This window comes from Primulina tabacum, chromosome 4, assembly GCF_025594145.1.
Source record: "Primulina tabacum isolate GXHZ01 chromosome 4, ASM2559414v2, whole genome shotgun sequence".
Taxonomy (NCBI): Eukaryota; Viridiplantae; Streptophyta; class Magnoliopsida; order Lamiales; family Gesneriaceae; genus Primulina; species Primulina tabacum.
This window is the reverse complement of record NC_134553.1, coordinates 39520412-39592500: the sequence shown is the minus strand read 5'-3', so window position 1 is coordinate 39592500 and position 72089 is coordinate 39520412. Positions and strand designations below refer to the sequence as shown.

At 36.7% G+C, this 72089-nt stretch overlaps 5 protein-coding genes and 2 non-coding genes across 7 annotated transcripts; 2 read left to right on the top strand and 5 right to left on the bottom strand.

Moving 5' to 3' along the window:
* Window positions 1-1898: 1898 nt before the first annotated feature.
* Window positions 1899-6757, bottom strand: LOC142541980 (uncharacterized). Its single transcript, XM_075648427.1, has 8 exons — window positions 5915-6757; window positions 5122-5343; window positions 4896-5030; window positions 4533-4685; window positions 4185-4368; window positions 3352-3650; window positions 2353-2850; window positions 1899-2018 (listed from the first exon to the last, which is right to left on the bottom strand). The coding sequence occupies exons 1-8, from the start codon at window positions 6755-6757 to the stop codon at window positions 1899-1901; spliced, it is 2454 nt and encodes an 817-aa protein (XP_075504542.1).
* A 1129-nt stretch (window positions 6758-7886) lies between these two features.
* LOC142543992 (small nucleolar RNA R71) lies at window positions 7887-7992 on the top strand. Its single transcript, XR_012819962.1, has one exon. It is a non-coding gene; the product is annotated as a small nucleolar RNA R71 (small nucleolar RNA).
* Window positions 7993-14456: 6464 nt separating this feature from the next.
* On the bottom strand, window positions 14457-17085 carry LOC142543247 (protein TIC 20-I, chloroplastic-like). The gene is given in 5 exon segments (XM_075650387.1): window positions 14457-15227; window positions 15229-15269; window positions 15902-16110; window positions 16210-16244; window positions 16950-17085. Coding segments are annotated over 5 exon segments (1011 nt in total). The 5' UTR covers window positions 17079-17085; the 3' UTR covers window positions 14457-14630.
* A 1336-nt stretch (window positions 17086-18421) lies between these two features.
* On the bottom strand, window positions 18422-20305 carry LOC142543246 (transcription factor ILR3-like). Its single transcript, XM_075650386.1, has 5 exons — window positions 20025-20305; window positions 19880-19942; window positions 19176-19253; window positions 18930-19092; window positions 18422-18817 (listed from the first exon to the last, which is right to left on the bottom strand). The coding sequence occupies exons 1-5, from the start codon at window positions 20162-20164 to the stop codon at window positions 18548-18550; spliced, it is 714 nt and encodes a 237-aa protein (XP_075506501.1). The 5' UTR covers window positions 20165-20305; the 3' UTR covers window positions 18422-18547.
* A 26478-nt stretch (window positions 20306-46783) lies between these two features.
* On the bottom strand, window positions 46784-49270 carry LOC142541979 (uncharacterized). Its single transcript, XM_075648426.1, has one exon. The coding sequence runs from the start codon at window positions 49268-49270 to the stop codon at window positions 46784-46786; it is 2487 nt and encodes an 828-aa protein (XP_075504541.1).
* Window positions 48656-48763, top strand: LOC142544042 (small nucleolar RNA R71). The gene has a single exon (XR_012820010.1). It is a non-coding gene; the product is annotated as a small nucleolar RNA R71 (small nucleolar RNA).
* Window positions 49271-51773: 2503 nt separating the features above from the next.
* LOC142541632 (thioredoxin-like protein CXXS1) lies at window positions 51774-52830 on the bottom strand. The gene is made up of 3 exons (XM_075648120.1): window positions 52649-52830; window positions 52342-52464; window positions 51774-52049 (listed from the first exon to the last, which is right to left on the bottom strand). The coding sequence occupies exons 1-3, from the start codon at window positions 52742-52744 to the stop codon at window positions 51912-51914; spliced, it is 357 nt and encodes a 118-aa protein (XP_075504235.1). The 5' UTR covers window positions 52745-52830; the 3' UTR covers window positions 51774-51911.
* Between the last annotated feature and the right edge of the window lie 19259 nt (window positions 52831-72089).

Below are 72089 nucleotides of genomic sequence, written 5' to 3'. Positions count from 1 at the left end.
TAATCTTTCTTGAGTAATGCGGCATTCGCGCTCGGGCGGTAACGAGCGGTCACATGTTCTGGAAATCTCGCGCTCGGGCGGTTGAATGTTACCGCCCGAGTGCCATATCTTCTGTAATTTGGCTTGTGAGTTACTTCTCGCGCCCGGGCGGTAAATTTCTACCGCTCGGGCGCCAGTCTTTCTGCCCATTTTTGCACCTTTTTCTCCGATTTTGGTTTTCCGGTCATTTTTTCCTGCAAATTTGTCACACACAAGTGAAACATGATCAAATGCATATATTTACTCTAAAACGAACAAAATGTAAATGAAATGTACGCATGCATAATGCGAACACACACAAATTAATGTAATAAAACATATAAAAACCACGTCTATCAACCCCCTCATACTAACCTTTTGCTTGCCCTCAAGCAAAATAGGTTACAGACTACAACTAAAACATGAAACAAACACAAAGTGAACGTATTAAAATAACTAGAATGATGGTGAAGTAGCAAACTGACGTCTCCTGCCTCAGCGGGTTTGTGAACCACATCCACTTAGTCAAAACACACATCCATTAATATCCCCTTCAAAACATCGCACAACATTTGTATCTTTCCAAAAGGCGTGGCCGTGTGTGCTGTGGATTTTTCTAGCTTGTGTTTCAGACAGTTTTATTCGCAAATCATGTGGGTCGTCGAATCAACAAGTCAACGCAAATTTCTCTCTCCTGAGTTCTGTTTCTATTCGGGACCAACCAGTAAACACATAAAGCGGTAGAGTTTCATGGTAGAACAACAAAATTTAGGGAGTCAATAGCCATAAGTGTTAAGTGGTTCAGAAAGATGAGGAGTACGTAGATCATTTTCACTATGCATTTGTCAGAAATTTTCTCTGACATTCCTCAACGCCTTACATCTCCATCTTTTTAGCCTTGGGATAGGATTTCATCCTTTTTTGGCTCCCCCTCACCTTACATCCCCTTTTTTTTATATATCCAAGTTTGCACATAGTTTTCTCATGCGTACTCCCTAGGCTTTAGATATAGGGTATGTTTATTTATCTGGCATAGGGATGAATTTTTAGGTCCTATGCACAATGGGATGAAGGATGTTTGAGGGATATTTTTGATTTTCTACCTGAGTTCATGCTACTGGTTAGTCATTCATTTCAACAGGTAATCATTCAAGTTCTACTCGCATCTTATGTTTCTCCAGTTTCCCTCACAGATTATTTTGAACTTAACTGTCATCGACACCACTATTAAAATCCACTATGTGTGCATAAAACGATTTCAATTCACCCGGGGATTCATAACGAGTGATAAGACTAAGTAACATGCAGTTCATTTATCCCATAATCATCATTGGCTACCAATTTACTAGTTTCACCATCATCTGACACTCATGCACAACAAATACGAAAAAACGACCCCCTCATACTAAAGGAGTGCAATGTCCCCATTGCACACAACCGAAACACAACGATGCAAACACTAATGCAGACACAGAGAAAATTAATGCAAAATAAATGCCAGGTACGAAATAAAACATAAAGCAATAAAAGAAACTTAAATAAAAATGCGAAGAAAGGGGAAACCGTGAACTCCCCTAATCAAGGTCCCTCCTCATCGTTCTCCGGTGGTGGCACTCCGGCGGCATCCCCTTGTGGAAGATAGTCATACTGAAACTGGTAGGGGGGATGAACGGCGGACATGGTGGTATGGTCCCTGGATCTACGCCCCCGTGGATGAGCATAGTGCGCATCATGGAGTCGAGATGGGCAAGATGTGTCGCGACGTTGGCGTTGACCTGCTCCTGGTGAGCCATGAAGGCAAGACTCTCGTCCATTTTATCGTTCTGAGTGCGCCTGCGGGGTTGTGGGCGACGAGGGATGACAGTGCTTGATCCGCCTGCCTACTCCTCTTGAGTGGGGAAGTCTACTTGTCGCTTTGTCCTCTTCCGCTGTAAGTCATCTACACAAATAGCCTTCATCGGCTGCAACCACTCCTCATCATCACGGAATACAACTCCCGCCTGGGCACACAACTCGGATATGATGGTAGGAAATAAGAGGCCGAATGTGGCTGTTATTTATGCTCATCATGATCCGAGAATGTATGATTTTGCCCACATTTATGTTGTATCCAGTAGTCAAAGCAAACAAGAGCACCGCCCGCTCTTTTTGCACCTCGCTCTTATGCTGAGACCGGTATCATCCTCCGGACCACAAACAGATACCACAGAGCAATTCCCGTTTTCAAATACTTCTCGTCAAAGTAGCTTGGCGGTCCGCCCACGGTTTCCACATCGCGCCCGGATGGCACAAAGTCTCGATGATCATCGTGTAATTAGGGTCCGCAACTAATGCCTCGAATTCGGAGTCATCAACGTCGGCCGTTTTTAATAGGGAGTTAATCGTGAATGAATCAAACGGAACGAGCCGACCTCTAACAAACGCTTTACCATCAGTTCGTTCACCGGCATTAGCATAGAATTCCCTAACTACAGACACCACTGCCGCCTTAGGTTGCTCGCCAAATTTTACCCATCCTCGTCTCTCTAATGCCCCAAGAGTCTCTACGTGTCTATCCTCAAATAGACGACGAAATCCCCTTTCAGCAATGGGGTTTCTATGCACCTTAGCATGCTCAAATCGGGCCCTAGCTGCCTCACTCACAAATCGATCTCTATCAAAGGACGAAGAGGAAGAGGAGGAACCGAGATTACCTCGTTGTTTCTTGGGAACCATGAGGGTGTTGATGGAGATGGTGCCTTCAATGGAGAAGATGACCTGAAGTGATGAAGATTCTTGTTTCCTATGAAGATTGTTCCACCTTGTCGGGAATTTGAGTAGGGATCGACTTGCCTGCACAAGGAAATCGAAAAGGGGGTGAGAGGGTGTTTAGGGATTTAGAAGTTGCAGAATGCGAAAAGGGGAAAGAGGATTTCGCATTTTTAATTCCAGGCACGCTCGAGCGGTAAAAATTTACCGCTCGAGCGCCAGGTTCTCTGGACTCGTACCTCGTCTTAAGTGTTCGCGCTCGAGCTGTAAAAAACTACCGCCCGAGCGTCGAGCTCTCTGGAAAAGTATTCCCCTCTTTTTTTTGTGTTATAATTAAAACAAAACAATACAAATAAATAAGACATACCTAACATAAATAAAATATCGAAATTAAATGCAAGATAAGGGAAAGAGAGGTAGTTCTCAATTTATAGTCGAGAGCTTGATTGTCGGTCAGTCTCAGTTCGGTTTGTCTTGGAACCGGGTGATTCCAAGTGGTGGCTCCATCATGCCACTCATCTAGTGCTTTAGGCGAAACTGAGCATTATCCGTAAATGTCCCATCCTTTCCGTCTTGCGATTCTACAGCCCCCGATGGGTAAACTTTGGAAATCACGAATGGACCAGTCCATCGCGATTTCAACTTTCCGGGGAATAGTCGCAACCGGGAGTTGTAGAGCAGGACGTTTTCACCTTCCTTGAATTCCCTTTCAATGATTTGCCTGTCATGCGCCCTCTTTGTCTTTTCTATATACGATAGTGCGAGATCATATGCCAGATTCCGAAATTCCTCCAATTGGTCCAATTGAAGTAGACGTCGTTCACCTGCATCAGTAAATTTAAAGTTCAGTGGATTTGTTGCCCAGTATGCTCGATGCTCTAACTCTACAGGTAAATGAAATGCTTTATCAAACAGTAGTCTATATGGTGTAGTGCCTATAGGTGTTTTGAATGCAGTCCTATATGCCCAAAGAGCATCATCTAACCTTACAGACCAATATTTTCGACTGACACCTACCACTTTTTCTAAACTCCACTTGATTTCTCGGTTAGACACTTCCACTTGACCACACGCTTGGGGGTGATAGGGGGTAGATATCTTATGTGTGACACCATATTTGCTTAAAAGTTTTTCAAAGAGTTTGTTGCAAAAATGGGTGCCACCATCACTAATGATTGCTCGTGGTGTCCCAAACCTGTTAAAAATATTTTTCTTTAAAAATTTCAAGACCACTTGAGCATCATTAGTGGCATATGCTTCTGCCTCTACCCACTTAGACACATAGTCGACCGCCACCAAAATATATTTTTTTGTGAAAGAGCTGGGAAATGGTCCCATGAAGTCTATTCCCCACACATCAAAAACCTCACACTCAATAATATTATTCAAAGGCATTTCATGACGGTTAGAGATGTCACCTGTCCGTTGGCATTTATCACATGCTAGCACATAAGAACGAGCATCTTTAAAAAGGGTTGGCCAGTAAAAGCCATATTCAAGTACCTTAGATGCCGTCCTTGTAGGTCCGAAGCGACCACCTACCTCACGGTCATGGAAATGGTGGAGAATTTGACCAAATTCCTCCTCTGCAACACACATCTTCTGATCATAGAATCTGCACAGATCTTAAACAAAAATGGTTCCTCCCAAAAATAATGTTTCACGTCAGAAAAAAATTTCTTACGTTGATGAAATGATAGATTGGATGGTGGTGTTCATGTGACAAGAAAATTAGCGAAATTGACATACCAAGGACAATGTTTTACCTCAAACAGTTGCTCATCAGGGAACCAATCATCAATAGCCTGATCTACACAGTCATTACTAATAAGCTCTAGTCTAGACAAATGGTCCGCCACCACATTTTCTACACCTTTTTTATCTTTTATTTCGAGGTCAAACTCTTGGAGAAGTAATATCTACCGAAGTAAGCGTGGCTTTGCATCTTTTTTAGCAAGTAAATATTTCAATGCCGAGTGATCTGTGTAAACAATTACTTTGGACAACACAAGGTATGAATGAAATTTGTCAAGCGCAAATACTACTGCAAGTAATTCCTTTTCAGTTGTTGCATAATTCAATTGAGCCTCGTCAAGGGTCTTACTTGCGTACTAAATTGTATGGAATACCTTGTTTTGATGCTGGCCAAGCACAGCCCCCACCGCAGTATCATTGGCATCGCACATGATCTCGAAGGACAGATCCCAATCTGGTGCCACCAAGACAGGAGCCGTCACCAGGCGCTCCTTCAAATCCTCGTACGCCTGTAAACAATCAGAATTGAAATCAAAAGGCACATCTTTCATAAGTAAGGAAGATAAAGGTTTGGCATTTTTTGAAAAATCTTTGATAAACCGGCCTATAAAAACCGGCGTGGCCTAGAAAACTTCTAACTCCCTTTACTGAGGCTGGTGGTGGTAAGTTCTTTATGACTTCTATTTTAGCTTTGTCCACCTCAATCCCTTTTTCTGAAACCTTGTGCCCTAAGACAATTCCCTCTTGTACCATGAAGTGGCACTTCTCCCAATTAAGCACCAAGTTCGTTTCCTCGCACCTCTTCAACACGGTTATCAGATTCTGCAGACACTCATCAAACGTTGCACCAAAGATAGAAAAATCATCCATAAATATTTCAAGAAATATTTCAATCATATCATAGAATATAGCAGTCATACAACGTTGAAACGTAGCAGGGGCATTACAAAGACCAAAAGGCATACGGCGGAAAGCAAAAGTTCCATAAGGACAAGTGAAAGTGGTTTTCTCTTGATCCTCAGGTGCAATAGTGATTTGATTATACCCCGAATACCCATCTAGAAAACAGTAAAACTCATGCCCCGCTAGTCTCAAACATCTCATCAATAAAGGGCAGGGGAAATGTGGTCCTTACGGGTGGCGTCATTCAACTTCCTATAGTCAATACACACTCGCCATCCCGTAACTATCCTGGTGGGTATTAATTCATTTTTTTCATTTGTGATCACTAGTAATCCCACCTTTTTTCGGCACACACTGAACAGGACTTACCCATGCACTATCAGATATAGGATAGATAATACCTGCATCAAGGAGTTTGATAGTTTCTGCTTTTACTACCTCTTGCATCTTTGGATTTAATCGTCTCTGAGGTTGCACAAGAGGTGAGTACTTGTCTTCCATCAAGATCTTGTGCATGCCGACTGATAGGTTTGATCCCTTTTATGTCTGCCACCTTCCACGCAAAAGCACTCTTGTGCGCTTTCAAAACTCCCAACAGTTTGTCCTCCATCCCATATGTCAAAGCAGCATAAATAATGACAGGTAAAGTGTTATTCTCACCTAAGTATAAGTACTTTAGGTGTGGAGGTAATGGTTTAAGCTCAAGCGTCGGTGGCTCCTCCAGGCTTGACTTCTGAGGGATCAAATCTCTTCGATCTCCTAAGTCCTCTAGTTTCATCCTTATTGGCCTCTTCCATGGCTGGTTGGCATTGAAGTATGCCAATATTTCGGCTTTTTCCTCGTCCAATTCATCTTCTCTCAGTTCGGTAGTGAGAGTAGCTTCCAAAGGATCTCCAATAGCACCCTGCACATAGTTAGACACAAGAGCATCAAAAGCATCAATTCTGTAACAACTATCAGAGTGCAATGTGTGCTTGAGTGCATTAAAAACATCAAATGTAATCTCTTCCTCCCCCACTCTCAATCTCAGCTTCCCCTCTTGAACATCAATCAGGGCCTTGCCAGTTGCAAGGAACGGTCTCCCCAAAATCAAAGGCATCTCCACATCCTCCTCCATATCAAGTACCAGAAAATCTGCAGGAAATATGAATTTGTCCACCTTTACCAAGATGTATTCTATGACCCCTTGCGGGTATTTGAGAGATCTGTCTGCTAGTTGCAAGGACATCCTTGTTGGCTTAGGTTCTCCTAATCCGAGCTTCCTAAATACAGATAAGGGCATAAGATTAATACTTGCATCCAAGATCACACAAAGCCTTGTGAAAAACGACATCACCAATCATGCAAGGAATAGAGAAACTCCCTAGGGTCTTTTAGTTTCGGTGGGATTTTGTTTTGCACCAAAGCAGAGCAATTCTCCGTTAAATTCACCGTCATGTGATCCTCCAACTTCCTCTTGTTAGCTAATATGTCTTTCAAAAATTTAGCATAACTAGGAATTTGCATTAAAGCATCGGCAAAAGGAATGTTGATATGCAATTTTTTGAATACCTCAAGAAACTTACCAAATTGTGCATCAAGTTTTGTCTTTTTTAATGCTGCGGGAAAAGGTGGAGGAATAACAATTTTAGATTGTGCAATGGGTGCTGGTGTCGAGTGGGAAGACTTACCTTTTGCAGACTCAGTCTGTTCATCATGTGCTTGAGTTTTTTCTATTCCTCTGGCCTCTAAGATCTTTACACTCTTCAACTCATTGGCCTTCACTTGCTCCTTTGGATTGATCTCTGTGTTACTTGGCAAGGTGCCCGGCTCTCTATTTGCTATCATCTTTGCTAACTGTCCAATCTGATTCTCTAGCCCCTTTATTGATGCATCTTGATTTTGGAGTCTAGTTTCAGTGGACGAGATAAACTTAGACATCATCTGCTCTATTTGGACTTTTCTTCTCTAGGAGGGTCATATCTGTACATCGATTGTTTCCCATATTGTTGTCCTCCTTGTGGTCGATTCTGACATGTTTTGACCACCCCATGAGAAGTTGGGATGTTGCCTCCATCCAGGATTGTATGTGTTTGAGTACGGATCATTCCTCGGACGGTTGTGGACTCGCACTTGATTCACTGGTGAATCATTTTGCACATAAAATGGATTGTCATCTTGACAGTCCTTCATAAAATGTTCACCTCCACACTTTTCACAGAATATCTCTTGAAGACGCATAGCTGTGCCACCCATATTCAAACCATCCAACTTCATGTTCAAGATATCGAGTTGTGCAGTAATAGCGGAAAGGTCAGTTACCTGGTGAACTCCTGCACTTCTTCGCTGATTATTCCTCCAACAACTCATATCCTTCCTCAGCAGTTTTTCTCAACAGGTTTCCACAAGCAGCAGCATCTATCATAGTAAGATTAGGAGTAAGCAAGCCATAATAAAAGGTTTGAACGACTAACCCAAGTGGCAGTTCGTGATGAGGACATCTTCTTAATAAATCTTTGAAGCGCTCCCATGCCTCATATAAAGACTCCTGCTCGAATTAAGCAAATGTGGTGATGTCTGCCCGCAGTTTCATGGTCTTAGATGGAGGAAAGTATTTGATTAGAAACGCTTTCGCCATGTCCTCCCATGTGGTGATTGAACCTACAGGCAAACAATTCAACCATGCTTTAGCTTTATCACATAGGGAGAAAGGAAATAAACGCAACCTAACAGCATCATCAGAAACTCCATTAAATTTAAAAGTGTCGCAAATTTCAAGAAAATCTGCTATGTGCGTGTTTGGGTCATCTACTGCAGATCCTCCAAACTGGACTGTGTTCTGAATCATCTGAATTATAGCTGGTTTGATTTCGAACTGGTTTGCCCGCACCATAGGCCTCACAATGCTGGGGCGTGCTCCATCCAAAGAAGGTTGGGCATATTCCAGCATCGGTATGCGGCGTGGCATCTCAACACGTCTAGCATCATGGTGTTCCTCCTCATGATCGTTCTCGTGCCTCTCCATCAGTTCTTTCAGTCCCTGCTGTTGTCTTCTCCTGCGGAAAGTTTTTTCTATTTCAGGGTCAAACTGCTCAAGCTCCACGTCAAGTGACTTTGGCATGCACTAGGATGAGATATCTGTGAAGAAATCGAAGTTGTCAAACAAAGTAAAATAGAGAATACTAAAGAAAATAACTAAAAATAAAATTGTGAATTAACAGTCCCTGGCAACGGCGCCAAAAACTTGATCGAGCAAAACTTGCACTGTGAAATCCCTAATAAAAATATAGTTTTGTATGCTCAATAATTAATCGCAAGTGCACGATGTCAAGTAATAATATAATGTACGTGAGTACGAGTATCGTTCCACTGAAGACTGTATTCGACAATTATTATTTCCAGTTGTTAAATCCTCAGCAACGAAAATTTGTTGATTGATTATTACTACTCTAATCAAATAAACATGCAAATAAAATTATTCAAAATCAAGTAATGAAATATAATGTCTAAAATGGTTGAGTAAAATTCAATAAGAAATGAATTTGTTGGGAATTTCGGTTCACCTACCCCTCGTAAATTAATTAATTCGTTCGAAAATGATTATATGCTTCCGACAGGATTTCCTATTCAATTGAACACACTCTCTCGAGCTATGCCAAACTAATTCTGCTCAATGAAGTAATAAATGTCTTTAATTATTTATCAAGAGCGAATTGCATGTCGATCTATGAAATCCCCTAGTTTTCGACCCTTAGGACTATAACTATCGGCGCGTATCCAATTTCATATATCTATGTAAATTGTAGATCAACGGATTATACTACTCGTTCCTATCACAAGTTATTCTCTCGAACTCACTCGCAATATAAAAACGTTATTAAAGTTAGCTACGCTTTAACAACACGATAAAACAATAGTATAATCAAGGATACATCAAAAATCGATATGTAAATTAATTTAAATCAAATTTCGGGGTAGGATCCCCTTAAATCCCAACAAATAATCAAGTTTAGCTACTAGAATTCATAATGAAAATAAAAGCAACAATGTTTCAAAGATAAAAACTAAGTTAGAAATACTAGATATGACGAAAATTGCGAGGAACGATGCCCGGAAATCTTCGAATCTTCGATCCAAGCACGAAAATCTCTCCAAAGCTTCTGGCGGCTGCTCAATGAAGTCTGAATGAATGAAAAACGTCCACCAATCATTTCCATATCCTCCACACCCCAAGACTAAGGCAAGTAATCGGAAAAGATATTTTTTTCCAAAAATAGGTGGCGCTCGGGCGGTAGAAAATTACCGCTCGAGCGCCACATCTTCTGTAATCTTTCTTGAGGAATGCGGCATCCGCGCTCGGGCGGTAAAACATTACCGCTCGAGCGCCACATGTTCTGGAAATCTCGCGCTCGGGCGGTTGAATGTTACCGCCCGAGCGGCATATCTTCTGTAATTTGGCTTGTGAGTCACTTCTCGCGCCCGGGCGGTAAATTTCTACCGCTCGGGCGCCAGTCTTTCTACCCATTTTTGCACCTTTTTCTCCGATTTTGGTTTTCCGGTCATTTTTCCTGCAAATTTGTCACACACAAGTGAAACATGATCAAATGCATATATTTACTCTAAAACGAACAAAATGTAAATGAAATGTACGCATGCATAATGCAAACACCCACAAATTAATGCAATAAAACATATAAAAACCACGTCTATCAGCTAATCACTTGAAATTTCTTCTTTCTTGCAGCAAATTGAATCCAATGGCAACCCAAACTCCTGCATTTTTTTTGCACGTTGTTGCTATCAATTTCGAATCAATTCTATCCATCAACGATGAATCAGTTTGAAGTGTTTTCTAGAAGAGTGAATCGTCTAGCCTTCGTCAATTCTTGGGACTGGCTACTCAAGAGATCTATACTCCATAGATTGTAAATCTATGAGTCCAGCACAGTTAATGACGATGAGAAGATACAAATGAAGGTCAACAATCAATCTATGGTTGTTGATGAAGAGTTTTTCAGTAATTTATTCAATTTGCCAACTGAAGGCCTCTCAAGCTTCTCCGAAGTGGCTGCTGCAGACATTGAAGAAATGCAGACACTGCTATCAGCCAATAGGAAGATAATAAAAGTATATGAGGCTAAGAGAAAACTGAAGCCATAGTTTTAGTTTGTAACAGATATTGATGCTAAGGGCATCTTGGCCAAGGCTGGTTCCCTCGGAACCTTAACTCTTGGAAAATTTCAAGTGATGACATCCATCGTGAAAGGAATTCAGATGAACTGGTCATCTATTTTGTTTACCATCTTGAAGAATATGGTGCAATTAACTAAGCAGTCGAAGGAATTTGCACTTCAGCTAAGAAGACTGATCGAGGACTCCAGGCTACCTTTAGAATCAACCTCAACAGTCACGAAATTCAAGATCTATAGTGCTAATAATGTTCAGTCCAAGAAGGCTAGAGACGATGAGGCAGTTGTCAAAACCAAGAAAGTTGCTAAATCCAAAAGAGTTGATCCTACGAAGTAGAAGAGAAAACTGGTTCTCTCAGACAGTACTCGGAGAAGACTCCCTCACCTCAGCTGATCAAAAAGCCACAGTAACAGGAGACCAAGCCATCTGCAGTTCCAAGAACTCTACCAGAGCTTAAATTACTTCAAACTGAAGCAGAGACACCTATCCTCGCAGTCCCCATACAATCAGTTCAACCAGCAGTAGAGCTTAGATCAAAAAATAAGGATGAATATCCTCAAACGATCATATCTGAATCTGGAGAGACTCTAAGCTGACCGGAATCCCAGAGCCCCTCAACACAGTGGTCCGCCCAACAATTATTCAACAGGAACGGCCGAAAGGTGTGTTATCAAAGAAGTAGTGGACACAACATGCTCGAGACTGGAACTTCCTCACTCTGTAACTGATCCGAAGGGTAAGGTGAAAATGATCAAAGAACCAAGGCCTAATAATGCCATTCATACTCAGATTGACTTTATCATGGACAAAATCAATGAATATGCTTAGGTGAAGATGAAGCATTACGATGAGTGCGTATAGTTCAGGACTATGACCCTTTCCAAGTAGTTGAGGAAGAAGTATATCCTCAAAAGTTTCATTTCATTGGAGTCAGCACAACAGTAATGAAGGTAGTTAAGACTACTTCAGTCATCCAAGCAATGGAGAAAAAAGAATATTTCTTCAATCTGATGAGAATTAAGAGGCTGAGTGAAGTCACTGCTTAGCTCAAATAGAACTATGATCTAGCTGGACCCACTGCATATGCCGATAGTGCAGTTTTCCAACAGCTGGATTCTGATTTCATCATTCTGCAAATCAAAGTAAAGAATTGGGAGATGGGACAAAAGCTGCACATTCCAGTAGATACAAGCAGTCCAACTGAGGAGTTCAACCAAGCTGATGTTGCTATTGAGCCCTCCACTGGATCAGTTGGAGTGAAATCAGTTTTGGCACCAACTGCAACAAAGATAGTTCCTCAACCAATTTCTGAAGAAGCTCAACGTTCCTCCTCCACTGCAATAATTATCCCACCAGTTTCTGAACAAACAGCTCCAATCACCACACATACACATGAAGAACTATCTTTAGCCAACATGGATAAGTTATTGCTATCAACTGCTGAATATTCAGCAGGAGTACAAGGAAGAGCAGGTCATTGAAAAACCTGTTGTTGAACACACTTCTGAGGTAGTAACTAAACCGGCTGCAGCTGAGATAATCATAGAAGAAGTTCAATTGGGAACTGAACAAATTTTTGCTGCTGAAGCCAAGACATCAGTCCAAGATCCATCAATTTCCACATAAAGATATCCACCATCTTGGTGGTTCCTGAGAAGTTCTTCATTTCAGAATCCTCACAACAACATATTTCGGCTGGAAAGAAGACTGATGAGGAACCAAGTGCATCTATTGTTCATGAAATCAGCCTCAGAGTCTTTCTGTTCAAGAAGAAGTCATAAACAAAGTTACTGAGGATGTGGACTAAGAATTGGCCCTGGAAAATTCGGAGTTGTTGAATTCAACGAGAAAGGAAAAGGGAAAGCCCCAGCTAATGCTAAAGAATTCTCTCATGAATTGCCGATTGCAACTGATGTAATGCTTGAGAATATCATGTCCAGTTTGTAAAATCTTGGGTCTACGGTTTCTCAAGTCAAATCAACTCAACTGCTCCACTCTTTTAGTCTTGATACACTCAAACATCACACCATGAAGGACTTAAAGAAGTTGACCAAATGACGTATCTACTATCTTCACAACAGTCAAAAAGATAGAAGAGAAGTAATTACGACTCCTAAACTAGTCAACTCCCAGGAACTACTCAGTCAACAGATTGATTTCGTTCACACAAGCTTATAAAAAAAATGATATTATGCAAAATCAGTTAGCTGAAGTATCCATACAAGTCAGTTCAGCATGCCTCCTATTTTCCAAGGCGGCGGGTGTTGACAAAAAATGGGGAAGAGCAGAAGAAGACAATAGAAACTAGCAAGAAGCGTAGTGAACCAGATAGTATAATTGATAAAGGACTAGCTGACAAGAAAGCCAAGAAGTAATCAGAGTCCGACATCAATTATACAATCAAATATTTTGTAACTTTTTATTTTGAAATGTTTATATGAATCTGTACTTATCTCTTTCAAAATTAATGAAAAATTTATTCCTATTTATGTACAAATCTGTACATTTCAGAAGAATTATTTTATCTACACATGAGTTCAGAATATCTAAGTCAGTTTATTTAGACAATCAGTTTTTCAGATAATCAGTTTCAAAAAAATCTTAATCAGATAAACAGTTCAGAACTAAATTATGTCAAACACCGAAATGGGGGAAATTGTTGGAAATTATAAGTTTCAGAGTTTGATAAACCAATCAGTAATAGAGCTGAAGATCTGAACTGATAGTAACTAAACTGAAAGAACGTAACTGATCTCAGAACCGAAGGAGACTTATCGGACTGAAATGTACAAAGTAGAATTGAAGTAATTAAATTAAAGTTCTCAAAGTATTAACAAGTCTCAAACTGATGAATCGAAGATTTACAAACTGAATAGTACCAGAACTGAAGAGTAGAACTAAGTAAACAGTTATAGCGTAACTGAAAACTGAACTGATAGCAGAACGTTCAAACTGAAAGGACATCGGTTAGAACTGATATAAACCAGCTGAACTGATCGGTCAACCAATTTGACTCTTGATTAGTTAGCCATGTGATCAGTTGTAATTTGAATCTCATTTTATAAACTGACAGGTCCATACCATGGGTGAGATTCAGTCGTCTCATTAATATAGACTCGTGAAATGATCTTACAAAAAACCTACTTAAAAATCTTTTATAATTATGTGAAATTATATAAAAGTTTGCAATGAACATACTTGGTTTTCATATTAGCTTTGACATTTCTGTGTAATTTTATTATTTAGTTCATAATGAAAATCAAAATGAGTCTATGCTCTTGAGGTACAACGATAGGATGTTTTAAAAAATAGACTTCTCAACATGGATGAATTCAAGGTGCCTATATTTTGACGCCCAATTCAACACACATATATCGTTCATTTGCTAAATACAAAACATAAGCCCAAGGCCATAGACAGGTATCAGTCATCAAAATGTCAGTGTAAAATAGGGTTATAAACAAGTAGAATATGACGAAATTTTAATGGCTTAAATTCAACTCGAATTAGTTCAATTTCAGCTCGATTTGAAGTCGAAAATTTAAAACTTTTGACTTGAATTCGTGTTCGACTCGAAAGATTCAAACTAATTCGCAAACTATTCAAGCTTTTGTTGAAAATAAATACTCCAAGAGCTCAAAATATTTATTTAATATTTAATTTATATTACATTAACAAAATAATAAAGGTCGTGAACGACTCGCTAATATCAAACGAAATAAATTAAGTTCGAGTTCTGCTTTGAAAAAAATTCGAACATATTCGAGTTCGACTCGAATTCGATAAGCTCGAATACGAATCAAATATTTTCGAACCGGCTCAAAAAGTTTGCGAACCGGCTCGATTTGTTTACACCTACAATGTAAACCAAGAATTCAAATATCATTCAAGATGCGGACAAGCATAAAACAATATGCCCAGAAAGTGACACTACAACGTCAAAGTGATAAGAAAACGACAGTACAAGTCTCGATCCACTCCAATTAGCGAAAGGATAAAATACGAGTAAATCAAAATGCCACCACCTATGGCCTGCCTTAATCGTACGGAATCTGAATGTAAGCCGCATCACACACAAATGGAATATCAGCATACATCCCAGCTAGCGAGCACCTAATGCACTCCAAAATCGTGAACAGATAGGCAAACGCTACTGCCGTCCAAAAATGCATGCCAACCTTACCCCAGTATAGAGCAAGTGGCATCCAACGGCTCACTGTTCCGATAACCTGCAAAGCGATCTCCAGCAGCATGCCCATTACGACGTGGAATCTGAAGAAATGGGGCCATTCTTTTCGCCTTACTATTCCAAGGTATGCCACAAAGAAATAAGCCATCAAAAACCAGCTCGGTAATCTCCCAATAGCTCCCAAAAAAGGGTAGGTAACAAATTCAAAATCCTCCAAGAAAGGATGTAGATGATAGGCTGTTTCAGCGTACATCCATGTTTCGTGAAGTGGCATCAGATAAGGGATGCATGCAAGAGTTCTCCACCACCATCTTGGCTTCTTCGTCATGGCAGGGTATCTATAACTATAAGGGACATCTTTGGATGCTCTCGGTGATGATGCTAATCGATGCCTCTTGGATAACTTAGGCATAGTACGCAACAAGCTGCCTTGCTCCCCGCGTAAAGAGTGGTGTTGATGATGCAGGAAGACCTAAATTCGGGAGGCCTGTCATGATGATTTTAAGATTAAAGTCACGGGAATAAAGAAATGGCTAGCAACACTTGAATCCTTATGCAATCAATCCATATATGAACCATTAGAATATAAAACCGGATTTTGAGCCCCAAAATAGAGGAGAGTTTATTTTCGTTCTCTCTTTTTTTAGAGACCCAACCAATTCATTTAAGCCTTATATCCATTTTATTTATTATCAGCATCAACTAACTATTCAATACCTTTCACAATTAATAATACTTCTGCCTAGCCCATATCAACATCATTAGATTTGAAGAAACTGTTTATTACACCTTTAATCTGTCACCACCTTTGGATGGTGTCACATATTGCAGCTCTACCTTTTCCAAAATTACTTTAAAGCAAGACACATAAAACCACATTTCCAACATTTCAAAAGTTAACAGTCACTTCAAATCTGGATATAACAGTGGTTAATTATTTCAATTTAAAATATTGATCATATCTCAATTTACGCAAGGACGATAGGCGAACTACTCATTTCTTTGAAGGAAGATAACCAGGATAGAAAATCCAACAGAATAGATAAGGTAACACCAAACTATCTATGAAGATATCTACGTGTGATTAAGGTACCAGTTGAACCCAATGGACAAACATACCTGAAAATGGATACGATTTCACAGGTGGAAAAGGAGTCCATAAGCTTCTACTACACGAAAACACAACCTTGTGTGAGTTTGTAATCCGTGAAAATGTTGAGTTCTGCGCCCCGGAGCTACATGTCTTGTAATAAGTCAAACTGGTAGCCCTGGACGTCGGAGGGCATCCGCTCAGAATCATACTCCAGTTTTTATTCGACTTCTGACACCTTACACAAAAACATTAGTTCAGTAATTTTTATGTGCCCCACGAAGAGACAAACACCAAAAAGGGATGTGATAATATTCAAAACGATCCTGAGTAATACATGTTTCCTGCCCGTATTTTTGCATACAAACACTCCTGTTTGAGAACATGAGAATCTTTTGTCAAATGATAATTTGAGGACCTCCATACATATTTACTTTAAATAGACCAATCACACGAAATAATTTACCCAAATCCTTTCATTCCAATTGGTGGCAGTTGAATGAAATGATAGAAATACTTAATTAGTGTCCATTCTCATTTCTACTCAATACGTAAGAATGTGTTGTACTATCAGTGGCAGGATAGCGTATCCATCGCAGACACACTCAATTACAGGCATAAAAAAGAGCAAAAATAACAAAAGCCCCACAGCTTACTGTCAATGAAACAACACCTACAGGATGGAACAAGGATTTTTATTCAGATTATAAATTTTTATGCAAATAAATTCATTTACAGAACAAACCATTACAATAATTCTAAATAAAACAAACCATTACGAACTCAAATTTTAAATCCATCACACAAAATTTAAATTAAACAGAGTACCGAAATAGTGAAACCAAAACACCTAATTATCCAATAAAGTAGCGAAATACAAACTCAGATCACCCTTAAAAGACTACAAGGTTCAGTAAAAACACACTAAATGTTCTGATTTACTAGCAGCCAAAGACCCAAACAGAAACACTCACAACTCCGACAAAACTTTCGGAGAAATTATCAACAATAAGCTTGTGATTCAACAAAAACCATCCAAAATATTCCGTTAAAAATAAAAACGGAAACAGAAGCTACCTTACGGATAAAGAAGAAGATATGCTTGAGAATTCCTATGCGAAGGAATGCCTGCACAGTAGTCGGCAAATGTGAGAATTTACGATTTGGCCCAAATTTAATAACCCCTACGCCCCCAACATTTAACATTCGGGCAGGCTGATTCGACATCTTCGGTCTGGAATCGATAACGGGTTCGATCTAAAAAAATATTGAATCGATCAAAAATAAATCAAACTATTTTAATTTTTTTTAACTAAATTTTGATATTTTATTTAAAAATATGCATTTTTATATTTAAAATTTTATTTTGATTTTACATATGATTATTTTATTTTGAACTGTATTAAAAATATTATTCTAGTAATATTATATCTTATTTTGATTTATTTAGCTTTTAAAATATATTTTTATTTGATTATATCTATATTTTATATTTTAACATTAAATAAATATATTTTTTATTATTTATATTTTAACATTTAACATATTTAAGATTTAAAAAATATATATTTTCTATATTATATTATTATGTTATATAATATAACGACTTTCCCGGTCGGACCGTCGGTTCAAATCGGTCGGAACTATTAAATCATTTTTAGATAAATCGGTTCGATCATCGATTTTTTAGTAAGTCGGTTCGATTATCGGTCCGGCTATGTAAACATTAATTCAAACAACCTCACATGATTCTAGCAAATAAACAAACAAAAAAATTAAAAGAATTTTCAAAGAGTGGGTCTCTTGTGATACGGTCTCACGAATCTTTATCTGTGAAACGGATCAACTCTACCGATATTCACAATAAAAAAATAATATTCTTAGCATAAAAAGTAATACTTTTTAATGTATAGCCCAAATAAAATATCTTCTCACAAAATACGACTCATGAGACCGTCTCACACAAGTTTTTGTCGTTTTCAAAATTAAAAAAGCCTCGTTGTTGTATATCGTTTGAAAATTTATAATCAATATATATGAGAAAATTCAAAACATTTTGAAGTTTTCCATCTTTTTCTAGCATAGAGTAGTTTAATTCAAAAAATTCAACAAGACGCAATTCAAATACTTAAACCCACATTTTTTTAATAAAATAATTTTGAATAATTAGCTAAAATTTATATATTTTATTTTAATATACTTAAAATTGAAAGAAAATTCACTGCAAGTCTCAACCGAAATAAACTAACCAGATCAATCTATCATAATTGACTAAAATTTTAAAATTCAACTCTCATTCGAAAAAACATCGTCTACGAGGATACCTCCTAAGTCGTTCATATAGAAGATAACCACAGTTGGGAATTGGTGGAACAACGATCTCACAGCTAGATATGGTGTCATGCATCAATGTAGAGAATGAGATAGAGAGACATTAAATGGCTTATGCTGCTGTATCCCCCCATCCCTTGTAAGGGTTGTTTGTAAGGGTTGTTTGGTGAATAGCACTACATTTTAAACCTAATGTAGACTAGCTTAAAGCTTGCAAATCACAAATGGACATCCAATAGATCTACGTTAGAAGTTGAGCAAAAACTAATATAGTCAACAGTGTCGTATATTTTAACCATTTCGCCACTATCTATGCCACAAAATCACATGATTTTGTTGCCAACTTAGGCAACAGGAGGATGCAGCAAATGGTCCTGTGAAGTATCGACAACAGTAGGTGGCATGAACTGCCACATTGCGACACCGGGGTAGCTGATGACGGGGACCATTTTGTTGGCCGAGGCTTGGCTTCGAGCAGCAAATGCAGCAGGGATGGCTGGAGGAGAAGGCAAAAAGGTGGGTTGGGGGGCACACAACATCTTCATCTGCTGTTCAAGCTTCTCCTTCTCCAATTTTAACCTTTGTTTCTCATTGCGAAGCTCATTCTTCTCATCCTAAATCCCCAACACAGTTACTTTTTAAAAAATGAGCGAGCTTTTGGAACGAAAGGGAATTACACTCCTGCAAAACGTTACCAGCAGAAACATAACAACAAATCAATCTTACCTTCGTCTCTTTGATCTTCTCCTGGAGATTCAGATTTAGCTCTTTCAGCTTCTGAGCTTCACCTTTTAGCAGAGTCACCATTCTAACAGCATCGGCCAAAACAGCCAACTTGTCAGTTTTGGGAACCCTCCCTGGCTCAAGGAGCTTACCCAATTCTACAAATCTACAGAAGATCCGAAAGTGGTAAATAGAGGCAAAGTGACAGGAAGGAAGAACAAAACGGAGAAAAGGGTGAAACGTGGTTACTTGTCATTAAGCCTATCTCTCCGTTGTTTTTCTTTGCGTGCTTTCAAGCTTGATGGAGCACATGATTCATTTCTAGCACTGTGAGGGGAATAAACGCACGAGGGAAAGTGGTGTTAAGAATGAAGAAAGTTTATTAAGAGACTACATTATCATTTGATTATATCTAGAAGTTTTCTCAAGCAGCGTAAGGATTCATATTCACTCAATTAACATAAGCAGAAAATTTATTCAATGACGCAATTAGAGGGGGGGAGATCTAACTACGGGTTTGCAAAACATTGAGCCAACATCAATTAACATAAGCACAAAATTTATTCAAAGGGACCTTGTTCACACCTAGCAAACAATATGGACCGAAATGGTCTTAGGATCAAACAATAAAAACGAAAACAGCAACTAACCCAACATCAAATTAGCTAAAGAACTGGAGCTAAAATTAGAGCTTTCCTTAAAGGAGTTTGAGAATCAAAGTTGACCAAAAAAAATCCTCGAACTCGAACTTTATATCGAGCCAAACACTAGCCAAAATAATCTCATTTTTTCGAGCTTCGAGCCGGTGATAAAAACCGTGATCAAACAAAAGCTTGAACGTGAAAAATGGCTAGCCTTTGTGTCTTCTTTTAGGCCCTTAGATGAAGAAATGTCTCGCTGAGAAATTTCGAAAAATAATATAATGCGTAAAACAAGTATATTATCTTCATTACCGCTTTTTCGAGCCAGTTTCCTTCCGAAGAGACGATTCTCCATTTGTGTGATCAATTCCCTTACTGTAAAAAAAATTTAGCAGAAAATAAATAACTAAAAACGATCAACGACAGAAATTTCCAATCAAGTTAAATAAAACACCACCTGATATTCGACGAACCATCGTTTGAGGACTGAATAGGCCAACAAATCCCAGAACCCGACACGGAGAAACTGCAATCGAGAAGAGGGAGATCCTCGAAACCATAATCATGCAGCCAATTCGTGTTTTCCGGGAAAACCATTTCCGATCAGCCTGGAAAAGAATATTCAAATAGAGAGGTTTTGCCTTTTCAATTGAATTCTTGAGTGATTTGATTTGAGCCAAATTGGGGATTAGGCCTAATCTAACGAGCAGTTAGTCAAAATTAGATTCCTACGCAAAGTGGAGACGCAACTAATAATTTGGCTGTAAAAATAATATAATATATTAAATATAAATAAAAAAAGGTTCCCGAAAACGAGTTTATGCAAATTTTTCAAGGAAAGTTGACAAGTTTAATTGTGAGAGAGGAACATTTTTATATAAAAGAAATAACAAGGGAAAGTGAAGTTGGATGGAGGAGACTATTGGAAATTTTAATAATAATTATTATACATTCGTATATGCATTATATGTTTGTACAATTTTTTTTATAAATAATTTGATTTAAATTCAAATATAAATAACAATAATAATAATAATAAAGTATCATATTGCATTTTAAATTAATATATTTAAATGAGGTCGTATCATAATTATAAAAATGAACTGAGAGACTAAACTAAAATTTGAAATAGAAAGAAAAAAAAATCAGATCGTTGCATCATTTTATATCTCTATAAAGATTCTTAATAAGATAAGATGGAAAAAGATAAATTAAAGTATATTATAAGAATATAAAAAATATATAAAATCATTAAAAAAAACAACCACAATTAACAAAATCAATTAATAAAACAAAAAATACTTCCACAATTTGTTGTTTGTTGAAAATTAATATTTAAAATATGTGTGTTGAATATTTGAATGTTGAATATTTGAATGTTGAAAATAAGAGTTGTAAATATTGAAAATTAGTGTGTGATGATGTAGGTAATGATGAATTTATTTTTGGATTATTTGTAAAGATTTTCTATAAATAGATCTCTCATTTGTAAAGAAAATCACAATTGAGTAGAGAGAAAAATATTATAAAGTGTGTAGTTTGGTAAATTTTGAGAGTTTGAGATTTTTACTTTTTACCATAAATTTTTACTTTTTCACAACACGTTATCAGCACGAAGCTCTAAAAGTCCTCCATACTTTTCCAAGCTACAAACAGAAGAAAAATGTAACAAAAGTAATAATATTTATTTTACCGTTATTTATTTATTGTGTATATATTTAATATATAATATAATGTTATTATATAATAAAAATTAGAAATAATAATAATAATTTTTTCAAAAACTTGTTATAAATCCTGGGAAGATGTTAAGACGACATCTCACACTCCCGGTAAGGGATACGACAAGTATAAAAGCCTATAAGGTTTTTAAACAAAATAACTTATGATACCTCATTTTAATAATGTGATATGATATACATAATTATTTAAACATGACTAATATTATATACATCATATTATTACCATAAAATTGTACAAATACATACATTTATTTTTTTGTGCACCAACGGTCATAAACGTTAATAATAAAGGGGAAATGCTTGAAAAAAACATTTTGTGGGCACGAGATTACTGAATTGGAAATGCTTGAAAAAACAATTTTCACTTTTCACGCATGGAATATAACTCTACAACAACAATATAGAGTGCGTGGATTTTCGAGATATTCTGAACTTATCGCCTGTCTCCTTGTGGCGGAAAAGAATAATGAGCTGTTAATGAGAAATCATCAGGCACGACCCACTGGTTCAACGGCATTTCCTGAAGTAAATGTCGTAAACAAAAATGAATTTAAATCTGGAAACCAAAATCAAAGTTATAGACAAGATTTTGGTCGAGGACGAAATCGAGGTCGTGGTCGTGGACGTGGACATGGACGTGAAGTGGTCGTGTTCGTGGACGCGGCCGTGATTTTGAAAATAATCGAGATAGTTACTTCCATAACTCATCTCAAAAGAGTGTCTCAAACCATCCACAGAAAAGGCATCATGAAAATATGAGTGTTAATGAGAATCACTCAAAAAGATTTGAAAGTTCTTGTTTCAGATGTGATACTCCAGGACATTGGTCCCGTATTTGTCGAGCCCCTGAGCACCTTTGTAAACTTTATAAAGAATCAATAAATGAGAAAGAAAAGGAGACCAACTTCACTGAACAGAGTGAATATTTGAGTGATTCAACTCATTTTGATGTCGGAGATTTTCTGATTGATTTTTTAGGACAATGATCAATTTGCTGGTGGAATAAATATGTAAAATATTTTATGTACCCGTATGATAATGTTTTATCGTGTGTTATATTTTTTTACATATGTATTGTATTGTATTTTATTTTTATAAATGTATTGTCAGTAATTTTATTTCATTGCATATTTTTTTGATGTTCAAACATGGAAAATGCTATGAACAAAGCTGAAGTTTGCATACCCGATAGTGGTACAACGCACACTATCCTCCGAGATAAAAGATATTTCTTGGAACTAAAACCAACAAAAAAAATGGTGAATACAATATCAGGTCCTGTAGACTTGATTAAAGGATGTGGTAAAGCACAATTTTTGTTACCTAATGGTACAAAATTTTTGATTAATGATGCTTTATATTCACCACAATCGAAAAGAAATTTGTTGAGTTTTAATGATATATACTCCCATGGATATGATACTCAAACAATGAATGAAGGGAATGAGAATTATATGTGTCTTACCACATATAAATCAGGAAAGAAATATGTGATTGAAAAACTACCAATGCTCCCTACTGGATTGCATTATACACATATAAGTCCCATTGAATCAAACATGGTAGTTGATAATTCTTCAATATTAACCAATTGGCATGATCGATTAGGACATCCTGGTTCAATAATGATGCGAAGAATTATAAAAAATACACAAGGTCATCCGCTGAAAGACCAGAAGATCTTTCAGAATAATAAGTTTCAATGTAAAGCATGTTCTCTTGGAAAACTTATTATAAGACCATCACCAGTCAAAAATCCAAACTGAATCACCAATGTTTCTTGAACGTATTCAGGGTGATATTTGTGGACCAATTCATCTACCATGTGGACCATTCAGATACTTTATGGTATTGATTGATGCCTCCAGCAGATGGTCACATGTATGTTTATTGTCAACTCGAAATGTTGCATTTGCAAGATTACTTGCTCAAATAATAAAATTGAGGAATCAATTTCCCGATTATACGATCAAGAAAATTCGACTTGATAATGCTGATGAATTTACTTCCCAGACTTTCAATGATTATTGTATGTCTATGGGAATCATTGTTGAGCATCCTATTGCTCATGTACATACACAGAATGGATTGGCTGAATCATTGATTAAACGTCTGCAAATGATTGCTAGACCAATGATTATGAAAACAAAGCTCCCTATTTCTATATGGGGACATGCAATTTTACATGCTGCTGCATTAATTCGCATCAGACCAAGTGCATATCATAAATACTCCCCATTGCAGCTTGCATTTGGTAAAGAACCGGACATTTCTCATCTGAGAATTTTTGGATGTATGGTGTATGTGCCTATTGCACCACCGCAACGAAAGAAAATGGAACCTCAAAAAAAGATTGGAATTTATATCGGTTATGATAGTCCATCAATCATTCGATATCTTGAACCTTAGACAGGCGACGTGTTCACAGCATGTTTTGCTGATTGTCACTTTAATGAGGAAATCTTCCCAATTTTAGGGGGAGAACAGAAACATACCGAAAAAAAAATTACATGGTATGTATCATCATTGTTACATCTGGATCCAAGAACAAAACAATGTGAAAAAGATGTACAACAAATTGTGCACTTGCAAAGAATAACAAATCAAATACCAGATGCATTTGCAGACACAAAAGGGGTAACTAAATCATATATACATGTTGCAAATGCCCCTGCTCGAATTGAAATTCCGAAGAAACAAATTGAAGATACTCATGATGTAATTAAACGCCTGAAGCGTGGAATGTCAGTCGGTTCCAAGGATAAAAATCCTCGAAAAAGAAAATTCATAGAGAAACACGATGATCACAAAAGAGAAAATGATGTTCCTGAAGAAACACATGATAATCACATAATAGAGAATGATGTTCCTGAAGAAACACATGATGATGAAAATGTTCTGTCAGAAACACAAACCGACGAGAATCATGAAATATCTATCAATTACATTAATACTGGAAAAATATGGAACCGAAAATATATAGAAGAAATTGATGATATATTTTCTTATAATGTGGCAATCGACATCATAAATGATAATGAAGATCATGAACCAAAATCTTTTGGTGAATGTAAAAATCGGCAGGATTGGATAAAATGGAAAGAAGTCATCCAGGTTGAATTGGATTCGCTAAATAAACGTAATGTTTTTCGATCTATAGTCCTTACACCTGAAGGTGTAAAACCTGTTGGATACAAATGGGTTTTTATTCGAAAGCGAAATGAGAAAAATGAAATAGTAAGATATAAAGCTCGACTTGTTGCACAAGGTTTTTCTCAAAGGCCTGTAATTGATTATGAAGAAACGTATTCTCCCGTGATGGATGCAATTACGTTTCGGTATTTGATTAGCTTGGCGGTATCTGAAAATTTAGAAATGCGTCTTATGGATGTTGTTACAGCTTACTTATATGAATCACTTGATAATAATATATATATGAAAATCCCTGAAGGATTTAAGATGCCTGAAGCACAAAGTTCAAAACCCAGAGAATGTTATTCTGTGAAATTACAAAGATCATTATATGGGTTAAAGCAATCCGGCCGAATGTGGTATAATCGGCTAAGTGATCACTTGATGAAAAAGGGATATGTAAATAATTCAATATGCCCTTGTGTTTTCATTAAGAAAACAACATCCGGATGCGTAATTATTGCTGTATATGTTGATGATTTAAACATCATTGGAACGAATAAGGAAATTCAAGAAGTTGTGTCATACTTGAAGGAAGAATTTGAAATGAAGGATCTTGGAAAAACCAAGTATTGTTTGGGTTTACAAATTGAACAAAAAGAATATGGAATATTTGTTCACCAGACAAATTATACAGAAAAGATCCTTAAACGTTTTAATATGGATAAATCAAATCCTTTAAGTACTCCAATGGTTGTTAGATCATTAAATATAGAAAAAGATCCATTCCGTCCATGTGAAGATGATGAAGATATTCTTGGTCCAGAAGTACCATATCTAAGTGCTATCGGTGCCCTTATGTATCTTACAAATTGTACAAGGCCCGATATATCTTTTGCAGTAAATTTATTGGCAAGATTTATCACATATCCAACAAAGAGACACTGGAACGGAATTAAACATATATTCCGTTATCTACGAGGAACGACAAACTTGGGATTTTTTATTCAAAAGATGCTAATCCAAGTATAATTTGTTATGCCGATGCTGGATACTTATCTGATCCACACAAGGCACGTTCCCAAACTGGATATGTATTTACTCGTGGAGGCACTGCAATTTCTTGGCGTTCACAGAAACAAACGCTCGTAACAACTTCATCAAATCATGTCGAGATTATTGCACTACATGAAGCAAGTCGTGAATATGTGTGGTTAAAATCAATGACCCAACATATCCAAATCTCATGCGGATTATCATTTGACGAGAAGCCTGTGATACTATATGAAGATAATGCTGCATGTGTTGCTCAAATGAAAGAATGATACATAAAAAACGACAGAACTAAACATATTCCTCCTAAGTTCTTCGCATTCACCAAGGAGCTTGAGAAGAATAAATATATTGATGTTCGTTACATTCAATCAAGTGAAAACTCATCAGATCTCTTCACAAAGGCACTTTCTACGACAATATTCAGAAAACACATATATAATATTGGGATTCGCAATCTACGAAATTTGTGAAGAATTGTTCGTGTCAACATGAGGGGGAGTTTACGTGACTGCACTCTTTTTCCCTTACTATGGTTTTTATCCCAATGGGTTTTTCCTAGTAAGGTTTTTAACGAGGCAGTATAAAAACACGTAATGAAGACAATCATTATGATCATCATCACAAGGGGGAGTGTTGAAAATTAATATTTAAAACATGTGTGTTGAATATTTGAATGTTGAAAATAAGGGTTGTAAATATTGAAAATTAGTGTGTGATGATGTAGGTAATGATGAATTTATTTTTGGATTATTTGTAAAGATTTTCTATAAATAGATCTCTCATTTGTGAAGAAAATCACAATTGAGTAGAGAGAAAAATATTATAAAGTGTGTAGTTTGGTAAATTTTGAGAGTTTGAGATTTTTACTTTTTACCATAAATTTTTAATTTTTCACAACATTGTCGATATAATTACTTTCTAAATGTTGAGCCTAAGAAGTCAACGAGAATAAGATAATGGCAAATTAATACAAGCAGAAATTCAATTCCGCTTGTTGAAGTCCCACGAGTAAAAAGATTTTGATATATAAATTTTTTTCTTCCATTTTTTATGATAATATTTTGTTTATTTTATATTCAAAGAATAAATCAACTTGAGTCAATCAAACAAATGTTACATTTTGGATTAATGAATTTCAAATTTTTAAATTTTTTTGTATGTATCGAATTGAGCATTTTCAAATGTGACTGTGATTGATTTCAAAGACACTCAAATATAATTTGAAATTTATTTTCAAATCAAATCCCTTTTTGCATTTGAATTGTTGCATTTGATTTGGATTATCGAAATGTTATACATTTTGTAAGATTAGGTGTTCCACGAGCCAACTTGTTGTTTAGGTTTTATTGACTTTAATATTAAAAAAATAATTTTTATTTTAATAATATTTTATGGTTTTATCCACTTATGACATTTTTTTATATTTTTTTATATGTATACGCATGCAACCAGTATAGACAAAGTCATTGAATATATAATAGGTACCATAATGTATGTCTCTCAACGTCGATACACCAATGGTTGCAAGACACGATCGAGATATATGAGTTGAAGAGATCGTACTGTACATTAACCATAGCTTAAAGTTATTGCAGGCACTATTAGCGATACCTAGGGATCATGGGATGATGCTACTAGACGCTCTTACCATGATCTGATGGTTGCAATCAGAAATGAGTTCTGACATTCTTGATCAATGTGTTGATGAAAAGAATGTGGCTAATTAGGGTAAGCTTGAATAAGAATAAATGTTATTTTGAATCACATAGAGATGTGAACCCACTGCTAGCTATATCCCTGAACCATTGAGGGACACATAAGGATTGGATTCTGTGTTCCTGTTAAGATAGTCAAAATTCAAAGAGTTGATCTTGGCAACTGTATTTTGGTGGAGATCAAACTAAATACTTATAAAGAAGTTTATAAGTTGATTCCATAAGACGGAACAAATGGAAGTTAATTTACCAAAACTTAAGGGTGCAATCAGAAATGAGTTTTGACATTCTTGATCAAAGTATTGAGAAAAAAATTGGTCTAATATGGTAAGCTCGAATAAGTATAAATGTTATTCTGAAGCACATGGAAATGTGAACCCACATCTAGCTATATCGTTTAACCATTGAGTGTCACACAAGAATTGGATTTTGTGTTCCCGTTGATATAGTCAAAATTCAAAGAGTTGAATTTGACGACTGTAGTTTGATGGAAATCAAACAAAATGCTTACAAAAAAGTATATAAATTGATTTCATAAGATGTAACAAATGGAAGTTAGCTTAACTGCTAATTGAGAAAAGATATTGAAACTGTCTATTTTGGTGAAGGAGTTCGCAAAACTGACAGTTGTCACATATGATAAATAAAAATTTTGATCTTTGAAATTTTCAATTTTCATTATATAAATAAGACTAGTACCTTCGGTACATCGGCGCTATCAGATCGTCGATCGGGTTATAATGAGTTCACAATTATTTATTTATTGAATTTGAAATTAACTAATCAAATATAATACTAATTGTAGTGACTACTGATATGTATAAAATTCTCATAAAATATTCTAAAAAGATCTAGAATGAATTAAGTAATAAGTTAATTAAAAAAATTAAATAAAGGTTATTTAATTTTAATTAATATGTACACGCATATGTGAAATGCATGTATTGTTATATTAATGTTTATATATATATATATATATATATATATATATATTATATGATGATATAAAGAAATTTGTATACATAGAAATATATATATATCAAGAGTTGATTTAGTACATGATAATATCACATGAGAATTAATAATAATGAAAACAAAGAATCCTAATTTAAGATGGATTTCTTATGAGATTAGGATTCATACTCTATAAATATGACATGAGGGTCATATGGAAAAAGGACATGTTAGAACATTTCATTTCGCAATCTTGATTTTGATGTTAACAAAATTTGTTATTTTATTTATAATAAATTACCTAAGTGCGCAGAAAGCTGAAACTGATCAGGTTTCGAATTGATCAGTTATCGAGCCAAAACTAAAGCTATCAAGAAGCAAACTGAACGTGCCAACTGATTGCCCAAACTGAACCATTCCAACTGAAATATCAAATACCAGTTCCACTGATTGTTCAGTTGATAGGTGGTTCAGCAGAAGACTTTCAGAAGCCCGGCCAGCTGATGAAGAGTTCAACCGATAAAGAACACAACTGACCAGTTCAACTGAATCAGTGAAATCAATTCAGCTGACGAGCCAACTGATTTCACCAAACCAGTTCAAGACCAGCTCAACTAACCAGTTCAGAGCATCATTTAGGAATTAATCAGTTTGCAGAACACGACAATCTTATCTAATGGAATCTAGTTGTGCACAACGTTATAAAAGCAACTCTACGATCAAAGTACAATAGTGAACATTGCAGCTGAGCTTAAAGCCAAAATGTTCCAGAATTGCTACAAGACAAATTTCGAGGAACAAATTCAACTGCAACGAACATATTTGATGAGTTTTGGTGTACGGTCACATTGCCTCTATAAATACAAGATCAAGACCATCAACAAGTGTGTGAAGATAGAAGAAGAGAGGGCACACATAATGCATATCAGCTTACAAGAAGCAATCATCCCAAAATTGAGGGAACACTTCAACGTATTATCAGCTTAGATTTGAAGCACAATTCCTTCTGTGTGTGAAAACACTTTCGTATTGTATTCATAGATCAGTTCTCTCACACACACACACACACTATTATCACTCACATATACACAGAGAAAAGAGCGTATTGAAAAGCTGAGTGTAGTGCCCAAATTCAGTACCCGTATAACCCATGTATTTATTTAATTGTTAAATCTTTTTATTCAAAGTTTAAAATGAGCTTTTAGCCATGTATGAATTATCTAAATGCATTATTTTAAATTATTCATGTTTATGTGATGCACATTAAAATGTTTTTCAAGTTTCATGTTTCAGGCGATTATTCGATGCGGGACCGAGGAAAAGAGACCGGTGACGAGTTTGGCAAATTTCAAATGCGGTATTTCATTTTAAGTTGGGTTTGGGACATTCTAAATAATTTATTTAGTATTTAACCTTTTAAAGCCTAAATTGTTTATTAAGTGATTTTGAAGCTTCAAAATTTTAAAAATTTAGTGGTTGTGTGTTTTATTTAATTGGGGAATTTTGTAAATGAGGGGATTATATTTTAATTAGCATTTTTAATTGTTAATTTAGCATATTATATTCCCCTAATTTACTAAACTCACGCACACACACATTATTACACACACCACTCATGTAAGTCACACACACATATTTCATTTGCACACACACATTCTTCCATCTCATTTTCTTGAGAAAGAAACCTAGGGTTCTAAGATACACAGCAGCCACCCCCTCCCTCTCCATATTCTCCAGCAAATTTCAGTGATTTTATTGCAAGAAATTAGTGTCACGTTCGTCCCGGATCAATCCTCGCACTCGTTTCGCGTCGGAGTCGTCGTTTCGGTAACGTTAAACATCAAAAGGCACGTATAATCTCTCTTTTCTGCGTCGATCATGTCATAGTATGTGTTGCGTTGTTTTTATGCATAAAATCCATGTATGATGTGTAGTAGTTTGAGAAGGAAATTTATCGATGCGTATTGAAATAGTTTTTAAATCTAAAATCCCGTTTTTCACTGTATTTTGAGTTACTGCGACTTTTCAGTCGAGAATCTGAGATAGCTTTCAACATGAAAAATGTAGAACTTTTTGATACCTTCGATTTGATATAAGTTTCGAAATTTTTGGATAAAAAATGAGTGAGTTATGGCGTTTTTTCGTGAGACTGCTCAAACTGCATTTTCAGAAAATTATGATATTGATGCGTTTTTGAAGTTTATTTGTTGCAGGCTTCGTTGGGGATCGACGGGCGATCGTTGTTGCATCTAGGTATGATTATTATGATGTTGAGTTGGTATTTTGTATGTCGTTTAGTGTCGATAGGTACTCGAGCACCTTAGTAGTCGTAGGAATTGAGTTGGTGTCAATTACCACATTTTTGAATTGTATGTGCTATAGGGTGAACATCGTTGCTTTGGATGTTGTACGAAATTGGTTTGATGTTATAGCATGCTATGATGGGTCTCGGGGTGTCGATTCATAGTCCGTGCAATCGAGTCTAGAAAGTTAAGCAAAACATGTACAAAAATTTTCGTAAGTTCGCGTTCACAGTAGGTACACGGACCCTGACACGGGGTCCGTGCCTTTGTTTCTTTCACGGTGTCATCCTTGCGAGCCTACACGGACCCATAGACGGACCTTAGCACGGGGTCCGTGTCCTCACTTCTTCCCGAGTTTCACTTTTGCGCACCTACACGGACCCCCACCCGGACCTCAGCACGGGGTCCGTGCCTTCCCTTTTCTTCACGAGTCATTCCACCGCACCCACACAGACCCGGAGCCGGACCTGGGCATGGGGTCTGTGTACTTGAGTTTTGGGGAATATTATGGTATGCTTTGAGGTTTGATTTCTTTGTTTAGTGCAATGTTTAACAATGTCGAGTCACGGGAATTTTAGAACGTCCTAAGGAAATGTATGAACTCGTGGGTAAACTTGACTGTTACGTTGAAGTTACACCCGTTAAGCTTATGAATTCAAGTTAGTATGTTGCAACAATGACCCCGATCGAAGTCCAACGAATCCCTCAACGCCAAGTAAGTATGTTCGACGTGCAAAGAAAATATTTAAAATTTTTGAGATATGCTAAATGTCTTGTGACCAATTTATGAATGGGTTTGGAAGTCGGTGAACGTGGCCGAGGACCTCTCCACCCCGTTAAATCATGAACGGGTTTAGATCGTGATTGGAAAGCATTAAATCATGAACGTGGACCAATCAGCCCGTTAAATTATGAACGGGGATCTCATGTATGTGGCAGTGGATACGTCCCTGTCAGCCCAATACTGTGGTTTATTCTGATCAGGCGATTATGTTATGGGTCACTAGCTTTGAAACATTCTCTACGCAAAATGATGAAGTTATGTATGTTCAAGTATGTTCAAGTATGCAAGCATGTCATGAAAAGTTTCACGATATGGCACGTCTATGTTATGTATGTACGTTCAAGTTTATTACAAGTTCAAATTTAAGTATGTACGCCCTATTTTGAAGTTGCATGTGATTTTATTACGTATTACTCGTTACTTCCAGTTTATACGTGTTGAGTCTTTAGACTCACTAGACTTGATCGTTGCAGGTGAGGATGATCATGATGAGACGAGGGGTGGGGACCAAGGATCAGGCTTGGACTGAGCGGAAGGCTAGACCCGAGGATCGCCCACGTTATTTTAAGATTTTAAGCATGAAAATATTGATACTCTGATTTTATGTTTTGGTACGAGATGTTTTGAGCCAGCTTTTCTTTCAGCAAAATTTTTATTGGTGATGGATGATTTCAAAGATATAAATTTTTACGAACGATGAGTTGACAACCGTATGGATGTTTATATTTAAGAAAATTTTTAATTTTTCCGCAAATTTTAAGTAGTAAAAGTACGGTACGTTACACTGAGTGAGTCTTGCACAAAGACAATAAACTTTTGTATGTAGTCTTTAACACATAGACGTTAAACAAGTGTTGGCTGGAAGGTGTTGCCTTCAGTCTAGACTAGGAGTTCAGTCAGGCTGTAGGGTGAGTTCTAAGCTAAGTCGGTTTGTACAAGGCATTATATAAATCAAAGTCTTCTAGTGGATCCTACCCGATATAGTATAAGAGGTGACGTAGAAGCAGTTAAAGTCTACGAATATCCATAAATATATCTTGTGTATTTAACTGTTTAACTATTGTTTTAAACTGATTTAATCAGTTCGAGCTGATATCATTTCAGTTCTCACCATAACTGAACTGATACAAGCAAGAACTGACCCCCCTTATTTCAGTTAATCAGTTTACACAAGCTAAAAGCTTTAAACTAATTAGCTTTCTTAAAGAATGATTACTTCGAGTATTTTCTGCTTGGTTTAAAAACAAACTCGATTTAATTCATTGGTGTATACATTATTAGAACACGAGCTATTGCAGCTCATTGAGAATATTGTGTTTGAAGCACCCTCGCAGGTGTGAGAACCGATCCATCAGGACACCATCAAAATTTTCTCTCCTCTCCTCTCCTCCTACAAAATTCGGCCACCACAATTTCTTTGAAGAAAATTTTCGGCCATGCACTTCCTTGTGTCGTCGCCCCGTCACCGCTACACCACCTCCAAATTTTGGAAATTCAGACAACATAGTCCCAAAGCAAAATTTTTTGTGATTACTAGTGCAATCCAAACAATGGACATAGCTTCTGATCATGGACTTAATTAGACGATCAAGAGGAGAAAGATCCGTTCGAAGGGATTTATAAGAAAGACTATATCCGCTTAAATTTGAAATAGTTTGGAGCCAGCATTTTATATGCAAAAGTAACAATCTAAACACCCTATGGATATTTATTTCATACGACGCCCAAGGAGCGTTTCGAACGTCGAAACAAAATTTTAAAACTTCCGATGTGCATTGGATGTGAGAAAATGATACTCCAACATTTTTTATGTATTTCAAATTCACAATAATTATTATTAACTTGATATAGAGTGACACTAAAATTTTTGTTAGAGTAGACGCCCTGTAAGCCAACTGTTGGCTAGGAAATTTATTGACTCGGTTGTAATAAACAATCTTTATTTGAATATAATGAATTATTTCATGGTCTGTTATTTCTTTATCTGTATACACATGTGATCAACATAGACAAAGATCTTGATTATTCTTTAATACAAATGAATCGTACTTCGATGATGAAACTCATTTGTAATCACTGTATAATCTAAATTCGTTCTTAGTCGATTCAGCCGCCTAAAACATGGATAAAGGTCGCTTGAGATCGAGACTAGCATCTGTGATGTTTTGTACCGCGTTTCAGGGGCATAGAGATGTCCAAACACATAGATGGTAGTCATACGATGATTGTACCGAACTTCCCTCCCTAAGACTTTCCAAGTGGTTATCATTCGTCGAGAGGATAAGTCCGTGGTTGTGATTGTACACCATTAGTCCTTACTACCTGGGACAAAACTGAGGCTCTATATGCTAGGACTGTGCTTTGACTCGTTTACCGACTCCAGGAGGGTCATCAGGTGGCGAGATTGGGTACAGTTGCGACGCATGTAGGAGCCAGTGCATTGTAGTCGGGAATTCACCGCTCACCTACGGGTGTGTCTATCCCGTGTGATCTGATGAAATAATAGTGCATGGAATCTCTGGCCAGAGTATGAAATGTACGTTAGAGAAGGAGTTCTCCAATTGTACATGCTATGTAACTATTTATTCTCAAAGATGTGTCACATAGTTATCGAATTCTTATGCAAAACTCGATGAACCAATGGTTGCAGATTCGATCGGGATATATGAGATGAAGGGACCGTACTGTACGTTAATCATAACCTACTAGTTCCTGCATGCACTATCAGTGATACCTAGGGAATCATGGGGAGATGCTACTAGACGCTCATAACATGATTCGATGAGTTTAATCAGAGATATGATTTCTGAAATTCTCATGATTAATTGTTGATACATAGAATGAGGCAAATTAGGGTAAGCCCGAATAAAAGATTATTTCCTGAATCACAAAGAGTTGTGAACCCACGTCTAGCTGTATCCCTGAACCATTGAGGGTTACACAAGTACTGTATTACTTTGTCCCCGTTGAGATAATAAATTCAAGGAGTTGAATTTATATAAAACATTAATTAGAAATAAATTCAAGGAGTTTTAATGAGGCGTAGCAAAGAGAGAGAGCTTTAATGATGTCCTTGATCTCTTATTTATAGATGTAGACTTTTATTCTTCAAGGAAACATATTGCACAAGAAAAGTAAGAGTTTAATTAGAAATAAACTCTTAATACCATATCTGTTTAAATCATTATCATAAATAGTATATCTAAAATATATTTGCTTAATTATCTCATTATCTTAGAAAGGCAAAATCTCACAAGATATTGTATGAAATCAAATTAACAAGGAAAAGATATTGTTAGAGAAATTTAAATCAAGACATTTTATCAATTAAATTTGTAAATATTATTTCCCTTCAATCTACCCTTTTTTGTCTTTCTTGGACAAAATGAGATCAAATCCATTTATCCTTGTTTAGCTCAAATCATCTCCCCCTGAGTTAGAGAATTTTTCTCCCCCTGAATAAAATAAGGTTAGCACGGGTGTTGTTAGAATTGTTGACAAGACTTGAGACAACACCTGCACCATTTCATTAACAGTTTACTAAGGAAAAAAAATAAACAGAAACATCAGCAAAAATAAACCGGCACAAAATAAAGGACAGATCAACTGTTAACCAAAACACTTAATTCCCCTCCTCTTCTTCATCACCATCATCCTCTTCATCATAATCATCAATATCCTCATTATCCTTGGTCCCTGATGGACCAGCTTCTGTTTGATCATCACCATCTCCCCTTTTTTGTCCTGGAAAGACTGCTACCTCCAAAAGAAGCCGAAAGTTTGCAGCCACAGCTTGATAGTAGGCAATATCAGCCTTGGCTTGCTAAACCTTAGCCATAGCATGATCAATATCAGCCTTGGCTTCCTCAATCTTTGCCATAGCGTGAGCAATGTGGGCGTGCGCTTCGGGTACAAAGATCATGATGTAGTCAGTGGTCTGTGGAGGAGTAGGAGGGCTTGTCGGTGGCCTTGAAACAGGTGGTGCTGTGGGAGATTCAGCCCATGGAAGATCAATTCTTCGATTGCCTGTGAAAAATGCAGGGGCAATCTTGAATGGTTCACCAAGGTCAGATTCGAACAAAACCTTGTGAGATAAGAAGCCCATAGATCAGACTAGGAAAAGGTAGCTTCGACACTTTCAGACCACCATCAGCATATTGAAGCACTGTGTTGAACACGAGCTTCCCAAAGTTGAAGACCCCATTTGTTCCAATGGAGTATAGCACTAATTCCTGGTGTCGAGTGACAAAAGTGGTGTTGGTGGAGGGTGTCCAATTTTGAACAGACAGCTTGTGAAGCACTGAGTAAAATGAAGTCAAATTCGCTGTTGATAACTTCTGTGGATGAGTTGGAAAGTGAGTAACAAGGCCCCCAGTGATTTTGGAAGTGACAAGATGAATGTCTGGGGCAAGACCATCCTCATCCTCTGCAGGAGTCTGATAATGAGAGTTAATGGCTGCAGGACTGAACTCAAAGTCTGTGTTGCGAACATAAACTCTCCCATATTTCGCAGAACGTTCATCACCTATACCAGGTGAGAGGTTTGAGTAAAACTCTAGCACCGGCCATCGACTAAAAGGTGTGACTGCTGAGACGGTGGAGAGCAAGGAGCAGTTTTTCAGGAAAGAAATTAGATTTTGCCTCGCAATGGCATCAGTATCGACGTTCTTTTCCTCAATGAAGTCGCGATTTGCATAAAGATACCACTGATCAATTGCGTGCTCAGTGTAGAATTTGGTAGAAAAAGTAGTGCCCAAGTCATAGTCACTGAGCTCCGTGCTGTCTTCAGTGTTGGCATCATCCTCAGCAACATCCTGTTCAACAGACCCATGTTCTTGAGAGACGATATTTTCCTCAGCAGGCTTGTTAGTAGGACTGCTGGAGTTAGTAGAACTTCCAGAGTCTTGAGGATCAACAGGAGCAGCAGAAGTTTCGGGTTTTTGATTTCTCAAGTTGGCCATAAATTGGGCCAACGTGATTTCCTCTTCTGTAGATGGTGAGGGCTTTGGTTGAGGAACAGGGGGTGCGTCCTTGTCAGAATCAGGGGCCTCGCTGGAGGAGATACTATTGTCCTCAGGCGGAGAGGTAGTCTTCTTCCGGGCCACGAACTCATAGTCACCATCGGCGGAGTCATCGCCAGAGGTGTTGTCAAGATCAGTGAGTGAAGGGCGGCTCGGTCCCTCACCCTTTCGACGAAAACGATTAGAAGTGGTCAAATCAGGGTTGTACCCTGCTTGTCTCTTTGAACGGCAAACAGGGGGACGTGGAGGACTAAAAACATGTATTTTTGGCGGATTCTTGAGATCAATCGCATTTCCAGGCTCGCCTGGGAGAATGAATTCCAGTGGCGTGGGTTGTTCAGCAACAGGGACAATTTCCATAGGAGAAGCTTTCGAAGGTGTTGCTGAAGATGTTGGCTCTGTGGGGGCAACAACATCCGTGTGACCCATTTCACATCGTATGTCATGGCGATCATAGCCTTTCCCTGCCACGTGAAGATCAAAGTAGGAAAGACGATGAGTGCAGAAAAATAAACACAGAGGTAGATTTCGAGAGGAAAATACGAAAATCCGAGAGACAATTATGAGGAAAATGACGAATTGGCGGTGTAAATCATGAAGATAAGTATGAAAGAACAGTGCAACAGTAACAAAACATTTGGTAACTGATTTAGTCTAACGGTAAAAAAGAAACCGTAGAAATATAGCCGTTAAGCATTTCATGCAATTACTGAGATGATTTTCGCACAATATTATTTTAAAAAAATATTCCAGAAATAAACCCACATCGAATTTACACTCCACTAGACATGAAAGGTCACTGAAATTCGAGTTTTAGCAAAGTCTGAATTTTCATCGAATTCTTATTTTGTTGAAATACTTATGTCCTTATGACTCCACAATATTCACGAATATATGTTTATGCATGATCTAGTTATGCCTAATTACCTAATGTAACAGAAATAGAAACATGAAAACGCATATGAGATATGTTTACAGGTGAAGTGTTGTCATGGATGTTGGCAACATCTTCCGACATAGAAGTGGTAGCTCCCACACTAGAAGAACAGTCTTCTTTTGGACTCCTCTAGGTAGCTTTTTTCATTTTCTTCTATTTTGATTTTGTATTAAATTCAGAAGAGGTAGCTTCTACACTAAAAGTAAAGTCTTCTTTGGACTCTTTTAGGTAGCTTTTTCCAATATTTTCTTCTGATACAGAGTATGTTTTATAAATATTTTTAGTCTACTCAAATCACCTTTCACATGGGTCAAACTCATGGTATACATGATTATCCTTCACTACTTAGTGACTCAATTTGAATATTTTTCATGTCCAAGTGTGTTAAACAAGATCGAATAAGGAATTGTAAGTATAACAGAAGATAAAACAACATCATTCCAACACATCATATCACAGTATGCATGTAAATGCAGAATTTTTTAAAAAAATGCACATGCATATTAGGTGTTGTCCGAGATGTTGTAACATCTGAGATAACATCGATGGATGATCAGGCAGAACACATGCTGAGAGATTTCCTAAGGTTGAAAAACCTCTCAAAGTCTAATGCTTTTTGTGAATATGTCAGCCAATTGGTTATTTGTATCAACAAATTCAATCCGAATCAATCCTTTCTCGACTAGATCTCGAATGAAGTGGTGTCGAATGTCAATGTGTTTAGTTCGAGAGTGTTGTACTGGATTTTTTGAAATGTTTATTGCACTAGAATTGTCACAGTACACAACTAAGGGTTCCCTCTTAAGTCCATAGTCTTCTATCATTTGATTCATCCACAAGAGTTGAGAGTGAAACACAGTTCTGTTTTCTACTATGCCATGATATCAAGTTATTTCTAAGGTAAAAGCAGCCTCCAGAGGTACTCTTTCTATCATCCAAATCCCCTGCCCAGTCAACATTTGAAAACCCTACTAAATTCGAGTTTGTGTCGTGAGTATACCATAATCCTAGGTCAATGGTTCCGGCTATGTATCGTAGGATACGTTTTACGGCTTTTAAATGAGAAATATTAGGATTAGATTGGTATCTAGCATACAAGCAAACACTAAACATTAAGTCAGGGCGGCTAGCAGTCAAGTACAGGAGACTTCCTATGATGCTGCGGTATAAGGTGTTGTCAACATTTTCGGCAGCATCATCTTTGGATAATTTTTCATTTGAGCCCATAGGTGTCTTCATGTGCTTGGTGTTTTCATTAGCAAATTTCTTTATCAAGTTTTTAGCATACTTACTTTGAAACAAAAAGATTCCATCATGCATTTGTTTGATTTGCAAACCAAGAAAAAAACTTAGCTCACCAACCATGCTCATTTAGAATGTGAATGACATGCACTCAACAAAATTATCAGCATGCTTTTGAGATGAGGAACCAAAGATTATATCATCAACATAGACTTGACAAATAAGTATTTCACCTTTGGATTTCTGAATAAAAAGGGTATTGTCTACCTCACCTCGTTTGAAGCCAATTTCAAGAAGATATTATGTTAGTCTGTCATAACATGCACGTGGTGCTTGCTTCAAATCATAGAGAGCCTTTTTCAACTTGTACACATGATTCAAGTTATGTGGATCTTCAAATCCTTTAGGCTGTTTGACATATGCTTTCTCACACAAGGTACCATTCAAGAATGCACTTTTAACATCCATTTGAAATAATTTGATTTTCATGTAGCATGCAATAGCTAGCAAAAGTCGGACTGACTCAATGCGGGCAACAGGAGCAAAGGTCTCATCAAAATCAACCCCCTCAACCTGTGTTCACCCTTGAGCAACCAACCTTGCTTTGTTTCGAATGATGTTCCCTGACTCATCAGTTTTATTCTTAAAAATCCACTTTGTTCCAAATATATTGATGTGGTCAGGAGGTGGAACTAAATCCCAAACATCATTTCGAACGAACTCTTCAAGCTCATCATGCATAGAATTGATCCAAAACTCATCTTTTAAGGCTTCAACAACATTTTTAGGTTCAATTTGAGATACAAAACATGAGAATCTGACCTGTGAGTACATCGTACTCATGCATACTAGTCCAACCATCTTTCGGTAGTCGACTTTCTCTTTCTTTTCAGTTTGGACTTCTCCTTGCACACTTCCAATTATTTGAGATGATGGATGATTTTTCTGGATCTTAGTTGGTATATTCTGTCCATCATCTACTGTGTCATCTTCACTGTTCGCTTTGTCCTCACCTTCAGTGACTTCAGTGTCACGTGTTGTGCTAGGTGTTGTAACATCTGGGACAACACCTGCATTTTCCAGTATGATCGGATTTTTCAGAAGATCATCAACGTCATCCTCAGCTGTTTTCTTCTTGAGATTTGTACAATTATCAAAAACAACATTAATCGATTTCATAATAGTCCTAGTTCTTAGATTAAACATGCGATAGGCTCGACTATTAGTGGCATATCCCGAAAATAAACACTTATCACTTTTTGAATCAAACTTAGCAAGTTGATCCCTGTCATTCAACATGTAGCAAACGCATCCAAATATATGAAAATATTTGAGATTAAGCTTCTTTCCCATGATTATTTCATAAGATGTCATGGCTGAGTCACTTCTAAAATACACTCTATTTGAAATTTGACAAGCCGTATTTAAGGCCTCTGCCCAAAAAATGCTTTGAAATATTCTTTGAAGTCAGCATCACCCTTGCCATTTCTTAAAGCGTTCTATTCTTGCGTTCGGCAATCCCATTCTGCTGTGGAGTTTTTGGTGCCGAAAACTCATGTGTGATTCCTTTCCTGTCAAAGGATGAGAATAAAGAATTTTCAAACTCCTTACCATGGTCAGTCCTGATCCTTCTCACCTTAAGACTGTGGAAGTTTTTGATTCTTGTGATCAATTGTTTAAACACATCAAAAGTGTCTGATTTCTCCCTGATAAAACTTATCCATGAAAATCGTGAAAAATCATCAAAAGAATATTTTTTACCTCCAAAGCTTTCGACTTTCATAGGACCCATAAGATCCATGTGTAGTAGTTCTAGACAGCGTGTTGTCCCAGATGTTGGCAACACCGGGTGTGACACGCAAGTCTGTTTTCCTTTTTGACACTCACCACACACATAAGGTATTCCAGATGAAAGATTAGGCATACCTCGCACTGCATCGTATTTACTCAAATTATTCAAGGTTTTGAAATTTACATGGCCGAGTTTCTGATGCCAAAGGTCAAGTTCAGTGATTTGTGCATATTTGCATGAAAGTTCTTTCACCTATTTTGTAGCAATTGTCCGAGGACCTTGTACCTGTCATGATGCATATGTTAGATTCATCAAAAACTTCACACGCATGTTTATTAAACTTGACATGCAAATTATCATCGCATAATTGACTTATGCTTATCAAATTTGAGTTTAATCCTTCAACATGGAGCACATAGTAGAGCTTTGGTAGTCCTTCAACATTCAAAGTTCCTTTTCCAACACTTCTTCCTTTAGCTCCCCCTCCATAGTTACTCTGCCATATTTTTGTTCAACATAATCGATGAGATATTCTCTTGACCGTGTCATATGGCATGAGCTACCACTATCAAAGTACCAGTAACCTGCAGTGTTAGTTTTTAATGAAGTGTAAACAACATTACAGTGAATTTTTATCTTTGGTACCCAAACCTGTCTTACTATAGGTCGATTCTTGGAGGTGTTGCGGGAAGTTTTGTGCAACATTTTAGGTAACATCCGGCTTGACTTTTGGTTTATGCGGTCATCCCTGAGTTTAAAACAGTATGGCCTGATATGTCCAGGCTTAAAGAAGTAATGGCATACATACATGCGTTTTATTTTCTTAGGAACAGGTGCAGTGGATTGTCTTTTCGGTGGAGAGCTTTTGGTTGAAGGTGTAGGTTGAGATGGTGTGAATGTTTCAGTTTTTTCTTTCACAAAAACGGTGGATTTTGAAGATTCACCAGTTTCATATACACTGTCATTGAATCCTAAACCCTTCTTGTCATCTCTTCCCATCGAAAGTATGGATTCAAGCTTGGATGTGCTCGAATTAAACTTGGATAAGATTTCAGTTGCCTTTTGAAGTTCTTCTTTAGTCTTTCCCAATTCTAAGTCCTTTTTGCTCAGAATTACTTCAAGTTTGGCAACCACGGCCTTTAGATCAGTGTTTTCCTTTACAAGAGTGGAGTTAAGCTTGTTTCTTTTGGTCTAATCCTCAAACAACTCTTCATAAAGCTTTTGAACACTCTCAAGAGTCATCTCTTCATCATCAGCTTCCGATTCATCATCTACGCTCGAATTTCCAGAAGTTGTGGATTTTAAACATACTGATTTTTTGCAGATGTTGCGGCCAGGTGTGGCAACACCTAGGGCAACACCTAAAGGATTCACCTGCAACTTGTGATTTTCTGTTAATAACGCAGTCAAGAAGGTGTGATTATCTTCATCATTGGATTTCTCCTCCTCATCAGTTTCTTCATCGCTTAAAGACGCATTGTAGCCTTTGTTCTTTCGCAATCTGTTGGCACATTCATTTGCATAGTGTCCGAACCCCTCGCACTCTCTACACTGCACTGAATCATATTTCTTTGAGTTAAATTGTCCTTTGCCTTCGTTCCTTGGTTGAAATTGTTTCTTGTCAGGAAACCTTTGTGGTCTTTCAGGGGCAGGAAGACTTGAAAATTTGGAGGGTTGTGCATCCTTCTTCTTATCTCTGATTCTCTTCAAGTAATCCCCGAATTTCTTTGTGATAAAGGAGATAGAGTCCTCACAAAGGTCTGATTCATTGACTTCTTGGGATATTTGAAGAAGGTCATTGTAGGTGTCATTTGAAGCTTGGAATGCAATTGTTTTCCCTTTATCCTTCTTCTGCATGTCTATGTTCATCTCAAAAGTCCGAAGTGAATTGATAAGGTCTTCCAAAGCCATTTGCGTTGTGTCCTTAGCCTCATCTATCGCACAAGTTTTTATGTTGAATCTTTTGGGCAAAGAACGAAGAACCTTACTAACTAATCGTTCATTGGAGATGGGGTCTCCAAGACTGAACGCCTCATTAGCAATTTCCCGTAGGCGACGATCATATTCCAATATGTTCTCAGATTCTTCCATCCTCATCATCTCGAACTTGGAAGTAACCATCCTCAGTCTTGTTCGTCGCACACTCTCAAAACCTTCACAGTGTCTTTGTAAAATGTCCCATGCATCCTTGGATGAAACACAATTAGTAATAAGCCCGAACATATTCGTATCAACTGAAGAAAAAATTGCATTCAATGCCTTTGAATTGTAATTTGAAATATGCACTTCATCAGTAGTCCAGTCGCTTTCTGGTTTGATTAGACTATCACCATCTTCGTCCAGTCTCCTAGGTGGAGTCCAACCAGTTAGAACTCTTTGCCATGTTCTCTCATCTATAGATTTTATATGAAACCGGATTTTGACCTTCCATAGACTGTAGTTGGTTCTATCTAAGACTGGTGGCCGAAGTGCGGTGTTTGCGAGTGATGCGTCCATTTAAATATTTCTGTCAAAACAAAAACAAAACCAGAATCGGCACTTAGTATATCAAGAGTAGGATCTGATACCACTTGTAAGAAATAGTGTTCGACAGATGTGAATAACTATATCAACAGTAGTGTAAAATCGTAAATTTGTGTTTTATCAGAATTAAGTGTTGTGTCAAATGTTACAACATTTAAGACAACATGCAGCGGAATATTAAAGTTTGTAACACAAATTCACTTTAAATAAATAGATGGATGTGCGGTGCCTCAAGGCAAAAATTAATCACTAGAAAAACAAATCGTTTACAAAACCTATCACTAGTGATTATGACAAAAATCAATTTCCTCAACAAGTTGAGAAAATAAACGCTTTCTATAACAACCAACAATAATAAAATATCAACTAAGAAAGCAAAAACGTGATCCCGAAAAGCACGATCAATTAAACATGATCTTCATCCAACATCGTTATGGATGTTGACTGTAGATGTTTGCAACATTCAGGACAACACGGTGATCACCACTGTCCAACACAGCACGATCCTTGATGACTTGTGGTGGGCTGTCGTTGACCACCAAATTTATTCCTACTCTTTTAAATAAAAATGAGTATAATGGTGAGTAGGGTCGAATCCACAGGGAACGGTAGATTTATTTCTTTTGATAATAAAAATAAAAAATGGTGGATTTGTTTTGATAATTACTAAATAAAATAACCTAAACTAAAATTACCAAGCAAGAAAAATACTGAATCTAGAATTGAAAATTAATCGACGAGAATAAAGTGAAGAATTTATGACGAGAAAATACTGATTCAAGGGGGGTTCTACTAATTAATTATATCACTGTTCATCGGCTAACAAATCATTTATTCATGTTATTCCAAGCAATTAACCTTAGAATAATAGGGATAGCCGCTAAAATTCTTGTGTTTTCCTAAATTAATTGACCAAACCCAGCATCCAGTCAAAACTTATCAATAATCAACTGGGCACGATAGCGTTCCATATTAATTAAAAATAGCATTTTAGTTTCGTGAAAACAGTTAATCCTAAAATCTAACAACCGAGATAGCTACAATTGGAAGATCTAGTTCCATCGATTTATTTAGATTACACATGTTATGATAGCACAACACATCTAACCTATTGCTACTCACGTACCAATCGTTCATGACAATTATGGATCACTGAATTCATGGTTAGCATTAGAAAATCATACATCAAATTAAATTGTCAGATTAATTGACGTATAACATTCATATAATTAAATCATAAATCAATGAATACTTGGGCAAACAAGAATAATAAATTAAAGTGCAAAAACCTCACAGTGATAAACTTAAAATAGTAGACAATCCCTTGAATCAGACTAAGAAAATTAGCCTAACATAGTTTGATCTACAATATCCATGAAAAATAAATAAGAAAACATAAAGAAATGCAAACTATTTTGTTGGGAGAAGTCTAGAGGTCCTGCGCCTTGCTATACGTGAGGAGGAAAAAAAATGGTTGAGTGCTTTTTCCAATCTAATTCTTGAAATCTTCATGGCGGCTGTCTTCTCCTTGGAGTGGTGGCTTTTGGGTCTAAATTTTTACTAAAAAGCCCACTAATCTTTTATTAACCCTAAATCTTAAATATAAAATAATATATAATATTTCATCTAGAATTTTATTAATTCTTTCAAATCTTGCATAACCTTCACAAAATCAGATTTTTTCCTTTCTTGCAATTTTCAGGCAGCTGAAACATAATCACAATGCGTGGCCACGCCTTGTTCCAGGACCTCTTCTGATTTGGCCATTTTCTTTCAAAATATATCTTGGAAACTTCAAATGTGATAAACATCACCTTTTTAGCTCAAATTTGCTCCAAGACCGTAAAAGTTCCTCCTACAATAAAATTACACAAAATGTATCAATTAAACATATCGGAGGTTGGAATAATGGGAAATATGAAAATAAAAATACTAACTATTACGCGCCTATCAAAATCTCCCACACCTAAACGATGCTTGTCCTCAAGCCAAAAATAGATCAACTCATTATCTCAATTTTTCGTCCTCCTTCCGCTTCCTCTACTTATCCAAAACATTTATCATGCAAGAAGACATTTTAATTTCAAAGCATCTCACAAAATAATATCATGAACAATCACTGCAATCAGAATGTGTAGAAATTAAAATATATGGGATTTAACAACTCCTCACAAGATTCGCTCATTCCGCTCATTGGTGTCTAGGATATATGTCAACAAACTCTCATGTCAAATGCATTGAAATTTTTTTCCATAGGCTTGCAAATTTATCACATCCTTCCACTAAATGAATGAATTAAAATACACAAACAAAAAGGGCTATAAATGGGTTGTAATGTGGCTAGGGGTAAGGTAGGATAAAAGGAAACATTGAGCTATGGAATTAGAGAAATCATATGCACTTTTCGCAAAACAATTGCATTCAAATAATAACATCTTCAATTTCATTATAACATCAAGATCCCTCTTTTTTTTCTATTTGTTTGCTCTTCTTTTCTTTTTCACTTCGTCTACTTTTCTTCTTTCTCTTTCTTTTTTTTTTGTTTTTGTTTTTGTTTTTGTTTTTTTTTGTAGACGGTGACTATGAGGTTTCGAGATTGACGAAATCCCACCAATTCACACTATTTTGGATTGAATGATGCTATTTATGAAAATTTTATATGATTTTCCAATTCAAGGTTCAAAAAGGAGGATAACCAACAAAAAGGATTTATCACGGCTTGTAATGTGGTTATTTTTATTCAAAGAAAAAGGCTGAGGCTCAAACTTGGTTCACTAGGGGTCTATGAATCAGGGTAGGCTCAAAGAACGGCTCAGATGATGCGAAAGAAAATGGTTAACCCTAATGCCCTTATCATTTTGTCTAAGCACCTAATCCACCACAAAGTGTTGACAAAGACATGTATAACAATGCAAGTTCTAGAAAAATTAACAATGCAATGACAACACACAATCAAAGAAAATGGAGCATGATATCATGATTGCTCATAGGCTCAAAGCTCACCAAGAAAAGAATTATAGCAATTGTGTTAAATCCAACACACTTGTCCTCTCTAACTACCATCAAGAGCAACTTATTCATAATGTAAAAAGTGAGAATGCAAAAACATTTGCACGCAAAGAAAAACCTCATTTTTTTCGCATAGGAGGCAATCAGGATTCAGAAGAAAGAGATAAAAAATGAACTAGGTGCTTGGAACTAACAAAGTTAATATATTTTCCCCTTTTTTTCAATTTTTTTTTTCAAAATGCTGAAAAATTAAATCAACAGACTAAAAATCAAATAAGAAAAAAAATCAAAAATCCCACAGTAAAGTCAAACTTCTCGCACAAACTCCCACACCTAAACTTGGCATTGTCCTCAATGACAAAAAATAGATGCTCAACTAAAACGATAAAATAGTAGGAAAAGTTAGAAAACTCCCCTGAAAAATTATGAGCATCGTAAAGAAACATCATCTACTGCTGCGGTGGGGACGTGAGAGCATGGCTCGGTTATGGAAGTTAGAGCAGACGAGCGGCTGGTGGGTCGCGACGACGCTGGAGAAGGTGGCGCGAGATGGGAGAGGGGATTTGGAGAGGGGCGATGGAGGCTTCTGTGAGAGAGAGAGAGAGAAAAAAATAGGTTAAGAAATTTTATTTTATTTTTTTGTTTAAAAATTCAGTAGAAGTGTTTCAACAAGGCGTGGCCACGCCTTGTGTAAAAACCTCTGCTGGAACAACTTTTTTTTTTAAATCAGTAGAGGTGTTTCAACAAGGCGTGGCCACGCCTTGTACGAAAACCTCTACTGGAATTATTTTTTTTTTTGCGCAGAAGTGGTATTCTTATAAGGCGTGGTCACGCCTTGTTAGAGGACGTCTTCTGCAGAAATGTAACAAAAATTGTACTATTTAAAAAAAAGGAAAAAAATCAAAATAATAAAAAACAAAACCAAAAATAAAAATAAAAATTGGGTTGCCTCCCAATCAGCGCCTCTTTTTATTGTCGTTGGCTCGACTTCATTCTTTCTTGTTGCTCATGGTGGTTCATATATGGTCACTTTATCCACTTTATTCCGTTTGAATATTTTCATAGCAAATTTCAGCAAATGCTTGTTTTCTTTGAATTTCTTGGAAATCCCTATCCCTTGGATATTTCTTCCCTTTTTTATGAGTACATGCTTGGGTCGATCTGGAGGAAGTTTTTGCATAATTTTAGATATCTGCAGATCAGAGAGAGAAAATAAAGTATTAGAATTTTCAACAGGTCTTTCAATAATCTCCTCTAATTCATTCTTATCAACAATTTTTGAATTTTCTTGTGACAAGTGATTAGCGATATCAAGAGTATTAATAGTGCTTTCACTAACACGATATTTCATGGTATCATAAATATTAAACTTAACAATCTCACCATCAAATTCCATAGTAAGGGTACCACTATTAACATCTATGACAGACTTTGAAGTTTTCAAAAATGGTCTTCCTAGTAAAATTTGACTGTTTAAATCATCATTTTCCATATCAAGCACATAAAAGTCAGCAGGAAAAACCAAATTTTCAACTTTCACAAGAACATCTTCAATTACACCTCTAGGATAAACAGTGGACCTATCAGCCAACTGGATCACAATGTCGGTTTCAGTCAGAGGTCCAAGTTCCAAATAGTTATAAACAGAATTAGGCATGACATGGATAGAAGCACCTAAATCCAACATAGCCTTTTCCAGTCTAGTATCATCAATAGTACAAGGGATAGAAAACATACCTGGATCACTGCATTTGATAGGAATGGTTTTTTGAATGACTGCAGAAACATGTTCTCCTACCTTTTCTCTTTTACACCCCTTCAACTTATGTCTCTTTTTTGTAGTACACAATTCTTTTAAAATTTTAGCACAACGAGGTATTTGTTTAATAGCATCTAATGAAGGAATATTTACCTCGCCTCTACAAAGAGTGTCATTCAACTCCTTAATACTTTCACATTTCCTGTTCAATGCAAGAGGGAATGGGGGAATAGGTTTATACTCAAATAGAGGAGAAAACTTACCTTTCGGAGCATCTTCTTGATTGATTATTTTATCCTCAACGTTTATCTCATTCTCTTCCTTTTGCTTGACTGATGCTTGTACCCCAATTTCTTGAACATCCAATTCTTTACAATTTCTCAAAGTAATTGCACTCACATTTTCTCTTGGATTCACCACTGTCTGAGAAGATAGATTACCTAAATTTTGTGATTCCAACTTGTGAATTGAAGTCACCAACTGTCCCACTTGAGTGCTCAAATTCTGAATGCTAGCCCTTGTTTCTTGTTGAAATTTTTGAGTGTTCTCAGCTAAGGATTGGACAATTTCATCTAATGACATACCTGAGTTAGGCGCTTGCGCAGGTGCGTGTTGTTTGTTCCAATTTTGCTGTGGATATTCTTGTTGGCCTCCTTGATTCTTATAGCTGAAATTTGGGTGATCCCTCCATCCTGTATTGTAGCTATTAGAATATGGGTCATATCGACGCTGGGGCTGTCCAGGAAATCCACCAATCGCATTGGCTTGTTGCGTGGGTTTTTCTTGTAGTGACGGACACATATCTGTAGGATGTCCCACCATAGCACATACACCACAAGCTTTTACCTGTTGCACCTGTCCTGCAACCAATTTTTCCAAAAGAGATGTCAAAGAATCTAACCTTTGATCGATAGGAGTAACACTTACCTCATTGACTTGTCGTGGAGGGTTGTCTTGCCTAGTACCAAACTGTTGTGCATTGGCAGCCATGTTGGAGATTAGAGCTCGTGCCTCTTGAGGCGTTTTGTTCACCAATGCACCTCCACTTGCAGCATCAATCATGTTCCTATCAAAGAGTGAGAGTCCCTCATAAAAATATTGAACTAGTAGCTGTTCTGGAATCTGGTGTTGTGGACAACTGGCACACAACTGCTTGAATCTCTCCCAATACTCATACAAATTTTCCTCATGCAGCTGTCTAATCCCACAAATGTCTTTTCTAATATTTGCTGCTCGTGAAGCTGGGAAAAACTTCTCCAAAAATTGTTGTTTCATATTGTCCCAAGTTGTTATCGTCCCAGAGGGCAAGTAATAGAGCCAATCTTTAGCCTTGTCAGCTAAAGAGAATGGAAAAGCTCGCAGTAAAATTTGTTTCTCTGTGATCCCTTGCGGTTTCATGGCTGTGCAAACAATATGAAACTCTTTTAGATGTTTATGGGGATCTTCACCTGGAAGACCACGAAAAGTAGGCAATAAATGAATCAAGCCAGATTTTAATTCAAAAGTAGTATCAAAAGTAGTATCAGTAGTAGAGAATTGAATGCATAATGATTGTTGAATAACATTAGGATTAGCTAACTCCCTGAGTGTTCTTTGAGCTTGTCCTGCCATTTCTTCTTGGTCACTTTCACTTCTTTCAATCTCAAGATCAATGTCAGATTCTCTTTCTGTATCGTCGGAGTCCAATGATACGTCCAAATAAGGAGATGATGATGATGGTTGCTTTTCACGCATTAATCTTGCTTCTTTTCTCAATTTCTTAGCTGTCTTCTCGATTTCCGGATTGTATTCGAGTTCACCTGTACGAGAAGAACGAGACATAAAAAATAGAAAATAATCAAAAGAAATTAACCTTGCACCGCTCCCCGGCAACGGCGCCAAAATTTGGTGTGCTGTCGTTGACCACCAAATTTATTCCTACTCTTTTAAATAAAAATGAGTATAATGGTGAGTAGGGTCGAATCCACAGGGAACGGTAGATTTATTTCTTTTGATAATAAAAATAAAAAATGGGGGATTTGTTTTGATAATTACTAAATAAAATAACCTAAACTAAAATTACCAAGCAAGAAAAATACTGAATCTAGAATTGAAAATTAATCGACGAGAATAAAGTGAAGAATTTATGACGAGAAAATACTGATTCAAGGGGGGTTCTACTAATTAATTATATCACTGTTCATCGGCTAACAAATCATTTATTCATGTTATTCCAAGCAATTAACCTTAGAATAATAGGGATAGCCGCTAAAATTCTTGTGTTTTCCTAAATTAATTGACCAAACCCAGCATCCAGTCAAAACTTATCAATAATCAACTGGGCATGATAGCGTTCCATATTAATTAAAAATAGCATTTTAGTTTCGTGAAAACAGTTAATCCTAAAATCTAACAACCGAGATAGCTACAATTGGAAGATCTAGTTCCATCGATTTATTTAGATTACACATGTTATGATAGCACAACACATCTAACCTATTGCTACTCACGTACCAATCGATCATGACAATTATGGATCACTGAATTCATGGTTAACATTAGAAAATCATACATCAAATTAAATTGTCAGATTAATTGACGTATAACATTCATATAATTAAATCATAAATCAATGAATACTTGGGCAAACAAGAATAATAAATTAAAATGCAAAAACCTCACAGTGATAAACTTAAAATAGTAGACAATCCCTTGAATCAGACTAAGAAAATTAGCCTAACATAGTTTGATCTACAATATCCATGAAAAATAAATAAGAAAACATAAAGAAATGCAAACTATTTTGTTGGGAGAAGTCTAGAGGTCCTGCGCCTTGCTATACGTGAGGAGGAAAAAAAATGGTTGAGTGCTTTTTCCAATCTAATTCTTGAAATCTTCATGGCGGCTGTCTTCTCCTTGGAGTGGTGGCTTTTGGTTCTAAATTTTTACTAAAAAGCCCACTAATCTTTTATTAACCCTAAATCTTAAATATAAAATATTATATATAATATTTCATCTAGAATTTTATTAATTCTTTCAAATCTTGCATAACCTTCACAAAATCAGATTTTTTCCTTTCTTGCAATTTTCAGGCAGCTGAAACATAATCACAAGGCGTGGCCACGCCTTGTTCCCGGACCTCTTCTGATTTGGTCCATTTTCTTTCAAAATATATCTTGGAAACTTCAAATGTGATAAACATCACTTTTTTAGCTCAAATTTGTTCCAAGACCGTAAAAGTTCCTCCTACAATAAAATTACACAAAATGTATCAATTAAACATATCGGAGGTTGGAATAATGGGAAATATGAAAATAAAAATACTAACTATTACGCGCCTATCAACTTGTTTCTCTGATCTTTACGGTGTGCACAAGTCCGTGTTTGTATGTATGATCAAGTGAGAAGAGGCGTAGCAAAGAGAGAGAGCTTTAATGATGTTCTTGATCTCTTATTTATAGATGTAGACTTTTATTCTTCAAGAAAACCTATTGCACAAGAAAAGTACGAGTTTAATTAGAAATAAATTCTTAATACCATATCTCTTTAAATCATTATCATAAATAATATATCTAAAATATATTTTCTTAATTATTTCATTATCTTAAAAAGACAAAATCTCACAAGATATTGTATGAAATCAAATTAACAAAGAAAAGATATTGTTAGAGAAATTTAAATAAAAACATTTTATCAATTAAATTCAAAAATATTATTTTTCTTGAAAAGTGATATTAAACATTATCATTTCAAGGGAGAACGTCGAAGGATAAAAGGGATCATTTTAAAAGTTTTTTTTTAAAAAAAATTATAAAGAAAATCTTAATTATTTTATTTCAAGAATTTCAACATAAGAAGTGATATTAAACACCATCATTTCAAGAGAGAACGTCGTCAAACGTGGGAAGACGTACAATGGGGCATTTGCCATGAAATTTTTATGCCACGTTTCATTTTCATCCAATTGCAAGTAATTCAATTTTTTTTTATCAACCTAATTTTCAAAGGTAACAAAATCTATTCGTAAACAAGATCTCACAAATTTTTATCCGTAAAATTGATCAATCATATTTATATTCACAATAATAAATAATATTTTTTACATAAAAAATAATATTTTTTCATTTCTGATCCAAATAAAAAACCCGTCACACAAAATTGATTTTTAAAACTATTTTCACTCAAATTTTTGTATTTAGAAGATGTAGATTGAAGACGTCGATTTGAAATGAAAGCTGAGTTGTCAATTTGGTAGTCGTAAATCAGAACTATAATGTTTTTTTTTATTAGATTCTTCAGTGCAAATTAAAATATAACATCCAACATCGTCTGTATACTCCACTCCTTCAAAACCACTAAAAATATAAGCGAATAACACTTTAAACAAAGCAAGCTACTAATAATGGCCTACTAATTCTTTGACCCTTTTCTTGATTTCATCTGGATTTGCGCCAATAAGTTTTTGCGTTGCAACTCCTTCCTTCATCAGTACAAATGTTGGCATTGCCTTGATCTCCATCTTTGACGCCACATCCTAACAAAATTACGCCTCTACTAAGGGATTTTCTTTGTAAAATTTTATTAGCATTTTTATTTTACTGATAAAATAAATTAATTAATTCGAAGAGTACTAATCTGATCTACGTGACGTAAAAATATAGTTTTTGACCAGAAAACTTGACGAAAAGAATGGAACTGCACGAATTGAAACAACTTTTGAAATGATGAATAAAAGTTAGGGAGTAAAATGCTTGTGGATGAAAGTGAGCGCGAAAATAAGAATGCTGGAACTCGACTCGAGTACATACATACAAAGGATTGAGTACCTTGACTTCGTCGACGTCCACGGTGAGAAACAAGATATCTTGGTGGCACAAAGCCAATTCTTCAAAAAACTGATTCATGGCTACCGAAGGCATGCACCAAGAAGCTGTAAAGTGAACTACAACCTGCAATTTTATTTACATTCTTGAATGATCTTATTCTTATATATATTATTTTTGCCATAGATCAGGTTTTAGAAAATAAAAATCAATTGTTTTTTTTTATACTAGTCTCTCAAATTCTTGACCAAAATTATTTGAAAGTGAAATTTATTACTTACACGACAGCCAAGTGAAATTTGTTACTTACAGGACAGCCTTGATTCTTTGCCTGAGACATAAGCAAATCCCATGTTTCCTCTGATTCAACTTCGACAACTCTTGACTCTATTACTTGTCCTGCCATTTTGCAACTTAGATTCTATATTTCCCAGCAAAATATCTCTGAATATAATGAAATCAAGAAAGTTCGGTTTTTGAGTCCTGAACGTACGTGGCATTATATGCGCTATAAATATCTGATCTGGATAGACTTCACCGATGTATTTTTCTTTTTCAAAACTACCCTCACAAATTAAACAACTCACCACCCTTCAAAATAAATAAATAAAAAAAAAACATTTTAAATATTTTTTTTTAAAACATATGTAACTATTAAGAGCACAAAATAAATTAACCGTAATTCAAATCCTTTAGTCCAACACATAATAGAGTGGTCTTGAACCTTATCAATATGTAGTACATATTTTTCTCGAGTTTTCCTCCCAATAGCTGATGTCTGATGGTGATAAGACACCACTCATATATATACATATTACACCACCACACAATTGTTTTTTTAAAAAATATTGGATATATATATATATATAGGCGTAATCAGGAAACTTTTTATCTTGAACTACCTGATTGATAAAAATAAATAAAATAATATAAACTAAATATTAAAAAATTAAAATATGATAAAATATTAATTTATAATAAAAAAAACACTTATCAAATATTTAACAGTAACCGCAAATATTACATAGTGACAAGAACAAGATATAAACTACTGAAGAGTGCTCTGCGGTTTTTCATAGAATATAATTAATCAATTATTGAATCAGTATCGATCTTTGCAGTAAACTCTCTTTCAATTTGATAATCATAAAATATGTCAAGAACTCTTCTTCCATCTTATTTCGAATAGAAGTTTTAAGAAGTTTCACAGCTGAGAATGATCGTTCTGTTGTTGCAGTTGAAACATGAAGTATTAAAACCAGACGAATCAATCTATCAATTAAATCATAAAGTTGTGTCTTTTCATGCTCTACTAATCGTCGACATAATTCAAAAATGGTAGAGATATTCTGAAACCTTTCACGATGAATTATATCAAACTTATAATGCTCCAACTTACTTCTCAAATAATGTAGATCTTGTCCATTGAAATCATTGAGATAGAATTTATCTGCAAGAGTGTAAATATCATCAACCTTAAACAACATAAAGTTATCTCGAGGTTCCAAAGCAGAGCTAAGTATAAGAAGTTCTATAGCCCCACCATTGAATCTGTTATTGAGTTCTTCAACTTGAAAATCTAGTGCAACATGAAATACATCAAAACGATAATAGTGCTAAGATGTAATAGAATTTATGTGATGGCACGAACTTCCTGTGGCAGATCTATAACAAACATTCATATCTGGTATCTCAATGCCATTATTTTCAGAAACTGGTTGTACGATCATTAGAAGAATATCTGTTAGAACATTTTATGTTCGCAATCTTGATTTTGATGTTAACAAAACTTGTTACTATGTTTCTAACAAATTTATCTAGTGTGCAGAAATCCCAAACTGATCAGTTTCTGAAGCCAAAATTGAAGTTGTCAAGACACAAACTGAAAGCGCCAACTGATTGCCAAAACTGAACCAGTCCAACTAATATATCTAAGAACAGTTCAACTGATAGGTTGTTCAACAGTAGACCTTCAGAAGCCCGAACAGCTGATGAAGAGCTCAACTAATGAAGAACCCAGCTGAACAAAAGAACTGATACAGTGAAATCAGTCCAAACTGATTTCACCAGACCACACTACAACAATAAATGGCTATTGTGACACTTTTTTGTAGGCACTTTTAATTAAATGTTGTTACAAATACTTAATAATGACACTTGTAAAAAATTAATAATGTGTAAAATAAAAAACATATTAGATTAGTTATCATGACATTTTTAATTGATGTCATCTTTTATATGGAGGGAAACAATTACTTTTCCCACATCGTAAAAAATCGTTAAAAAACTAAAAAATTTCACTATAAATAAGTGTGAGAATATTTGGGTTAGATAAATATTGGAGGAGGGAAAATAATTGTCTCCCTCCATATAAAAAATGACATCAATTAAAAATGTCAGGATAACTAATCTAATATGTTTTTTTATTCTCACATTTATTTTATCTAATTTTTCCTCCTCCTATATTTATCCAACCCAAATATTCCCACATTTGTTATTGTCACTATAAATAACATACACGACACTTTTAGTTGTCATTATAAATGATTTTAACTGACATATAAATTTGTCATTATTACTATAATAACAAGGCATCTATAAATGTATTTAAACAAGAGTTTTCCTGACATTTAAAATTGTCATATGAATAATTAGTAACACGTATGAAGTTGTCATTAACATCTTATAATGACATTAAAAAATGTCAGTAAGTTTAAGACGACATTGGAATAGATGACATTTGTTAGAGGTGTCACTAAAACTTAAATGTCACTAAATATTGAATATGATGACATTTATGAATGTCACCATAAACATTTATTTTTGTAGTGCCACTTCAGAGCATTAGTTGTAACTGATCTGTTCGCATGTCACGACAAGACTATTTAATGGAATCTAGCTAAGCGCGAATATACAAGCTACAAGCTACTTCACAGACAAAGGTACAATAATGGACGCCGTAGCAAAGCTAAAAGGTAAAAGCTTCCAGAACAGTTTTCAGAATGACAAGACATGTCCTAAGGAAGCACATGCAAATGCAACACACTATTATTGAGTCTTCACGCACGATCAACCAAGCGCCTATAAATACCAGATGAAAGACCATTGAAGACATCATAATAATAATGACAATAACAACATAGAGCGGAACTACAACTAAATACCAGTGTGTGAAGAAAACTAAAGGCATATTTATTTCATATCAGTTTACTAGAAGTAGTTAGCCCAACTCACACCTTCGTGTTGTACTAATTAGATCAGTTCTCACACAATCACTCACATATACATAGAGTCGAGCTTATTGTTTAGCTGAGTGAGTCTTCATACAAAGACATTAAAGATTGTGTTTGTAGCCTTGGCATAAAGACGTTAAATGTAGAACCCGTAAATCAGTAGACGTATAAGCCATGCATAATTCTAGGTTTTCTTAAATTTAATTGACTTCATTGCATGATGCATTTATTTGAAGTTAATTATTTATTATTTCAGTTCAGTAGATTGATTTTTAGCATTTCAGTATTTTCAGTGAGGCCGGACCGGAGTTGGAGTTTTGAGATAGAATTTAAGATTTCGAGAAATATTTCCAGAAGTTAATTTAGCCAGCAACCAAGTTCATTTAAGTTAGAAAGGGAGGTTTGAGGATTTAATTTAATTATTTGAGGTGATTAAGAAATGAACTCATTTAAGTTATTAAATTAAGGGGTTAGCTCACTAAATTATTTAAAGGATTAGTAAGGCTTTCAAGGATTATTAGTTGACTAGATAATCAACATTCCCTTTTATTTTATTATGCATTTTTCGGCCACCCTTAGTGCTAGAAGATTCATTTTCCAACTCATCAACTTTGACCAATTCTTTGCATGTAATTAGTAGGATAATTCTAGGATTTTTTGGAGCACAATTTAATTAAATAAATGGACATATCTTAGTCTAGAACAAGAGAAATTTTGGCCACTACCTCCTAGAAGCATCCACCAACTCATTTGATATCAATTCAAAATTTAAAATTCAAAGGGGAGTGGACTTGGTCTTGATTCTTCCTTATATTGTGCACCCTTCTCCTCACCCCTCATAACCATTTTTCCCCCCTCTCCTTTTCGAAAATTCAGAGTGAATTCACACTCATTTTCAGTAGAAAAATCGTGAGGTACCTAGCCAAAAATAAGAGAGAAAAATCGAGAGCAAGGTAAGGTAGAAAAGAGAAGCGCTCCACCTCCTCCGTGCGGCGTCGTCGTCGTTTCGTTCGTTTTCTTTCGAAACGAAACCAGGCATGTCTAGATTTCTTTCAAACCTCAATCAAGTCATATTATCATTTATTTTTCAGTATATGATCATGTTTATTCAAGCAAAAACCGAGATACATGTCAAAACATTTTGGAACAACACATGCAGAATTTTCGAATTCCTTGGCAAGCTTCACGATTTCTTTTGGTTTGTGAGTTTCAGGTATTGGATCGACTCCAGGCTCCCAAGGCGGCTTGTATACATGTATTAGGATGCATTAGGACCATGTTGGTCCATTCAAACCAGCCCCATGCTTGCTGGAAATTCAGAATGACAGCAAGTCCCCATAGGTGCAGAAATGTTGTTCGAAAATTCAGTTTCTTGTCATGGAGGAGGGATCTGATCTTGGCTGCCCCAAGGGCCTATATCCATGGTTGGATCACTTCCCTAGCATGTCTAAGACGTGACTAAGTTGCCCTTTTGGTGGCTTGGTCCATGGTTCATCGGTTTTTAATAAAAACATCACAACAGCCCCTATACCCCTTCGGCTACTTCGGTTGGACAGCTTTTGGTTTCGGTTTGTGTTTGCTTGGTGTGGATCTTGGTTGGCCTATGGCCCTTAGCCACGGTTCATATCATGCTCCTAGATGTCTAGATCGTGCCATGGTCAATCAAATGGCCACTGGAATGACGCAAGACATCGATCATAGCATAATCACTACACACGCATGCACGTTGCTTTCGGTTGGACCCTTCGGTTGAGTTATGGTGTGATGCGGATTGTGGCTGGCCTAGGGCCCTTAGCCATGGTTCAAATCATTCCTTGGGATGTTGGTAAGAGTCTCTGGTCGGTGGTTCACGCCCCTAATGGCCGATAGTCTCGAAACCAACGCAAGTCTTGTAGTTGCGCAGCTGCTGGAAATTACAGCAAGTTGCTGTGTCGTTTAGAAGGCTCGTTTGAGTTCTTGGTTGGCTTTTAGCCCATGGCCTTGGACTGGACAGTGTCTCGTTGAGTTGGGAAGGTCATGTTTTCGACCGTTTGTCATTTGGATCATTTTTGAGGTCGTACGAGAATTTACGGTGCAATGTGCCAAATTGACTCTCGAAAGAGCGTTTCGTGTTTTGGCCTCCATTCCACCTAGATTTCGACCCTATCATTTTAGGAGCATTATTTTATGATTTTTCAGCGTATTTTAATCATGACTATACGTCGGTTCGGTGTCGGTTCAGGTTGGCTCGGAGTCATGATTAAATGCGAAGTCATTAGGCGTCATAGTCGCATCTTTTGAACGTAAATTGCATCGTTGGTCAAGTTTAAGCTATTGCATAATTTTCATGGCACAGTTAGGTTGCATCGAGCCTGGGAACGATCCAATCCAATTCAGTTGGTAAAATTACAAGAATTTTCATTACGCCAGTTAATTATTTTACGTGCAATAAATAGAAAATGATTATTTTTGAGATTTATGCGATATGGTTTGTGGTTCATTCACTATGTGGGAGTGTTATTTTATACGGTCGCCAGTGACCGATCAGTTCAGTATGGTACCACCCGGTCGCCAGTGACCGGCCAGCTCAGTTTAGTTTCAGCCTCCCCGGTAGCCAGTTACCGATCAGTTCAGCTTAGTGCAGTGGCCACAGGCGTAAAACATAATCTCAACAAAAAATTTTACCAGATATTTCAGTACAGGCTCCAAGGAGAAAATATTTTTACAGTGATTTCCAGTTCAATTATGCACGTATTATAATTGCTTAGTACAGATTATTTTCAGTATGCCTCAGGACAGGATATGTTAACTCATGCATATTTTAATTCAGATTTTTACTCGTTAGATGCGATTTATGCATGCTGAGTCTTTAGGCTCACTAGACTTGATTGTTGTAGGTACTGATGAGGTCAGGGCCGAGGGCGGGGACCAGTGAGCCAGCTTGGGTCGGCAGTAGTGGCACCCGAGGACCTCAGTGCAGCAGTTGTTATATTATTCCGCAAACAATTTTTATCAGTCGTTGGATATTTTTAAATTGTGATTTTTTGCAAACTTTATTTTCTTCCGCTGCTATTATTTTAAACATTGAACTTGATTCCCCAGTGATTTTATGAATGAGGCCATTTAAGTTCTTTTAAAAAGAAAATTTTTAATTTTTCGCAAATTTTCAAGAAAGGAGTTTTAGGCCTTTGACATTAAACATTATGTAGATTGTAAGGTACTGCCTGCAATCTTGAGTACTAAGAGTTCTAGTTGGGTGCTGCCCTTCTGGAGTGGGTTTGTACAAGGTATTTTTCAGGATCGGTTGGGTGTGAAAAAATGTTTAGAAGGGATGTTGAATAAACACTTGACAATTTTCACAACTCTATCGAAGATTGAATCAATTTAGTGATAAACTGAGTTCACGAATCTTGTTGTCAATGTCAATCAATTAAATTAATAAAATAGCGAAAATAACCGAAGGACGGATTGAATAAAACTGAAAAGAAGGAACACAAGATTTTGTGGATGTTCGGAGACTACAAATACTCCTACGTCACTCCTTCTATCTCGAAGATAGGATATTCACTAAAAGACTTTGATCTATACAATGATTTGTAGAAACCAACTTCAGTTTGTAATTAATACTTCCAATACTGAAACTCTTAGTATCAATACAAGATTACAAGTACTCAACTGATACCTAACTTCTTAGCACAACTGATCTCCACAAAATCGAATAATACAACAATAATTGTTTGTGCGTTTAGCTCAATGTATAGCCTGAAAGCTATTGATGTGTAGAATAAGCATGAGCCTTTTTGAAAATAAGCTTGAAAGAATTTTGCTAAACTTTTAATGAGGTTTCAATAGATGGATAACTCGGTCATCTCTCTTCAACTGATCTTCATGGCTATTTATAGGCTTTGCTGCTTCCAACGGTAATAATGAATGCATTTTGAATCTTTATATCCGTTGTGTGCCACGTCAACATTCTTCTGACAGTCGTACACTGTAGCTTTTCTGCAATGCGGCGTTCCTACTGCTCTTGTACAAACTGTCGGTTGTTGGCTATGTCCTTTTAACTGATGACGTATAAGACTGATAAATCAGTTGACGTGTAAGTCTCAACTGATCTTCCAGTTGACTACACAGTTCAGTTATCTTGCTTAGATCAGTTGCCTTTGATTATTTTACGCATTAATCTTCAGTTTGCGCAACTATTAGTTATAAGTCTTCAGTTTAGTCACCTTCAGTTTACTTGATCATTTGTTCGCATAATTTGTCAACTTCCGAAATTAAATTTTCAATAATTTTCCCCTTTTAGGTGTTTGACAAAACTTAGAATATATGAACTGATCATACTGAATTCTTGTAGATAAAATAATTTTTTATTGGTAACTCTCTCAATGTACAGATTCATAGAAAAAATGAAAGAATAAGAATAAAAAAATATTCTTCTGACTGAAAATCTGCCAAAACTTTCAACTGAATATTAAGACCGTCTTCTAACTTATCTGGACTTCTTCATTTATTTGTTCTTTTATCAGCTGGTCCTTGATAATTCGGTTGACTTAGCCTCTTATTTGATAGCTTCTGTTGTTCTTCTTCTTCTTTTCCCTTTTTGCTAAACCCATCAACCTTGTTGGATAATACACGGACTTCCGAGGTGACATTAGATATAGCATTCATTATATGTTCTTGTATCAGATCCATTCTCTTTGTCACTAATGTTTCCAAAAATTCAATGCGAATTTTGAACATGTCTTGAGTCTAGAAATGTGCTTGAACTGTCACTCGGTCTTTCCTTAATTGATCTAGTTGGGGAAACAAGTTAGTAATATCCTTTTTAATCTGTTGTAGATTTTTTTCATTGTATTCTCCTTCATAGAATCAATCTTTAATGTGTGCAGCAATTGGGTTGACTTCACATCAGAATGGTTGATATCAAATGGTGGAGGTTGGACTGAATGTCTTCAATCATACACTACAAGAAATTTTGCAATCAACAACACCTCTACGACAACGATTTTAACTAAAACCATTGTTAAAAAACTTTTAACAACGGTTTTAAATAAAACCGTTGTTGTAGAGCATTTTTTTAAGCAAAAGACAATGGTTTTATAAAAACCGTTGTCTTTTGGGGGTCAAAGACAACGGTTCTATAAAACCGTTGTCTTTGAGTATTTATGACAATGGTTTTGTGAAATGTTGTCTATTAGCGTGTTTTTTGGACAATCGACAACGGTTTGTGTAAGCTGTTGCCATTTTTTAGCGACGGTTCAGAAAACACCGTCGCTAAATTTTGCGACAGTTTACTCTAAACCGTCGCTAATTCAATATTGCGACGGTTTGACTTACATTCGTCGCTATATTTAGCGACGGTTTTAAATAACCGTCGCTAAATTTAGCGACAGGTAAAGCCAAACTGTCGCATGTTTTCAAGTAGCAACGGTTTTCTTCAAGCCGTCGCTAATTTTAGCGACGGTTCTAGCTTTGCCGTCGCTAATTTTAGCGACGGTTCTAGCTTTGTCGTCGCTACATATAGCGACGGCCGTAAGACAAACAGTCGCAAATTTAAATTTTGAAAAAACCGCCATAATTAGCAACGGGGTTGTCATTAACCGTCGCTATTTGCGACGGTTGAAACAAATAACCGTCGCGCAATCTTTCAATCCATTTTCTCACACCCACCTCACAACAATTAAAATTTTTCTCTCTTACACAAGTTTATCACTTCAAAACACTTAAAATTTTTCTCTTTACACGATTTTAGTTTCGATTTAATATAAATTTTTTCTTTTTAATTTTTGGTAGGAATTATGTTTTCATAGTAATATTGTAAGTTTTTTTAGATTTATTAAATTATTAAAAGTATTTTTTTTATTTTACCGAAAATGTTAGCGACGGAAATTATGATGTAACCGTCGCTAAGGTAGCGATGGAATGCTTGAACAAATTGTCGGTAATTGTAGCGACGGTTTGTGAATTCCGTCGCTACATTTGTAGGTGACGGTTTCTTAATCCGTTGCTAAATAGCGACGATTTTACATAAATCCGACGCTAAATTTGTTGTCTGAGGAGACATGGCTTCAGATGATTCGGGTTCTTAATCCTCGTCTGCTTCATTAAAAATTACCAAGGCCCTATTTGATTCAGCCTCAGCCGTAATCATTTATGGAACAATTTTTTCAACTACCTCTTGTTGAGGTTCTTGAGGTGGAGTGGAAGACTGAGCAGCAGTTGAACTGTTTGGCTATTCAGTTGGTTTATATGCCGACACTTCAGTTGGCACTTCTTCAGTTGGTGCAGAGTGCAACTGAGCCATGTCAGTTTCAGCTAGGACCATTTGTTCAGTCGTGGCAGGCGATTGAACTGGTTTTAAAATTTCTTCTAAAATAGCCTCTGAGGCTACTGGCTCACCTTTGCTCTGGTCTTCAACTGTTTCTACAGTTAAAACATTCAGCTGGATGTCAGCAGCAACTGATTGTATCACTTCATAAACATTTGCTAATGACAACTCAGCTTTAGTGTAAAGTTGAAGACTTGCTAGAGATGGAGTAGCAGAAGAAGATGGTTGAGCATCCTTGGAAGAAAGATCAGTTGCTTGCTCAGATTTTTCAGTAATCGCTTCTTTGGATGGCTCTGGCTGATGAGTTGATGGTTCAGCCTGTTCTTCTGAGAATGAGCTTTGGGAAATTGATGGAATAATCAATTGTTGTCCTATTTCCCAGTCTTTGATCTTCATTTGTAATGTGAGGAGATCCGTGTCCAACTGGTCATAAACTGCTTTGTCATTGAAGGCAGTTGGACTGGTAGGATCAAAGTTCTTGCGTAGCTGAGCTGAGACTTGAGTTAGCTTCTTGGCACACATCTGATCAAAGAAATACGTCCTCCTCTCCAGCACCTGAGCAATTGTGGCAGCTTTAACAACCTTGAGGACTATTGTCTCCAGAGAGATGAATTTATCCAAAACTTTTGCCTTCTGCAATTTCTTGGAAAACACATCCGTTCTAAATCTGATCTATTCATTGTAAGCTTTTAGCTTCAATTCAGAAAATTCATTTACATCTTACCACATTAAGTCAATATGAGTCTGAATCAGGTTTTTCGGTCGGGGCTCATCAATCATTTTGCCCTTTCCTTTCGGGTCAGTGAGAGCATGAGTAAGGCTCAGCCCTGATTTTGTTGAGGAGAGATATCCAGCTTTGTCTTTGGTAGTTGAAGATTCTTGGCAGTGAAGACTTTGCATTTAGATGACTTCTTAGAAGTGACATCCACCAAACCTTTTCTTTTCAAGTTGAAGCTGATAGACACGACATATCCTTTGGATTGTTTGGTTGATTGGACCATGTTCTTCAAAATTGTGAACAGGATAGCTGACCAGTTCAGCTTGCGTCCATTCACCAGAGCAGCCATTATTTGAAAATTTTCAAGGGTCAGGGCATCAAACGAACCTGCTTTGGTGAGAATACCCTTGGCTATTATGTCCGCCAGCAACTGATATTCATGTTTCAGCTCCTTCTTGGGATCAGAAACTTTTACCTTTTTCCCATCGACAGATAAAACTGTTTTCATCTCCTCGATATCAGCAAGTTTCACTTCTGAAATATTAGAAAGGCCGTCTGAATGCAGTTGGAAGAATGTGATGAATGAGTCCTCATCAATAATCAGCAAAGTGCTGTTGACAGTCGTCTTGATCTTTCCATCAGCAGATACGAAACTGTTATCGTAGAAGTCTTGAATTTCTTTAGAATAGATTTCCTGAGTAGATGACCCAAGAAATTTCCTTAAACCAGCAGCTTCCAATTTCAGAAAGACGCTTCGAATGGATTCATCCTTAATAGAAATGAGTGAATCAAAACCAATAGCAATAACATTTAGCATATAAGCAGGGATTTGATTTGCCATTTTCCGAGTCTTTTTGAGGATCTGCGTAGGAGAGAAAAAGCTTTGGTAGTTGATATGCTTTGAAAATCAAAATGCTCGTAAGAAACTGAAATGAAGCTGGTTCATTTCTTATGTTGGTGTTTGTTCGAATATTTGGACACCTGTCGTTCCAAGATGAATAAAGATAAAAACGTGTGTACTAAATGTGTAATCATGAATGAAAAAAGCTTGGACTACACACATGTTTAATTACTATTCAACGAAAGACATAATTAAATGCATAATTTTATCAATCCTATCATTTGATATGGAATTCTTATCGATTAATCAGTCAACTTATGGATAAGATCAGTTAGGTCAATAACTGAGTGATCAGTTGAGGACTGAATCAGTTCAGTTGAAGACCAACTGACTATTGCCTTATCAGTTAACTTGTTTAAAATCGACATTCCCCCTAAATAAATACGTATAATTAAAGAGAGTAAGAGAATATCATTCCCAATGAATTAATTGAATCCTGTTGACTTATGACTCTTCATCTTCCTTTGTTTCTCCAATTAGAGTCTGTCTATAAATAAGATCAAATTCATTAGATACAAAATATTTAAGCAGACAATATCAATCAGGCACAGATGGACAGAGCAAGAAGTTCCAACAATCCTAATCATGCAGTAAGACTTTCAAGTGTGGAATGTTGGAAGAAAGATATCGAAGACTTTGTCTTTGATAAAGTTATGTCCACTTGGACGAAGATACATGACCTGCAGACTATCCAGCAAGATGGATTAGTTGCCACTGATGAATAGAAGGCAACTGAAATTAAATATAAGCGACGTCTCGATGCCATTCACACTCCAGACCTTGTAACTGATGAAGGTCTCTACTACTTGATGCTTATCAAGGAACATAGAGTGCTAGAAAGAATAGTTTTCTCAGAGGGTTACAAAAGAATTGCTTCCAGTGTGATGTCTAGTTGGATGTCCCTTTGGCTAGAAGGCGATGAAAGGGAGCTGAATCGTGTAATAATAGAAAGATATTATCAATAAAATTGCTATTCTGATTCATTGTTATTTTCTTTCAGCATACTAAATGATTTTAATCTGAAAAGATAATTAGCAACAGCTGAATAACCACTGACTGACACGACAAACTGACATAACAATGCAATTAATATCAAGACAAATCAATTAAACAAGGAATATTAAGAAAGTAAGAAAACATAGTCTCGGGTAAATTATTGGTGAAGATGTCAGCTACTTGTTGTTCAGTTGAAACGTTGAAATGTCTTGCTCATTTTAAAATTCTACTGAAATTTTTTTTGATGCTATGGACGAAACCATGCCCATATAAAACTATAAAATTCGAAAACATACATTTTTTTAAAAAAATCATCCCACTGCTGAATAAAATAACAACATTTAAAATTTATGAAAAGAGTAACCAATCTAAACCATTTACTAGTTAAAAATACAAAACGTCCAACATATAAAATCTATCAAAACCCTCAACAAAATAAATTCATCAATCAACTAAAAACTGTTTAAACGTGTTCCCATAAAATCATATTATCGCGGAAGAATACAAGGTCCTCCGGTTAACGTGCGCCACCAGCTCCGCCCGTTCAGTGATCATCACCTCCAGTCTCCTGATCAAAATGCTCACCTGCATCACACGCGTCTAGTGAGTCTAAAGACTCAACACACCTATAGCAGAGATAACGAGTATATATACGTAGTACACAGCAGTGAAAAATAGCATAATGAACATACATTTCATGAGCTTAAAAACGTGAACATAAGCGTGTCGTATAAAATCGTAACGTGTCAAAACATGTCTCATCATGTTATAATATCGTATGCGTAACCGTAACATCTCAAAACATGGTGATAGCATGTATCATCGTATCAGCATATACGTGCTAAAATCTTAATTTGAATTCCGTTCATTATCTGCGACTTTCGTATCATCATGTCATCATGTCAGTCGATGGATCCATCTACGTGTAACCGCGGTAACCGGCGGCGAGGATCATCAGCGAAGGCATTACCCACCCACTGAGTCCGGACCTTACATGTCTAAATCAATTCCTTCAAAACGTGTCAACATATTCATCACTTAAATAAAAGCATGCGTATACGTAATTTTTCCTTTAAACCAAGCATGCACCATAATTATCATAATAGCGTAAAAATCGTAAACATGATGCATAAACTTTTAAAATATTACAAATTTGTGCTCAGGGCGCTGTCTTGACCAAAATCTCACCTCGGGTGCAAATGATCATTTTGCCCCTGGAAACCCAAAAATTATCGTTTCACCCTTGGACCTCTAAAATTGACCCGAAACTTACCAAACTCCTTAAGATGTCCCAAAACATATTTAAAAGCATCCCTAGATGTAAAATCGAGCCAAATTCAAAACTTAAACGATTCGTTTTAAAACTTGGACTGGGTCCCGATTTTAACCCGAATCGAACCGAAACTTAACCAAAACTTTCCCAAATTTTTACCATACCTTAAAAACATCTAAAAAGTCCTAAAAACCTCAAAACAAAACCTTTAGACACTCGAATAGGACCCTGAACAGCTGCTGGAAATTCCAGCAAGACATCGCCCAACTCTAGCCGTGACCCTAGCATGCTTCTAACTACTTCATGCTTAAACCGACTCGAACCAGACCCGAACCAGGCCCTAGACCCGACCCTTAGACATAACGTAGACCATAATACACCCCTTTCAAACTCAGAACTAACGGCTGAGCCCCAAATCAAGCAAGAGCCGTGACTAGCCTAACCTGTCCCCCATTGGTGCAGCTAGTTGCTTCCTGGTCCAGCCACCTTCCCTAGCCAACTCAGCCCTAAACCAACACCACCAGGCCCCTCCTAAGACCCTAAGGAATGACTCAAGACACTGCCCACGCCCTGTCTCCGTCCAGCAACCGCCCCAAACCCCACAGCCGTGACTTGCTCTACGTGAGCCCAATTGCACAGCCGTAGCTTTCTTTGTTCAGCCTCTTAGCTGCCGCTCTAGGCCATGAACCACCATAAAGAGACTCATCCTAGGACTCTTATACGCACACTAGACCCTAACCCCAGGCCCCCAGCAGAACCATACACCATACCACACCCCACAACCATCACAGCGCCTCAAACCCCAACTCTCGGCTCCCTCACCACCAATCAAATCGTGACTCCAGCTTAAAGGACAGCAACTTAACCCTTCGCTCAGCCCTTTAACAGCAAGAACATGGCATCCCTTGGCAACAAATCTAGAAAACACGTGAATGGAAGAAATGGAAACGCAATAACATGCAAGTAAACCGAACAAATCTCATGCATACAATTGGATCGAGAGTTTCTGAAGGATCGTTTGCTGGGCATCTTTGGGATGCTTCAAACAAAATATTCTCCAATAAGCTGCAATAGCTCGTGTTCTAAGAATATTAACACCGATGAATTAAATCGAGTTTTGTTTAAAAAATCAAGCGGAAGAAACTCGAAGTAATCTTTCGTGAAGAAGACTGTTATATTAGAAAGCATTTTATCTTATGTAAACTGAATAACCAAAAAGGGACATAATAATTTTTGCATTCATCAGTTCAAAGACTTCAACTGCTCCTACGTCACCCCTTCTACCGCCTCGGGTAGGATCCACTAGAAAACTTTGATTTATACAACTCTTTGTACAAACCCACTCAGCTAGGACTTACCCACTGCCTAAACTGAACTCTTAGACTTAGACTAAAGGCAGCACCTTCCAGTCAACACTTCTTTAATGTCTATATGAGAAAGACTACATACACAAATTTAACGTGTTTGTGCAAGACTGTATTTGAGTGGTTGAGAGTGTTTGTGTGTAAGAACTGAACAAGGATGTTCTCACACACTGAGGAAAATACGCTTCTAAGCTAAGCTGATATATCTGTAAAGAGTTCCCTCGACTGGGCTGAATGCTTCTTTTAAGCTTATATGACTTTGAAGAGCGCCCTTTCTTTTCTCTCTTAAGTTGTATATATGTTTGAGTCTTCACTGATCTTCTCTTTATATAGGCGGGAAAACTGATCGTACAGTGAGACTCATTTATTGTATCTGTTGCATCTTGAATTCGTTTCTTGGACTTTGTGTCTCGACTTTTCGACTGCCCTTCTGAAACGTTTTGTCTTTAATGCACTAATGCAACGTCCATTATTGTCCTTTGACTGAATAATGGCTTTGTACCTTCAAGTACAGCTGGATTCCACTTGAGAGAGTTTGTCTTCATCCATAACTGAAAGATTCTAACTGATGCTTCGAACTGTTCAGTTGAACTGATCTTTCAGTTGGGCTGGTGAAATCAGTTGACTCGTCAGTTGAACAAATTTCACACTCGTTCAGTTGGACTGATCAGCTGGGTTTCTTCATCAGTTGAACACTCCTTCGGCTGGCCAGGCTTATGAGGTTTTCCTGCTGAATCACCTATCAACTGGACAATCAGGTGGACTGCTCAATTGACGTAACCAGTTAGACTGATTCATTTTGTGCGATCAGTTGTGTAGAACCCGTAAGTCAGTAGACGTATAAGCCATGCATAATTCTAGATTTTTAAATTTAATTGACTTCATTGCATGATTATTTTAAATGCATTTATTTGAAGTTAATTATTCATTATTTCAGTTCAGTAGTTTGATTTTTAGCATTTCAGTTATTTCAGTGAGGCCGGACTGGAGTTGGAGTTTTGAGATAGAATTTAAGATTTGAGAAATATTTCCAGAAGTTAATTTAGCTAGCAAGTAAGTTCATTAAAGTTAAAAAGAAGTTTAAGGAATTATTTAAGTTAGTTGAGGATTTTAATTTAAATTATTGGAGGTGATTAAGAAATGAGCTCATTTAAGTTACTTAATTAAGGGGTTAGTTCACTAAATTAATTAAAGGATTAGTAAGGCTTTTAAGGGTTATTAAATTACTAGATAATCAATTTTCCCCCTACCATTTATCATGCATTTTCGGCCACACCCCTAGAAGAACAAACTAGGACTTGCCAACTCACCTTTGACCCATTCTTGGTTGATTAGCATGCTAATTCTTTTAGCTATTTTTCCACCTTAATTAATTAATACTAGACCACTATCCTAACCCTTGTTTGGCATGATAAAATCGGCCACTATAGTCTAGAATCACCCAAGAGATCATTTGATAGCAATTCAAAATTCAAAATTCAAATGCATGAAGACTTGGTCTTGATATGATCCTATTTTTGTGCACCCTTCTCCTCACCTTCATAACCATCACTCCCCCTCCACCTCCACCGAAAATAAGACCCCTTTTCAGTAGAAAAAAACGTGAGTAACAGCTAGGGAGAAAGGGAGAAAAATCGAGAGCCAAGAAAGGTAGAGAAGCAAGCCACTCTGTCTCCTCCGCGCCGTCTCGTCTCTTCTTTTCGTTTTCTTTCGAAACGAAACCAGGCATGTCTAGATTTCTTTCAAACCTCAATCAAGTCATATTATCATTTATTTTTCAGTACATGATCATGTTTTAGCAAGCAAAAACCGAGATACATGTCAAAATATTTTGGAACACACATGCAGAATTTCGGCTCTTCATGGCAAGCTTCACGATTTCTTTTGGTTTGTGAGTTTCAGGTATTGGATCGACTCCAGGCTCCCAAGGCGGCTTGTATACATGTAGTAGGATGCATTAGGACCATGTTGGTCCATCCAAACCAGCCCCATGCTTGCTGGAAAACCGAAATGACAGCAAGTTCCCCATAGGTGCAGAAATGTGATTCGAAAATTTCAGTTTTTGTGTCAAGGGGTTGGATCTGATCTTGGCTGCCCTAAGGGCTCTTAGCCATGGTTGGATCACTTTCCTAGCATGTCTAAGACGTGACTAAGTTTCCCTTTTGGTGGCTTGGTCCATGGCTCATCGGTTTTTAAATAATCAACAAGAACAGCCCCTTTCCCCATTCGGCCCTTCCATTTTTCAGCATTTGGTTTCGTTTCTTTTGTTGCTTGGTGTGGATCTTGGTTGGCCTATGGCCCTTAGCCACGGTTCATATCATGCTCCTAGATGTCTAGATCGTGCCATGGTCAATCAAATGGCCACTGGAACGACGCAAGACATCGATCATAACATAAACACTACACACGCACGCATGAGGGCCCTCGGTGAGAACTTTCGGGTGGTTGCTGGAATGAGGCGAATTGTGGCTGGCCTAGGGCCCTTAGCCATGGTTCAAATCATTCCTTGGGACGTTGTGGAGAGGCTTTGGTCGGTGGTTAAAGCCCCAATGGCCAAAAGTCTTGCAAACGACGCGATGCAAGCTAGGTCGCAGCTGCTGGAAATTACAGCAAGTTGCTGTGTCGGTTTAGAGGCTCGTTCGAGTTCTTGGTTGGCTTTTAGCCCATGGCCTTGGACTGGACAGTGCCTCATTGAGTTAGGAAGGTCATGTTTTTGACCGTTTGTCATTTGGATCATTTTTGAGGTCGTACGAGAATTTACGGTGCAATGTGCCAAATTGACTCTCGAAAGAGCGTTTCGTGTTTTGGCCTCCATTTCACCTAGATTTCGACCCTATCATTTTAGGAACATTATTTTATGATTTTTCAGCGTATTTTAATCATGACTATACGTCAGTTCAGTGTCGGTTCAGGTTGGCTCTGAGTCATGATTAAATGCGAAGTCAGTAGGCGTCATAGTCGCATCTTTTGAACGTAAATTGCATAGTTGGTCATGTTTAAGCTATTGCATATTTTTCATGGCACAGTTAGGTTGCAGCGAGCCTGGGAACGATCCAATCCAATCCAGTTGGTAAAATTACAGGAATTTTCATTATGCCAGTTAATTATTTTACGTGCATTAAATAGAAAATGATTATTTTTGAGATTTATGCGATATGGCTTGTGGTTCATTCACTATGTGGGAGTGTTATTTTATACGGTCGCCAGTGACCGATCAGTTCAGTATGGTACCACCCGGTCGCCAGTGATCGGCCAGCTCAGTTCAGTTTCAGCCTCCCCGGTAGCCAGTTACCGATCAGTTCAGCTTAGTGCAGTGGCCACAGGCGTAAAACATAATCTCAACAGAAAATTTTACCAGACATTTCAGTACAGGCTCCAAGGAGCAAATATTTTTATAGTGATTTCCAGTTCAGTTATGGACGTATTATAATTGCTCAGTACAGATTATTTTCAGTATGCCTCAGGACAGGATATGTTAACTCATGCATATTTTAATTCAGATTTTTACTCGTTACCTGCGATTTATGCATGCTGAGTCTTTAGGCTCACTAGACTTGATTGTTGTAGGTACTGATGAGGCCAGGGCCGAGGGCGGGGACCAGTGAGCCAGCTTGGGTCGGCAGTAGTGGCACCCGAGGACCTCAGTGCAGCAGTTGTTATGTTATTCCGCAAACAATTTTTATCAGTTGTTGGATATTTTTAAATCGTTGTTGTTGGCAAAACTTTGATTTTCTTCCGCTGCAATATTTTGAAATATTGAACTTGATTCACCAGTGATTTTATGAATGAGGCCATTTAAGTTCTTTTAGGCCCTTCACAAGTTGGGTCTTTAGTTTTGCGATGTAAACATCTCGTGAGTGATCCTAGATGCTGCACACTAAGGTAGATCATTAGTAACACAATTAACAAGTTTTGTTATCATCAAAATCAAGATTACGAACTTGAAATGTTCCAACAATCTCCCCCTTTTTGATGATTACAAAACCTGAGTAGTTAAGCGTAATATATTCAGTTCAAGGGTTATCAAGTTCAAATGTAGAACCCGAAAATCAGATTACATATAAGCCATGCATAATTTCTATTATTTAAATTTAAAATGAATTTTTATGAATATATGAAGTGTTTTAATTGTTTTAAAAGTAGATGTGTAGTTTTATCTTTTTAAGATAAATACGCGAGGTCGGACCGGAGTTTGGAGATTAGAGATAAGAATAATAATAAGAAAATATTCCTAAATTTAATTTAAGGCAAAGAATAATTTAATTTAAAGAAATAGAAGGTTTTAGGATTTATTTAAATTAATTAGAGCTAATTTATTAAATAAAGTTCTTTAGATTAATATTTAATTAAAGCTTAAATAAAAATATGTAAACATATGGGGATGAATTAGTATAATATATTCAAGAAATTAATCATAGCATTTGAATATTTAAATTTGAGGTCATGAATGCTATGCAATAATCTATCCTAAATTTAATGTGTAAGTTCACAAAAATATATAATGAGGGTGCTAAACTTTAAGCAATTAAAATACAAGATTTAAAAAATAAAATACCATGCAAATTAGTAATCATAATTTTGGGTCCAACATTTAAAATAATTCAAAAGTTGATAACTCTCCATTCAAACCATTCCTAATTACAATACATGGGGTATTCATTTCTCATTTTTAATTCTCTAATGGGTAGAAAATTTAAATGTAATAACATACCTCATTCCTACTCAACCTATTAAACAACAAAACCGTGTAAATGCAGTAGGAAATGAGGGGAAAGCAACGACAGCAAGGGGGAGGAGAATCATTTCAAACCCATTCAATTCTTGCACTTGTAACTCTCCACTAAATGCACTTCAAGACACCTTTAACACCTCCTATATCATTCACCTTCATACCTAACATCATCTACACTCATATGCTCGAAAAACATAAGAAAGAACAGCAGCTTAGGTCGTGTA

Bases quoted from the DNA above. Each gene is read 5' to 3' on its own strand.
- LOC142541980 (XM_075648427.1), bottom strand. From the start codon at position 6,757: ATGTCGTTTTTCACAAGGCTTTGTGTGATCTTGGATGCAAGTATTAAT. The intron at 5,344-5,914 runs GTACTCACCTCT...GAGTGTCTGCAG, and splicing joins AAGATCTTGATGGAAGACAA to AATCTGATAACCGTGTTGAA. The intron at 2,019-2,352 runs GCATTAGTTGCG...TTGTGTGCCCAG, and splicing joins TTGATGACTCCGAATTCGAG to GCGGGAGTTGTATTCCGTGA.
- LOC142543246 (XM_075650386.1), bottom strand. From the start codon at position 20,164: ATGGTTTTCCCGGAAAACACGAATTGGCTGCATGATTATGGTTTCGAG. The intron at 19,093-19,175 runs GTAACCACGTTT...GATCTTCTGTAG, and splicing joins AGAGATAGGCTTAATGACAA to ATTTGTAGAATTGGGTAAGC. The intron at 18,818-18,929 runs GTAAGATTGATT...TTGGGGATTTAG, and splicing joins AGAAGATCAAAGAGACGAAG to GATGAGAAGAATGAGCTTCG.
- LOC142541979 (XM_075648426.1), bottom strand. From the start codon at position 49,270: ATGCGTGAAAAGCAACCATCATCATCATCTCCTTATTTGGACGTATCA.
- LOC142541632 (XM_075648120.1), bottom strand. From the start codon at position 52,744: ATGGCAGGACAAGTAATAGAGTCAAGAGTTGTCGAAGTTGAATCAGAG. The intron at 52,465-52,648 runs GTAAGTAACAAA...ATAAAATTGCAG, and splicing joins CAAAGAATCAAGGCTGTCCT to GTTGTAGTTCACTTTACAGC. The intron at 52,050-52,341 runs GTACTCAATCCT...TAATTTTGTTAG, and splicing joins TGGACGTCGACGAAGTCAAG to GATGTGGCGTCAAAGATGGA.